This window comes from Rutidosis leptorrhynchoides, chromosome 2 (genome assembly GCF_046630445.1).
Source record: "Rutidosis leptorrhynchoides isolate AG116_Rl617_1_P2 chromosome 2, CSIRO_AGI_Rlap_v1, whole genome shotgun sequence".
NCBI lineage: Eukaryota > Viridiplantae > Streptophyta > Magnoliopsida > Asterales > Asteraceae > Rutidosis > Rutidosis leptorrhynchoides.
Window position 1 is genome coordinate 77,267,079 of NC_092334.1, and position 72,089 is coordinate 77,339,167.

General features: G+C 35.0%; 4 protein-coding genes and 1 pseudogene across 6 annotated transcripts; 1 reads left to right on the plus strand and 4 right to left on the minus strand.

Moving 5' to 3' along the window:
• The first annotated feature begins 6,864 nt into the window (after nucleotides 1–6,864).
• On the plus strand, nucleotides 6,865–11,191 carry LOC139891047 (elongation factor Ts, mitochondrial-like). 2 transcript variants are annotated; one of them, XM_071873974.1, is made up of 9 exons: nucleotides 6,865–7,000; nucleotides 7,511–7,796; nucleotides 7,908–8,080; nucleotides 8,210–8,296; nucleotides 9,065–9,239; nucleotides 9,332–9,516; nucleotides 9,987–10,112; nucleotides 10,828–10,916; nucleotides 11,009–11,191. In XM_071873974.1, exons 2-9 carry the CDS (start codon nucleotides 7,523–7,525, stop codon nucleotides 11,043–11,045), a joined length of 1,146 nt encoding a protein of 381 aa, XP_071730075.1. In that variant the 5' UTR covers nucleotides 6,865–7,000; nucleotides 7,511–7,522; the 3' UTR covers nucleotides 11,046–11,191. The 2 variants fall into 2 exon arrangements, with proteins under 2 accessions (XP_071730075.1, XP_071730076.1); XM_071873975.1 differs by lacking the exon at nucleotides 6,865–7,000 and adding an exon at nucleotides 7,056–7,127.
• Nucleotides 11,192–11,253: 62 nt separating this feature from the next.
• Nucleotides 11,254–13,070, minus strand: LOC139888001 (photosystem I chlorophyll a/b-binding protein 3-1, chloroplastic-like; annotated as a pseudogene).
• Nucleotides 13,071–13,232: 162 nt separating this feature from the next.
• LOC139891048 (DNA-directed RNA polymerases II, IV and V subunit 12) lies at nucleotides 13,233–15,005 on the minus strand. The gene is made up of 4 exons (XM_071873976.1): nucleotides 14,909–15,005; nucleotides 14,774–14,819; nucleotides 14,555–14,647; nucleotides 13,233–13,483 (listed from the first exon to the last, which is right to left on the minus strand). Exons 2-4 carry the CDS (start codon nucleotides 14,811–14,813, stop codon nucleotides 13,461–13,463), a joined length of 156 nt encoding a protein of 51 aa, XP_071730077.1. The 5' UTR covers nucleotides 14,814–14,819; nucleotides 14,909–15,005; the 3' UTR covers nucleotides 13,233–13,460.
• A 2,727-nt stretch (nucleotides 15,006–17,732) lies between these two features.
• On the minus strand, nucleotides 17,733–22,158 carry LOC139891049 (endoplasmic reticulum oxidoreductin-1-like). 2 transcript variants are annotated; one of them, XM_071873978.1, is made up of 10 exons: nucleotides 21,853–22,158; nucleotides 21,462–21,593; nucleotides 20,563–20,821; nucleotides 20,343–20,453; nucleotides 20,066–20,184; nucleotides 19,877–19,981; nucleotides 19,582–19,784; nucleotides 19,125–19,248; nucleotides 18,846–19,018; nucleotides 17,733–18,014 (listed from the first exon to the last, which is right to left on the minus strand). In XM_071873978.1, the coding sequence occupies exons 1-10, from the start codon at nucleotides 22,027–22,029 to the stop codon at nucleotides 17,981–17,983; spliced, it is 1,437 nt and encodes a 478-aa protein (XP_071730079.1). In that variant the 5' UTR covers nucleotides 22,030–22,158; the 3' UTR covers nucleotides 17,733–17,980. The 2 variants fall into 2 exon arrangements, with proteins under 2 accessions (XP_071730079.1, XP_071730078.1); XM_071873977.1 differs by having other exon boundaries at nucleotides 18,846–19,024.
• Nucleotides 22,159–24,020: 1,862 nt separating this feature from the next.
• Nucleotides 24,021–39,891, minus strand: LOC139891050 (probable glutathione S-transferase parC). Its single transcript, XM_071873979.1, has 2 exons — nucleotides 39,533–39,891; nucleotides 24,021–24,452 (listed from the first exon to the last, which is right to left on the minus strand). Exons 1-2 carry the CDS (start codon nucleotides 39,854–39,856, stop codon nucleotides 24,111–24,113), a joined length of 666 nt encoding a protein of 221 aa, XP_071730080.1. The 5' UTR covers nucleotides 39,857–39,891; the 3' UTR covers nucleotides 24,021–24,110.
• Between the last annotated feature and the right edge of the window lie 32,198 nt (nucleotides 39,892–72,089).

Sequence of the window (72,089 nt, forward strand, 5' to 3'; positions counted from 1 at the left end):
CAATACACTTATAAAAATACTTCTACTTAACAAAAATGCTTACAATTACATCCTCGTTCAGTTTCATCAACAATTCTACTCGTATGCACCCGTATTCGTACTCGTACAATACACAGCTTTTAGATGTATGTACTATTGGTATATACACTCCAATTATCAGCTCTTAGCAGCCCATGTGAGTCACCTAACACATGTGGGAACCATAATTTGGCAACTAGCATGAAATATCTCATAAAATTACAAAAATATGAGTAATCATTCATGACTTATTTACATGAAAACAAAATTACATATCCTTTATATCTAATCCATACACCAACGACCAAAAACACCTACAAACACTTTCATTCTTCAATTTTCTTCATCTAATTGATCTCTCTCAAGTTCTATCTTCAAGTTCTAAGTGTTCTTCATAAATTCCAAAAGTTCTAGTTTCATAAAATCAAGAATACTTTCAAGTTTGCTAGCTCACTTCCAATCTTGTAAGGTGATCATCCAACCTCAAGAAATCTTTGTTTCTTACAGTAGGATATCATTCTAATACAAGGTAATAATCATATTCAAACTTTGGTTCAATTTCTATAACTATAACAATCTTATTTCAAGTGATGATCTTACTTGAACTTGTTTTCGTGTCATGATTCTGCTTCAAGAACTTCGAGCCATCCAAGGATCCATTGAAGCTAGATCCATTTTTCTCTTTTCCAGTAGGTTTATCCAAGGAAATTAAGGTAGTAATGATGTTCATAACATCATTCGATTCATACATATAAAGCTATCTTATTCGAAGGTTTAAACTTGTAATCACTAGAACATAGTTTAGTTAATTCTAAACTTGTTCGCAAACAAAAGTTAATCCTTCTAACTTGACTTTTAAAATCAACTAAACACATGTTCTATATCTATATAATATGCTAACTTAATGATTTAAAACCTGGAAACATGAAAAACACCGTAAAACCGGATTTACGCCGTCGTAGTAACACCGCGGGCTGTTTTGGGTTAGTTAATTAAAAACTATGATAAACTTTGATTTAAAAGTTGTTATTATGAGAAAATGATTTTTATTATGAACATGAAACTATATCCAAAAATTATGGTTAAACTCAAAGTGGAAGTATGTTTTCTAAAATGGTCATCTAGACGTCGTTCTTTCGACTGAAATGACTACCTTTACAAAAACGACTTGTAACTTATTTTTCCGACAATAAACCTATACTTTTTCTGTTTAGATTCATAAAATAGAGTTCAATATGAAACCATAGCAATTTGATTCACTCAAAACGGATTTAAAATGAAGAAGTTATGGGTAAAACAAGATTGGATAATTTTTCTCATTTTAGCTACGTGAAAATTGGTAACAAATCTATTCCAACCATAACTTAATCAACTTGTATTGTATATTATGTAATCTTGAGATACCATAGACACGTATACAATGTTTCGACCTATCATGTCGACACATCTATATATATTTCGGAACAACCATAGACACTCTATATGTGAATGTTGGAGTTAGCTATACAGGGTTGAGGTTGATTCCAAAATATATATAGTTTGAGTTGTGATCAATACTGAGATACGTATACACTGGGTCGTGGATTGATTCAAGATAATATTTATCGATTTATTTCTGTACATCTAACTGTGGACAACTAGTTATAGGTTACTAACGAGGACAGCTGACTTAATAAACTTAAAACATCAAAATATATTAAAAGTGTTGTAAATATATTTTGAACATACTTTAATATATATGTATATATTGTTATAGGTTCGTGAATCAACAGTGGCCAAGTCTTACTTCCCGACGAAGTAAAAATCTGTGAAAGTGAGTTATAGTCCCACTTTTAAAATCTAATATTTTTGGGATGAGAATACATGCAGGTTTTATAAATGATTTACAAAATAGACACAAGTACGTGAAACTACATTCTATGGTTGAATTATCGAAATCGAATATGCCCCTTTTTATTAAGTCTGGTAATCTAAGAATTAGGGAACAGACACCCTAATTGACGCGAATCCTAAAGATAGATCTATTGGGCCTAACAAACCCCATCCAAAGTACCGGATGCTTTAGTACTTCGAAATTTATATCATATCCGAAGGGTGTCCCGGAATGATGGGGATATTCTTATATATGCATCTTGTTATTGTCGGTTACCAGGTGTTCACCATATGAATGATTTTTATCTCTATGTATGGGATGTGTATTGAAATATGAAATCTTGTGGTCTATTGTTATGATTTGATATATATAGGTTAAACCTATAACTCACCAACATTTTTGTTGACGTTTAAAGCATGTTTATTCTCAGGTGAATATTAAGAGCTTCCGCTGTTGCATACTAAAATAAGGACAAGATTTGGAGTCCATGTTTGTATGATATTGTGTAAAAACTGCATTCAAGAAACTGATTTCGATGTAACATATTTGTATTGTAAACCATTATGTAATGGTCGTGTGTAAACAGGATATTTTAGATTATCATTATTTGATAATCTACGTAAAGCTTTTTAAACCTTTATTTATGAAATAAAGGTTATGGTTTGTTTTAAAAATGAATGCAGTCTTTGAAAAACGTCTCATATAGAGGTCAAAACCTCGCAACGAAATCAATTAATATGGAACGTTTTTAATCAATAAGAACGGGACATTTCAGTGCTAGTATATGTGGATGACTTAATCATCACGGGAGATCACTATGAGGAGATCCAAAGGACAAGAGAGAATCTGTCTATCAGATTTCATATGAAGGAGCTTGGAGAACTCAAACATTTTCTTGGACTCGAAATAGAGCAGAAAAGAGAAGGATTATTTCTGGGACAACAGAAATATGCGCGAGATCTTTTACAAAAGTACGGAATGCTTAATTGCAAACCTATTTCAACCCCAATGGATCCGAATACAAAACTACGAGCAGATGAAGGAAAAAGTCTTCAAGATGTTACCATGTATCGAAAGATGGTTGGAAGTCTTATTTATCTCACACTAAGTCGTCCAGACATATCTTATGCAGCTGGAGTGGTTAGTCGATACATGAGCAATCCGAAGAAGCCTCACCTTGATGTTGTACGACGCATCTTAAGGTATGTTAAAGGTACTATTAACTTTGGCATTTTATATAAGAGAACAAAAGAATGTCGGGTGACTGGATATTGTGACGCCGATTACGCTGGAGACTATGATACACGACGGTCAACAACTGGATACATGTTTAGTCTTGGATCGGGAGTAATATCATGGTGCAGCAAGAGACAACCAACAGTATCCTTGTCAAGCACTGAAGCAGAATATCGATCGGCAGCATCAGCAACACAAGAAATTACTTGGTTGAAGCAGCTAATGGAAGATCTTCATCAATCAACAGATTATCAAGTAAAACTTTTCTGCGATAACTTATCAGCTATACGTCTAGCAGAAAATCCAGTCTTTCATGCGAGAACAAAACATATAGAAGTGCACTATCATTATGTTCGCGAGAAGGTCCTTGAAGGGAAAATCAAGATGATGCCAACAAAGACAGATGAACAGGTTGCATATATATTCACTAAGAGCCTAAGTAAACCGAAGTTTACAAAATTCAGAGAAGCACTTGGAATGGTCTGCAAGACATCATTGGAAGAAAATTTGCATTGAGGGGGAGTGTTAAAATACAATGCAAATTTGGTGTTATAAAATAATATGGAATTAGTAGATGTATATATGTAAAATATCTAGATATTAATATGTATAAGAAAATATCTAGATATTAGAATATGAGAGAAAAATCTAGAAATTAAAATGTAAAAGAAAAATCTAGATATTTGTAGGTTGTAGAAATATCTAGATATTTATATATCCATGGAAATATCTAGGTTCTAGAATGTTCCATAGAGTAGTATAAATATGGGAGGAGATTTCATTTAAGTTGTGCAGTGTGTGTGAGAGTTGTGAGGAAGTAAGAAAAGAGTGAGTTAGAGAAAGAACGCTTATAAGTAGCGAGTAGAAAGAAAGTGTGGTGAGTGAGTAATATTGTAATTACATTTTGTATTAATAAAAGTGTTCTTTGTTAAGTTTCCCGATTTAAGCCTCAGTTTGTGTTTAAGTTCTTAGTGCACTTGTGTTGTATCTATTATATGGTCGGCTCTGCCGCCTAAGTGATATATGGTCGGTTATACCGCCTGAATGATATATGGTCGACACTGTCGCCTAAACATTATTGTGCACTAAGGATTCATAAAATTAAAGGCTAACCAACGTCAAGTGTTGGTGTAGTGAGTGTAGTATAATCTAGGTCCTCTGTAGTGGGTGTGTTGGGCTCGTCGAAGCTTCCAACAGATCGTTGCTGCAAGTTTTTATGTACATATAGATCCTGCATCTATACGTGAGTTATCTCGATCGCCTTCTTGCATCCATATGCCACCTGTAAATCAAATCCCAAACCACAAACTTGGCTATAATAAAGCTCTTAAAATGTTACTTTTCTCATAGTTCAAAGTTATGCACATGCTATATGCATTATGCATGTTCCTTTTGACCTTTGTATCTTGTTTTGCAGAAGATAACCCTCAATATCCGTAGTGGTAGAAGCTTTCTGGAAGACTCCATGATAATATTTCTTCATCATGAAGCATTTTCAGTTGTTTGGTTTCTCATTATTATCATTTTTGTATGCAGTAGATATTCAGAATTTATCATGAGATACAACATCATTTTGATGCTATACAATACTCACTTTTATTACTAAGTTTGAAGTGTGATGTAAATATAATAATCCAAAGTCACCTATTAGGCAATGTACAAAGTAAAAAACCTTTGGCTAATAGCGTTCTAAGGTTATTATGAGTATCTTGTATGTACTCTTTCATTGTTTTATTTGTAGTTTTGGTGTTTAGATTCCTCGCTTGTGACTGCGATATGATTGGATTAGCAGGTGTGCAGTTACATAGTTTGCCTGATGCGCTAGACTACACATAGATGCCATGGCTTTACCGTCTATTGTGCCTAGTACGCGTTATAGCATTATTCCCATAAAGTTAATATTTTCATTGAGACTTCTATTTAACCGGATCCCATCGCATATAAATTGGGTGGAGATTTTTTGGCCCATTCATGACTCTATCAATGAGTTGATCACGTGGTTTGATCAGTGCTTCGGTTCTAAGGTTAATAATGATCGTTTATATTGCATCATTGCTTTAGTTCTTTGGTAGCTTTGAAGATATCGATATGGTTGATGTTCAAAATCAGGGCCATCTCAACAATGTGTTATAACTCACCAACATTTTTGTTGACGTTTAAAGCATGTTTATTCTCAAGTGATTATTAAGAGCTTCCGGTGTTGCATGCTAAAAAAAGGACAAGATTTGGTGTCAGCATGCTTGTATAATATTGTTTAAAACTGCATTCGAGATTTACTTTGTTGTAACATATTAATATTGTAAACCAATATGTATTGGTAGTGTGTAAGTGTGATATTTTTTAGATTATCATTTCTGGATAATCTAGGTGATGTCCTTTTAACCTTGTCGATAAAATAAAGGTTATGGTTTGTTTTTAAAAACGAATGCAGTCTTTGAAAATCGTCTCATATAGAGGTCAAAACCTCGCAACGAAATCAATTAATATGGAACGTTTATAAATCGATATGAACGGGACATTTCATGTGTTATTCCTCGGTCGAAAACAAAAATGGACCCTTAAACACGTAAAATTTTTTAATACTGATAATAAGATTATACAAAAACTTAACAATATGAAAGAAGTTTTCAAAACAACCCTATCAAATTGTTATAATATGAAATATTTATTCGACAATTTTTTATTTAATTTAATTAAGGTGTTGTTTGTTTTCCTGTCTGCAGACCTTATTATGTCTTATGTCTGTGCGCCAGCAGACGTTTTTACTGCAAACAGTTTGTTTTTCTGAAGACGTAAGATAAAATAATATCTTATTATGTCTGCAGCCTCGCAGATTTAGAAATGTGCTTCTAAGTGCTGCAAACATAATTAAGTTATGTTGCAGACCTAAAAGCAAACAGTCTTTATTATTCAGCATACAGACCTTCAGACCACATCTTCTTAACAGACATGGTCCGCAGATTTTCAGACAAAAACATCTTAAAAAACAAACAACACCCAACTATTCGACGATTATTTTATTATCAAATAAATATTCAAAATTTTGGGCCCTTCTAAATTTTTGGGCTCTAGGCGGTTGCCGATGTTGCCTATGCTCGAAAACGCCTTTGTTCAAAATGAATATTATCATGTTTAATCCTGCAAATTTAAGATTTGATTGGAAGGCCAAGCAGCCCGTGGATCTTGCTATAGTCGAACACGAAAGATTCTTTAAAAGTTATAATACTTTTTTATAAGCTAATGGGATACTCTAAGTATTTCGTTAGTCATGTATCAACGTAATATTGTACTAGCTTACTAGAAAAGAAAACACGATAATCATTTAAACACACAAAAATTTTGATTTTTGAGTTTTCAATATAAAATTCATGCTTCTCCCATATCTCTGACTCTTCCCCTTAATCAATGTGAACAAAACATGTATCGACAGAGACGGATCTTGAACGACTTTATTGGGAGTGCCAAAATCATTTCAAAAACTTATTTGAGAAAAATTTAAAAATCTTGGAGGGGCTATTATATAAAATATTTATATTTTAGATTCGAGAAAATAAAATTTACACTAAGAGAACAAATTTTTGGAGGGGCCACTGTCCACCCCTGCCACCCAAAAATCCGTCCTGTGTATCGACCCTATGACTCTTGCAACGTGTAGGGCCGAAGCCCATTTTGGTTTCTCCCTACTATTCATAATCCACATATGAGGCCCATCAAATGAATTGCCCAAATTTTTTTTTTTTTTTTTTACCCATATTATTTCCCGGCCACCGGAAACTCTTAAACCTCGCACTGTTATTTCTCAGATCGCAGCTCCGGGATATAAAAAAGGCATTTTTGTATTCATTCAAGATTTAATTAACTCGATTTTTAAAGGTTAGTAAAAAATTAGGCTAATTAGCTGGTGCCCTTTCTCCCCTCTATAACTCTTTATGCATGTTTACATCCCATTTTTACTGATTTTTGTGATTTGATATTAGCTCAAGATACAAATATTTACCAGGTTTTCAGATATTTATCAGTACGATTAATTTAGTATTAATGCAAAAAATTATTCTTTTTTGATATCCTAATTCTATAGCTGTATTTATAGTATGCTCGATTACTGTTTTAAGTACTAAATTTTGATTACTATATATTTAATTATCTATAAATGCATGAAAGACCTAATTTTGATCACTAAATGATGCAGTTAGAAATCATAGAATCGAATCTTTATGATAACTTGTTATATGTGATGATTGATGAATGGTCATGGACTCATGGCATGCTGAATTGCAAATCAGTGATGCTGCATAGCTCTGTGATTGTCATTTATTGTTTATTACTCAAAGTATGTGTAAAACTGTAAATGATGTTTTTAAATTTTTAAATTATGATTTGCAGTCTTCCGAAACGATGTTTTCTAGAGGTGCAAAACAGTCGATTGAGATTATCTATAGACGAGCTAGTACTCCTATACATTCGAGATATGGTTACTCTACACAATCATGTAGAGAAACCTTCATTTCTGAACGAAAAAGAGACGAAACACGTTGCACAATTGTTAGAAAATATTCGAGTGAGGTCTCACCTTCAGACCATATGAATCTCATAAAGAAGTTAAGGGAAAGAACCAGTGCCCCTATCAAAGAGGTCAAATCTGCTCTTATTGATTGCAACTGGGATTTGGGTAATAAAAAAATTCAACCTTCATCTTTTGATTTTTAATTCTTTCTTTTTTGGTGGTATAACCTGTTTTTGGTGGTTTTATGGTAAGTATAATATTAAAGTTATGGTGCAGAGGCTGCTCAAAAGGAACTGAGAAAAAGAGGAATAGTTCTTGCAACAAAAAAGTCGGCTCGCACTGCAGCCGAGGGTTTGCTTGCTCTGGCGCAGAATAACACCAAGACTGCTGTAATTGAACTTAACTGTGAAACTGATTTTGTTGCAAGAAACGAAATATTTCAACACCTGGTTGGTAGTTTGCTCATCAGTTTTGTCAGAATTGTGTTTTTGCTTTTATGCATTTGTCATCACAACAGAATTCGTGTTCATAGACATGTGTATTTCTAACCAATTTGTTGTTAACAATTATCCTTGCAGGCCTCATCGTTGGCCAAGTTGGCTTTATCAGCTGAAAGTTCAGAACAAGTATCTGGTACCTTCCCTGTTGGACTTCAGAGTTTTGAGGTAAGAGATCTGAGGTCATGTTAACGGATATTCTATACAAATTTTGAGATATTCATATTTTAAGATCAAGCATGGCTCAATATTATATCGTTTGTGAATGTTGTATTCGGTAATCATCTGTATGGGTACCGATCTACCTCACTCTATGGAAATATGTGACGGGATACGGAGTTTCGTACAACTATAGACATATAATTATGCTTCAATGTACCTTAATTGATGCTTAATAAATAAATCTTGTGGAAAATATTAGCATAAAACAATCTTATGACTCAATGGGATACCTATGTGTGTGTGTGCTTAAAATTTGAAATTTGCCTAAAAAGAATCTGTTATTATTATGGCAGAAGGTGTAGATCGGCAGGGACAGCCAAACCCGTGTTTCCTTTGGAAACTCACCAAACCCATTACCCACCACGTAAGAGTAGGATGCTGGTTAAATACCTCCGCCAAATACCCCATGTGGCAGGAGCGAGTATCATTCCACTTTGTCAAGGGTTGTAAATCCTTGCCAAGAGTCGGACTCGAACCTGCACCCAGTTTGGCAAAGGCTTCCACATGGTGGGCCCCAACTTCTAAGGCAACGGGCACCACTGAGCTATTAGTTCGGTGAATTCTTATTATTAGGAGACCTATAATAACAATTTCTGCAACTCTCATGGTATGGAAGGAGCGTATGATGTAAACAGCTGATATGACCACTTGTATACATATATAAACGGGCTTTCATACCCGAAAATGACAAACAATTAAGCTCAATTTTCGCAGGATATGATAATCAATTTCGATCACCCAAAATTAAGTGGAGAAACAACGGTTCAGAATGCAATTACCGAAGTGGCTGCTATGATGGGTGAGAATGTAAAACTTAGAAGGGGTTTTGCAATGTCAATGTGTAAGCACGGTGTAATGTCTACGTATCTTCACACATCTCCACAACCTGGTAACATTTATTTTGTGGAAATGTTGAATCAATGAATGATTTTTAATATCTGATTAAATAACTAATCCTGATTGGAGATCAAATAATTTTAGGTTTGGGACGAATTGCTGGAATCTTGTCACTTGAAGTTGAGGATGAAAATGCTTCGCTGGATGCTGTCCAGCGTGTTGGTGCTGAGTTGGCAATGCATGTTGTGGCGGCAAAGCCTTTAGTCTTAACAAAAGAACTCGTTTCTTCTGATTTAGTCCAGAACGAACGTGAAATTCTAAAATCTCAGGTGATTTTTTTGAGAATACATAACTATTTTTTCTATAAATGGCATGATGGGCGGGTTGGGTAATGGGGTTGAAAGGCAAAACGAATAATTTTGGTTTGGGTTAAAGCAGGTAGAGTCTAGCTAATTTGAAACAATTTGGCCTAATATAAATTATTAGGTAAATAATGTGTGTTTAGTATGTTTACTAAAAAACATGTTTATACAATACTAGTGTAAATTTTTGAATTAAGTGATTTATTAGGTTGTATGCAACAAAGCATTAAGTATACACTTTAAGAGACTTTTGACTGGTTTGACCTATTTTATTTTTTATTTTTCCACCAAAAAATTTAACTTTACAGTATACACATTTCACCCGCCACCCATTAAAGAAAACACAACATAAATCAACCCATTTATTCATTCATAAGTAAAAGAGCTATGAAATTGCACCCGCTAAGCAGTTGCTTATGTTTTTTTTTTTTTGGCAGGCTGAAAGTTCAGGTAGGCCTCAGGCAGCAATCGAGAAGATGGTTGAAGGTCGATTAAGGAAGTATTTTGAGGAAGTTGTTCTTATGGAGCAAAAATTTGTCGTGAATGACACACTCAACGTCAAGGTATGTGGATGTCTTGTGTTCTTTTCATTTTGTGTATTAGATTAGAGGTTGCAAAAGGTTGGGTTAAGCAGGTTGGGTAACAACTTAAAACTGGTATAAATTTCGTATGATATAATCTGGGTTGGTTGGATTGACTCGTAACACCTTTTGTCCAAAAAATCTCTACGTTTTACTGATGTTTGAAAATCTTGGATATGATTGCAAATACTAAACTTATACCATCCATGCATAGCCTGGGTGGCCACCAGGACTTCCAATGAAGCAAGAGGTCACGGGTTCGATTCCCTTCAAGGCAAATACCTTGGGGCGAGCTCCATTTAGTGACTGATTGACTAGAGGATGCTTTGCCTGGTAGCGGTGGAGGCCTGGCTTGCCGTTTACCCGGGGTTTACCAACTAGAGGGGAGCCATTATGTCTCGTCGCTAGGGGGGTTCCTCGTAAAAATAAAAAATAAAAAATAAACTTATAAACTTACAATATCAATCTAAAAGTCTGTATGAAGTGGTTTAGGAGGTTGTTTGCATATAAGATATGATAATAACTTGTAAAGTCCTTTCCTTATTAACTAGAGTTTTTGAGTTTAGCCCATATGACCCGTATGAAAAAATAACCCAAATTGGCACATTCACAAGTGCATGGGTCAAAATTGGCATATGTATATATTCTAATTCTGCAGTAAATATGAATGCATTTTTGCATATGAAATTGCCTACAGACTGTCTTAAGCGATCTATCCAAGGAAGTAGGCTCCCCTGTGAAAATCGGAAACTTTCTTAGAGTTGAAGTTGGAGAAGGACTTCAAAGGTTTTTTATTTTCTCATTTCAAGAATATATATAATGAATATATATTATATAATCATGATAGTTATTATATTTATTTTCAATTTGATTTGCAGGGTCGATGCACCTGAAGTTTTAGCTCAAGCTGCTTGATGTGGTGATTGCGGTTTTTATCTTTTTCTCGTTAGTTGATTATAATGAGCGTATCATTTAGCACGGATATTTGTTTGGGATTCACAAGAACATATATGAATAGTAACAAGGTTTTGATAAACCTTAACACATCATAAATTTCGTTTCAAATTAATTCTGCAATATTCCAATTAAACTCTGCACATGATATCACACATAGAAAAAGTGTCTAGTGGAACTTGAGACTGGTCAACACATTGTTGTTTACCGGGTCAGCCAAATGGTCCAAAAGATTCTGGAATGGTCCATCTCCTGTGACCAAACCCTGAATGAAGTAACCCAACACGGCTAACATAGCCAATCTTCCGTTCTTTATTTCCTTTAGCTTCAAATCTTTGATTGACTTTTCGTATTTCTCAAAACCAAGTGGGTTAAAGAACGGCCCACCCGGGTACGCTGGGTTACCTGAACCCGAAAACCCTTTTTCGAGCCCCAAAAAAGTATTGCTTTCCCATTGACCCGGGGTTGTACCAGTCTTGTAGTCTTCTGTGTTCTGCAAAACCCATAAATGCCATTTCTAAAACGAATAGAGTAAACGGGTCGGCCCAGTAGCCTGCTGGTGGGATGACACCGGTTTGGAACCATGGTAGTGAGGTTTCAGCTGGGATGAGCCCAAGCTTTCCTAGAATTTCTGGTGCAATGGCTCCTGCTGCGCCGAGAATTGCGAACCGTCCGTTGATAATTTCTCTGTAGGCTAGCCATTTTGGTTCGATGAACCCTCCAGTGCCTTCTGGGTCTGACAGACCAACTGGGTCGAACCCAAACCAAGTGGGTCGAACCCAAAGTCACCTGGGAGACTGCATTTTCAAAAATTTGGTGATACTGAACTGAATTATATTTGAATATGTTCTTGGTCATTTAAGTGTTGAGCTGTTAATGGTTGGCTGCTACTCATTGAAAAAATGGTACATGGCTCAATCATAAAGGGGAAGGCCAAACCACAAACCCAAGTTGTGGGCCTGAGAGGTTGCACTCAACTTGTGACTGCCTGAAATTAGGGATTAGGGTTGGGTTCATATGTGTACACTGTACACATGAACCAGTAAGGTTTTTACATGTGTCATGTATTGTTGAGATGAGAGAATTTTTGCTTTGCTGAATGTTAAGTGACTCTTGGATGGACTTAGATTGCCTCTCAAGATCTTGTTGAAACTTGTAGTCTATGTTTGATTGGTCAAATTTCTTGGATGATGATGAGTGGTACCCTACACTCAGTTATGCAAAATCCGTCGACTGTTACCATCTAAAAATTGTTAATTATCGATATCCCTAAAACTTATATGGTTGTTTTAGGCTGTCATTGTAATGGTTATGACTGATGATTGATACATTGATTAAAATCATTAAATTGTTGTCTTGTATATTTTTCTGTATGCTCGACGATGGGCCACTCCGGCACACTATACAACAAAAATATCACTTGGTACTCTTACGGTCTTACCTAAAGGTAAAGAGACTGTTTTCAAGAAGACGCACACCGCACACACAAACTCGGGCACATGACGTATGTGTTAAATTTCATCATTTCATAACAAATGAAATAGGTGCAACCCCGGGTCAATGGGAAATAGGTGCAGATCTGGAACACCTTTTCACAAGATAATATTGCACATTTACTTAGGTTAGAGTTTCGCCTTTTAAATTACTGATATGAATAATCTTGTATAATACATTTCAAGAATATATGCATTACCTTTTAAATAATTTGACCGTTTGAATCTTTAACTTTTTTGTTGACCTTTTAACGTGAAGAGTAAAACACACCGCACTGAGTAGAGGATTAAAAAGGTCTGAATTTGTGTGACTGCAACTGGTGGTGTATATGCAATAACAGCAGCTGTTTTCATCTATTGTACAACTGAAAAACTAGCTACAGAAGATAAAATTATGTTCATCTCGAAACGAAACCATCTCTTGAGGTAGAATTGACCTCGATTTTATGTACACATGCTCCCTAACGAATGCGAGTTCATGTGGACTGTTCATATTAATGTTCTTGGAGCGCTCATTTGGTTAGGAGCTTGACTAGTTATTCAAACTAAGGCAGGTGTTGGGGTTGGTCCACTCGTGCCGAACAGTGGGAACTAATCACTACATCACACTGTGCACAAAGTTATTATAGCAACAACGGATTATTTAAAGGTTCAAGTGATTTTGTGCAAGTGAAAAGATTTAATACCAGCATAATATGGGACAACATTGTTACTCAAAACATTCAACTGAAAAGAAAACACGATCACACTGCATTTGAGATAAGATTCTCTTAGATTCAATTCACACACATTGTAACAAGTTAGCTACCCCTTGTTATATATTGATTAAATTGTGCTAAAGATAATTATTTATGATGATGCAAGCTTCCCCATGGAGCGTTCTTCAACGAGCTTCGTACTGAACAACTGCAGTAAATAAATTCAAATCAAAATACGTTTGATATATGTAAAAAGAGTGCATCAATCTAAATTCATCATGCAGCTATAGAAAGACTAACCAAGCATTTACATTACTGTACATCACTGCAACATTAAAATTCATGCCTCTTAAAACATATCAATTACTTACATGGAGAGGCCATAACCATATTTGGTTATTCGAAACTTATAAGAATGACAATAACTATATATCTCTAACATAAGAAATCAGGCCTTCGAAAGTAAACATTTTGAGGCTTATCATAATACGATATTAAACAATACTTCATCTGCTAACAAGTCTCTCAACATATATGACAATTTTTAGCGTGATGAATGTGTCATAGTTTTATATATGCTAATATTCACATAAGCAAAAGCATACTATGTATCAAACAGGGGAGTAACTGTTAGAAATCGGGTATGAATTGACTGCCGGATTCGTTCTTGAATCGTGTAATCACTATCTCTATAAAGCATTTCGACCCTACGATTGCCACGGTTGCACGAAATCTTTACAGGGATCAAACAAGAACGCAATCAGTGTTTTGGGCAACGAAATCACTGATCAAATTGTTAGAGAATATGTGTGTGTTTCTGTTGGTTTTATGAATGCAGAATGAATGAACAAAAAACGTCCATAAACTGATATAGGATAACAGTTAAACCGAAAGAGTGTAACCCTTCAATTTTGGCGGGAAAATCGGTTATACCAAAAGGCATACCCGTTCTCTGACACTTATTCGAATGCAACTTTTCTAGTTAACGAATAGTGCAATTTCTGTTGAGGTTTCGGGGCGCTGCCCCCTCGACCCCTGCCCGCTCACCTGGGAGCGGGACCCCAGCCAGGGGCGCTGCCCCTTGGACCCCGCAAGGGGGCGCAGCCCCCTTGACCCCCGCATTTTGCGCGACAGTTAGCAGCCAACTCTTACGGGCGTGTACTCCACACTCTCCGGACCCGTTGGTAAGTATAGCTAGCTAACATCTGCATTCAAGTAAATCGCAACTAACTAAAATGTACATTGGATGACACTAAAATCACCAACAGTAACTTCTTACTTTTGCGAGTTCGCTTCTTGTAAAGAATGCGGTAACCGCACTCTCGGCACTGAATGACGTCACCAACCTTCAAGGTGTTCTCTTGGCCACAATCTATACATCGTAAACACGCACAATCAACTAAAACGATTTTGAAAATTTGCATAAACATGCTTTAAGGCAATAAATCTTTTCACAAATTACACTACATATAACACAATTACATATATAAAGAATAACCTCCACATATGTAAGTAACTGGCTCAGGTTGTGGATCCATTGATTACTGCAAATTTAAAAGCAAAACAACAAAATCTTATATAGAATAACATATATTAAGAATTAAAAAATAATCTAATTATCTTATAGACGTACCTGTGATCGTTGGAGCTACAGAGCGATACTGGCGGAAAACCCCTAGGGTTTCTGTGAACGGGGGCTGTGTTAATTAATTTGGGAGCTAATTTGGGACATTTTTATATGAAAAATACGGAGGCAATAATCAACTGTGAAAAGTTCTAAAACAAACCCTCAAGTTTCCTTTGGTTGCAAATTAAAGCCTGATTTGCTTTATTAATTTTTGTTATGGAAAAGATATATCACTATAGAAGGAAAAGATGATGCGCGTAGTTTCTTTCATACTGCACGTTAGCATTAAAAAAAATTTCGACCTAGTTGGTTATCGTAGTTTTTACTAATTACTCAATTGGTCTATGAAGATTTAATTAATTATGCGGTTGGTCTCTCTTACTAACGACCGTTATGAACATTTCGTTGATTAGTGACATGCAATGCATGACATGTGAGGGTACTTTATCTTCTTAACTATTCGTTCGTCATCTAACTCACTCTTCCCCTTCCGCCTTCCATTTTCCTTCACCTTCATCTTAAATAACATTTGCAGATCATAAACAGTAAACCACTTCTAAATTCATATCAAAATCCAAATCCATTTTGGAAGCTACTCATAAATTTAGATCACGGACATTGGTGACTGTAATGTGGAGTGTATAAGATGTGCTTTTTTTTTGTAATTAGTGTGACGTGTTAAAGTTGGGGGTTGTAGTGAGAAAAGTTGTTGTGGAGGATTGTGAGTGTTGTGACAAAATATAATTGAAGGTTAAATTAAAAAGTGATAAAAAGGTAGAAACGAATTAAATAATTAAAAATGCCGCTCATCTTTAACATTTCTCAAAAGTCAACGCCCAAATTTGTTTAACCACAAATGCCCCAATACATGCGTTTGTAGTGACAACTGACATTAGTTTTTGAAAGAAACACCCCAATATCCATTGTCTTATAGGCGATTTAAGATCAGCCAAATTTAATCAAAATCAATTAAGTTCAACATGATTTAAAACTTGAAATGGACCAAGTATATAGCCCTAGATCCAAGAAAAACGAAAATTATTAAATATTCAACACTTTCCGGTGGTGGTTCTAGTGCAAGGGCGAGTCTAATGCATTGGGGGCGGGGTCCTATGACCCCACTAGTGTGAAAGATTTTATACGATGTATTTTTCAAATTATATATGACACAACTAATTTAACTATAGGACCCAATATATCTTTAAAAATTAAGATTTTTTTTTTTGAAAATAAACAATCACTAAAGTGCCCTTCAATTATAGTTAGCTTTGAAAAAAAAAATTGAGACCCATTGAGATTTTATCATGGATTCGCCATTGTTCTAGTCTGATCCAATCTTGTATCTTCGCAGGATGTCACGGTAGGTAGTTAGCTTACACATCTATTTGATTTGATTATACGAAGAAATTAGGGTTTGTACCTGTTTTAGAGGTACTCAAAGGCTTCAAATAATGTACTTTCTACGGAAAGAAGTTGATACATCACAAGTAAAATATTAAAGAAGTGAGTTCAATAAAATAAGTCATGTACGGGTTTCAAGAACATTGAGATAGTTTCCAGGTTTTTGAGACGGTGATTAAATGAGAAATAGGATGAATAATTAAAAAGACGAAAATACTCTTGCGGTATAAGATACACGTCACTAGTTAACGAAATTTCTCTAACGGCCGCCTGTGAGAGGACCAACCGCGTAATTAGTGAAACTACAGTGACCAAACACGTCGAAAAAGTATCATGACCTAGGTGCATTATGACGCAATCCACGTGGACCAACAACATAACTTTTTCTTATAAAAATTAATAGGTCAATTCCTAACTATCCTAATAGTAGAACGTCAGTGTGTCGTTTCACTTTCTCTCCTTGCCGTTTTCATAAGGGGAAAGAGGGTCTTTTTTTCACATAATTTGGTCATGTCTGTTACACAATACTTGTTGTTATGCTTTTTTATACAGCTTTATCATGATTTGGCATATGCAAAGAGGTAGAGAATAGACGCAGAAAAATGTGTCGTGAATCAAGCCAAGAAGTAATCGATCGCTCTAGATAGAAGCCGAGTACGATCATCAGTCTGTCACCATCTTGACTTGTCAATTTTGAGCTGCCATTGCCTCATCTTCACCTTCGAAACATGTAACAAAGAGACGTATGCAAATTGTTTATAACATTGCTACTTCTCTTTATAAAGATAAGGGTTAAAAGCCACAAATTGGCTATATACTTTCTCAAATGTCCCGATGTCGCCCATATACCCATTTGTGTCCCACTGTCGTCTACAAACTTTCAAAAAACGTACCGATGTCGCCCACTATACTTTTTTTACCTGTAACGAAAACAACTGATGACGTGGCTTCTAGGTAGTCATGACACGTCGGTGATACATCGAAACGGAAACTGAAAGTATATGGGCGACATCGGGACATATAAAAAAAAAAAAAAGTTACTATAATTAACTTTACCGGTTCAGCAGATAACCCGTAACGAAATGTTAACATTGGTACATTTTTTGAAAGTTTGTAGACGACAGTGAAACGCAAATGGGTATATGGACGACATCGGGACATTTGAGAAAGTATATAGCCAATTTGAAGCTTTAACCCTAAAGATAACTCACTATCAAGTACCTGCCAACTACTTGAACACGTGTTCCAAACTTCAGACGGCAGTCTTACTTATACTGTTATGTCCTCGTTACGTTCTCAATTCTTATGATACGAATATACTAATAAGGTAACCACCTAAATACTTCTAATGTTATGCCCAAAACCGTGATGTTTATGAGGCGGCGACTAAAATTAACTGGTTTTAATCGTACTTGACTGCTAGCAAAAGAAGCGAGAAACACCACCACTTTTAAACAATCTAACATACAACAGTTAAATTTTACTCCCACTAGTAGGGCAAAAATGTTAATGAACACCTTACACAACAAAAGCATTTCAGTTAACATGAAAGTCCATTTGAGCATCACATTTGGTGGTTGTTTCCCTCTATATTCACATTGTATGTGTTTGTGTATCTTCATCTACTTCGTCTCATCTCTGATTTGGGTCGCTCTGAAAACTGAAAGCATTGCGAGTTCAAGATTGCGGAGAGATAGGCACATTCTTTCTCCTGAAAAAGTAGCAGCAGTGTCAACTATAAACATCTGACTGGCAAAAAATTAAGGTGGCAGATATGATATAAATGGGTCAAGCAAGATGTAGCAGTACAACAACAACAAAACCCAATACCACAATGGGTGGTGTATGGGGAGGTGAGATGTAGACAATCCTTCCCCTATCCGAGAATAAAGACAAGTCATTTCTCCACCCAGAGTGAAAACACTCTCAAACGTAGAGAAAGTCATCCCTCTCTCTATTCGATGAATAAAGAGATTGCTTCTAAATGGACCTCCGGCCAATAAGTATAAAGTTTTTTTTTTAAAAGTAGAATAAAATTAAAATAAAATTGAGACGCCATGAAAATGGTAGAATCAAATTTTCATGAGTTTTAAGACCTGCCTGGAATTCAATTTAGGCTCTGAACGGCAGTCAAGACGCCAATAAATCGACGCTTGCTGTAGACTATAAACCTCTGACAGAAAAAGTAAAAGTGGCAATTTCTATATAAATGGGTCGAGCATGCAAAAAAAGAACCGGGATAACAGGAAATATGACAAGTTGCCAAAATTGTATATTTATCGCATAAAACATCTTAAATAAATAATTTAAAATAATTTATATGTACTGATTAATTAAAATTAAAATAATTCAATATTTGAAATCATGTTTGACACACAAAGTAATTTAATTATTTTAAAACATTGGAGAAGAGGAGTTTTTGGGCAAATCTGGATCGACACAATATATCATCCCAAACATAAATAGTTCCCCAATCAGAATGGCCGGCTAGTTTTGCCACCTATATTGGATATTGTAGAATATAAGCAAGAAATATAATTACCAATGAGCCATCCATGAATCCTGTAACCTTTGAATTAAACTGAATGATTTGATAGGACTTTCTTGAACCAAACCATTCATAGCAGCGGATGAACCCATATCCGTGACAGATTTGAGTGATTCCGAGAGCCGATTTAGTAGATTTATTAACGCTATCACTTCATTCCTTTGCAACTGCAACTATGATACAGTATAATAATATATTTATAACGACCAATGAAAAATCACAATATTAAAGAAGGGATGTGAAACTCTTAAAGATACAGTATATGATACTTACAGGCTGGTTTGGGTGCTTTTGACCATCAACGGAAAATAGGATTTTTAGTGCAGTTCCGAGTCCAAGAACCTGAAGTTTTCCCCACAGACGGCACTTTTCACACCCTACACAATCCATAAGGGCACTGCAAAATGTACAAGTTTCAGTTATAACATAAAAGAAGATATTAGCATCATAACATATATGTAACCTGATGGGCATGTGGGTCGGGGCAAAACCAAATATATTTATAAAAAGATTTTGAAAGTGGTCAACTTGACCCAAAAGATCAAACACTTGCCTAAAGTCTTGCATTTTGTTATAACTAATGCATTAACTCTGATTACAAAAAAAAAAAAAAAAATAATAATAATAATAATATAATAATAATAATAATAAAAATAATAAAAAAAAAAAATCTTCTTTACACTGAATAAAAAAAAATCCCTTTTTTATTAGAGGGTGTAGCAAAAGTGACCTGATGTTTCTAAACTGTTTCTGGATTTGTTGCTTCAGTTCAGGTCCACTTTGACCTTGCCACAATTTTGCCTCATCAAATGGAAGAGGACATGCAGCTTGTAGTTTGGGATTGTGAACCAGTTGTCGAATTAACGAATGGGCTTTCAGATCCTCTAAATGGTTACCAGAGTCATACTCAGCCTGCTCTAAATAAGGGGCTGCCTGTAATGCATTAAAATACACACAAAAAACATCATTCGGGATAACACTTATATAAGAGAAATTGATAGAAACAAATTCTGGCAAAGGCTCACTTTTGTTACGGCTCTGAGAACAAAGAGGAAAGTAAAGTACAGGTTTTGCACACGCTCGGGATGTTTCAAGACACGATCATGCATCAGTTGAAGATTAGCACCCCACTGAATTGCACCCATTGTATAATTAGTTAAAAAGGTATTTAACCTATACGAAGGCTTACTAAAGCGCATATACAGGATACAAACCTGATTGGTAGTTTCATCAAGTAGATAATCAGTAGCTATGTGAACTGAAATTGAGGAATGGAGACCAGATATTAACTTGTATAACACCTTCTTCTCTTGGCAGCTTTCTCCAGATGAATCTACCCAAAAAGGCGATAAAGTTCATTAATTTATTAAAGTAATTGAACTTTTTAAGAAATAAACAAACATACACTTGATTATCAACTTATAATGACTTATTTTTCAGCCTGCTAAACTAGAACTGGTAGCATACGCCCAACGGGAACCATTGACATACATTTTGGACAATTCTCTGAATATACAGCATCCCATATTCTTCTAGCTGAAGGCCCAGTGTAACCTGTGTAACGTTCAGGATTCAACTGCAAATTTACATATGTCATTTCACCTGCAGATTACAAAATACCAATCAGCATCTAATAGATTTCTTAAAGAAACAAAAGGCATAACTGATGACTAATAACTCAACAGAATATAAAAGTAGTGTTGGCAATCACCATTATCAGTTTCATCATCATTAGTCCATGGGTTATCTACTACTGCCCAGCCTCTAAATGCCTTGGCATCTAGAGTACGATCAACAGCAGCCTCTGGCTTTCCCTCCTGGCATACAAGATCATCTTTAGCAAGAATGTTCTGCGATGGTCTTTTAAAAGGTTCCGGGAACTCATTTTCTGGACATTCGCATACGCTGCAATCACGAAGTCGGCACATGCCATCATCAGGCCAGAATGGGCAGTCACACCATAGCTTGACCTGTCATAGGTGAAACCAGTTCATGGTCATAAGTCATAACTACCCGTGTACAATGAGGTTAAAGTTGTAAAATAAACAAGACACTTAGATGCCGTTTGTTTTTTAAGATGTTTTTGATCTGAAGATCTGCGGACCATGTCTGTAAAAAAGATGTGGTCTAGAGGTCTGTATGTTGAATACTGAAGACTGTTTGTTTTTATGTCTACAAAATAACTTAATCCTGTCTGCGGCACTTAGAATCACATTTCTAAGTATGCGAGATTGCAGACAAAATAAGACATTATTTTATCTTATGTCAGCGGTATCGTGGTGGCCCTCCAACCAACAGGTTGAGGGTTCAAGTCCCACTTGGGACATATTCGTGGTTGTAAATATTCGTGTTAATGGTGTGTGTGAGTTTGTCTTTCAAAAAAAAAAATCTTATGTCTTCGGAAAAACAAACAGTCTGCAGTAAAAACGTCCGCGAGCGCGCAAATATAAGACATAATAAGGTCTGCAGACCGTAAAACAAACGACACCTTAATCACTGTTAGATGTCCTTTAATAACCTTCTTTCAAAAAATAAGCCTTTTTGAACTTTAAGCATAATCATGACAACAGAAAACTCTGGTAAATAAAATTCAAATAGTGAAAATGATACCTTGAAATATCTGAAGAAAGGAGTTGTTACAAGCTGTTGCAGTAACGGATATAAAACCGCTTCGTTAACACTATCAACCGTCTCATAATCACAACAACAATCCTCAACAATTCCTGTATATTTATGAGAATCCTGCTCAATTAACAACGAGTAAACATAAAATTAGTAACATGCTCATCTAAACTAACACGAAATCTAATTCCAAAAACCATCAACTCACCAAACCTCACCAATAATTAAACTACTTCAATAAACCAAATTTTTAATTAACCACATTGTCTAACTACTTCCAATTTCAGAAAATAAAATATAAAATTCGAGTTCTGTATCTCAAACTTCAACAAAAATCAAAGATATAGAAATCATACAAACAGATAACGAATTAAACAACCTCAGAACAACGGCAGTGAGAACGGATGAAATTGAACTTGCGAGAATGGCGCAATGGAGTTAAAGATGCAGCAAGTAAAACTACAATAACTGCACCAACAACTCTCCATTTCCATTTATTGTTCTTCAAATTACCTCCATCAGTAAGTTTCTTCTGTTTGATCTCTACTTCCACCATTAATTTTGCATGCACGTGAACAAATTCACTGAAACCCTAATTTGATCTAAAAATTGAATTGGAGACCGGATCAAAAGTCAATACAATGTTTTGGTATTCAATAGTGAAAATAAAATCCTATTTATTGAATTCAATTGAATTGAATTGAAACACCGACTAATTACTTGCTACCAGACTTTGACACACAGATTTTGAAAAAATTAGGAATCAGTTACGAAGTTGCCAAGATGGCGGTCTAAACTAAGATAGGCTGAATTTCTATATTATTAATTAATTAATAATACTCGCAATTAAGATTATTAAATTACACGCACAGTAAGACGGAGTACTAATTAATTTATACTTATGGTACGAGTGTTAGTTTAGAAATAGTCATGCAGCGCGTGTGATGTGAATTATTAGTTGAATTAAATTGGCGGTGCAAATGGAAAAGGTTTGGCATGAGACACGACATTGTAATGCGTGTGACGTAGCTCAACCAATAGGAACAAAGAGTACTCTGAACATGATGCCACATCGCCAACTGATTCTTAGCCGATACAGCAAAACCTTTTTTTTTTACTTTTTTTTCTTTTTCTTACGCTGTATTCTCCGATTTATTTTTTAAGGAGATGAGCGGAAAAGAAAGGGGATGAGAGTCTTTTACTATTCTTCTTAATTCGTTCAAATATGAGCGAAGAGTATTGTTAATAAAATATAATTGTACTAATATACTATCATTTCTAATCCTCTCATCTCTTCTCCTTTCCACTTAAAATAAAAACTCGAGAATCACTATTTTTTTTAATCTGTCGATTTCCTTTCCTTTCTGTTAAAAAAAAAAAAAAAAACTCGAGAATGCAGCGTTAAGAAGATTATTTGTACACGATATTTTTATATTAACACACAATTAATAACCAAATATGCTTTATGACATTACTATAGTTTAAAACACTGACGATTTCACGATTACAAGTTAATGGAGTTTTGAAATTTTTTTCAATACTAACTATATCTGAATGTTATTTTAGTTGTAGTTTACCTTTTAAAGATTACAAATTCAAAAAATTTATGGGATCCGAGTAGTTAAATTTAGTAGTGTCCTATACAATTTAAAAGAAAAAATATTTATTTAAAAAATATATTTGTCCTACAGTTAAATTTAGTGATGTCCTGTACAATTTAAAGAGTAATTTCTACTAAAAAATTTCAAACTAGTAGTGTCACGTGACCCCAGGGGTATATAGCTAGATTCGCCCTTGGTTTAAAACTTCTTAGTTATGTATTGATAAGAAATAGTTGTGTATATATCATCACTTTTATATATATATATATATATATATATATATATATATATATATATATATATATATATATATATATATATATATTCCGTATAATAAAAGCATTTAATCATATCATAATTTTATTAAGATTGATGTTAAAAAAATTTATCATCATCCATTTTTATTTTGATAATTGATGTTTTCGCCATTGAATTTAATACATTTTCACAATTAAACATTTAAGAATTGTAATGTCAGGTGCTCAATGTATAATTGTGGTAGTTCTATTAAACTCAATAATAAAAATATCATCATTTTCATTTTAAATTCAACTAAAATTGTACTCGTGTGGTATGAATGATAATTATGATTGATGTCTCTTGGGTATTTCCGAAAACAATCTCTTAATCTCGATAGAAATCAATCTATTTACCATCAATAATTCTATATCTCACATATTTCATTCTAAGCGGATTAAATAGTATGATAATGATGCGTACACAACCTTTTTTTCTTCATTATATAATTAATCTTTTGGACCATATTACCCTTTTCTATCTTGAATTTAATCGATCGGGTTCGGATGTCCGCCCGAACGTGCGTTATACGTGCAAATGATGAGGATCGTTGAAATAAATTATCTACTATGCCAAAAAATCGTTGTTAAAAAAATAGTTTAATTAAGCATTAACACATTAAAACATCATTATTAAAACAAGGGCTCTATAAATTAACACATGTATATATTATGACCACATAGTAATTAAATCCATTGATGATTCCAAGACACGGATCAGGCAACTTTATTCAACTTGTTTACTTTGCCAAATATCGATTGAGATACAAAATGAAGTCATAGATCTTGATTGGATCAGGAAGAGACTTTGCAACACTTTCCTTTAACGTACACCTTTTGGCCCATGCCACTATCTTGGGACACTCCTCTTCAATGCTAAATTTGCCAAAAGTTTCCCATGCATAAAATCTACTGTAAAATGGTACAAGTGTTATATCAACAAACCCAAATGTGTCTCCCCCAAAAAAGGACTTGTCTCCTAGCTCTCCTTCAACCAATTTCAAGATTCTTATTACTTCCTTCTTCCCACTTTCTTGTTCTTCACCAATGCATCTATAGATCTTTTTGCTTGCTTCATATAGCTAAAAAAAAAAAAAAAAAAAAAACTCAAACTATTAGATTCAGCATCAAATCATTCATATTCGTATATATTACTATTTAAGGGTTTTATTAATCACATTTTTCTCAAGATAGCTACCTAGTAGTTGGGATCATGATATCCTATCAATAAGTCTCGAGTTCAAATTAACTTCACTAGCTAGCTACATAATTTGAGGTGACGAGAGGAAATGTCAAAAACGATCACGAGATAAAACCAATTAGATTGCGTACTGATCAAACCAAAATCGTTAGGTGCGCTTAGATTTCGGGTTTGAGTGCTTAATTTGGGAAAAAGAGTGGGTTGATTGTTTTAACTCCAATAATTGTGCAAACCCCGATTTGGAATCTGAATTCCAAGGGCGTAAAACAACCAAGTGAATTAACCTTGTTCGCTTAGAATCGAATAAGTTAATATCTTAGTGTGGATTAACTCGGATGGTGATCGGAGCACCGATCGGAATTAAGTTAACGACTGGAGTAATGTTACCGCCATTGATTTGGGCGGAGTAACATTAATGCATCCAGTGTTGTGCGAATGAAAGATCTTGTTTATGTATTTATAGATGTTTATGAAAGAATGGTGACGTGGCACATGTCCCTTTCATGGTTGTAACAAACTTGGTCAATCCCGAGGGGTGACGTGGCACCTGTCCCTTTCGTGGGGAATAACAGATCCTAACGAACTTTCCAAGATTTGCGGGCTGACATGGCATGCAACTTGCTTGCATGCTCGTTCCGTTATCAGGTGATCATTCCGGGACAGAGCGTCTTTTCCGGGGTAGTGCACTTTCTCCGGGATAGTGCACTTTCTCCGGGACAGAGTGCTTGTCCCGGGAGAATATCTTCGTGTCGGGTTGGAATGCCGTGATGGTACTGACGGCAGGTTGATTCCGGTTAAGGCATCACGGTGCTCTCAGTCTAGCCGGGTGGGTGTAAGACCCTAATATTTATTATACTTAGAGTATTAATGATGTACGTTTAGTGGGTAAAGCGTGGAATAAAATTAAAGGCTCAGAATCTGCCCAAACGTGGGTGCGCGCCGCGCACCATAAGGTGAGCGCGTCGCGCACGTGGCCTGCGACAGATTCCTGTCTTTTTCTATTTTTAGTTTAATGAGGGGTTTTTTGGTCATATCACTTGAGCCCGGATCTGTGGACTTATCAGCTGGTTTGGATCCATTGTTGGATCATTTTCACATCCACAAACACACTCTCAACTATCTATAGAGAGAGGGAGATTGCTAGAGAGAGAATTGGGGCTTTGGAGAAGAAGAAGCTTGGTTTGATCAAAAGCTCAAGTGTTAAAGTTGTTCACCTCGTTCCTAGCTACGTTTTGGTTGTTGTGGTAAGTTCTAACTCCGAATTTCATTGTTTGATTTTGATATTCAAGTTAGGGTTTGAACTTAAATTGTAGATAAACTCATTTAAACTCTTGAAGTGAGATTAGTGATGCTAGTAATCGGGTTTATGGTTGTTGTTGGTGGGTTTTGGGTTGGTGAACAAATTGGCCATAATTAGGACTTGTAATTGGGTTTAATCACTAGGTTTAGTGATTATGAAAGTGTTGGAACCCATTATAGTGTATTTGAAAGACTAATTTTGAAATAAGTCAAAATTAGGGTTTATGGGTGATTTTGAGAATCATAAGTGTTTAACACTTACAATTGGGTTAAATTGGCATACAAGGACCATTCTCACTTGTGTTAGTGATTATTGGTTAGTTTGGCCGCGTTTTGTGTTTGTAAGTGCAATTGGTCGAATTTGCACTAAGTGTCGAATTGAGTTGGTTTGTAAATCCACTCTAAGTGTGTTGTTGTAATTGTGATAATGGAATAGGTACTTTCCATTGACGGGTTGCGGATTATTCGGTGGCATTCATCAAGGCGACAAGGTGAGTGTTAATATCCTATGTTCATATGTATGTGTAGGATGGGTGCGGGTCGGGTGAAGTGGTTCTCGGTTATAGAGCTCTCTTCACATATAGGTGGATTTGATGGACTTGTGTAATAGGTCCAATTGGCACGGTTGAGCGTTTTGGTTGACCACCTTTGGCAAGGTGCACACTTCGTGTGTACGATATCACATCCGCTTGTGATGTGGATTGTACAACCCCAATGGCGAAGGGTCGGTATTTGAGTTGTGATTGGTGAAGTGGATCACGTGTGGATACGGATTCACGATGACGCGTGTAGTTTTGGTCATCTTATTGAGAAAGTGATCTCGTGTGTTTGCGGATTTTATTAGGCTCGTGTAGTTCGGCCAACCTCGATGTTGTGTTGGTGAAGATAGTAGTCTCGTGTGTATGCGGATTTACTAAGGCTCGTGTAGTTCGGCCAATCTTCATTGTGGTAGTTGACTTTGGGTATTGGGTTAAGGGGTTAACCTTGGACGTTTATATATTGCTATATATATATATTGTCGTATTGTTGTTATGTAGCTAACCCTCCGGGCGTAGCTTATTGGCGTTGTTCACATTGTCATTGGTGAACTTATGTTTGTTGATGTATCCTTAACTTGTTGCTTAGTGATCGTACGGTATGCTTAGATTAACTTGCCTATATGCTTGGATGCTCCGGTATGCGTTATTTGATTATTTATGTGGCGTGTCCATTTTATACATATATATGTATGTAGTATATTCTCACTCACTAAGCGTTAGTTTACCCTCTCGTTGTTTACATTTTTATAGATTTGCTTGGAGACGGTGGCTCGGGTAAGCGTGGGGACTAGTGGACTCGCATAGTTGCTTTAGAAGATCTTGCTTTTGGATTGATTAGGATTGGGTAGCGTATCCCCAATCGCCATGCTCGGTCTTTATTTTGTGTTAAAAATCATGTGGTTGAAAAACTTGTACTTTGTACGAAAGTCGTAAAACGGCCGATGTGGGCCCGGTCTCATAAAACTCATTTTATTATTGGAACGTGTTAGTTTTAACCAATATAAAATGTTGTGAAAAGCGTTTGGTCTAAAGATGTCGGGAAGCAAGAGATCTTTTTACAATAATTGGAAAAAGTAGACAGCGGGCTGCCAGGCCCTGTGCGCGCCGCGCACAGGTGGGGTTGCGCGCCGCGCACCCCATCTGGTCAGCTCAGTTTTAAAAAAAAAATTATTTGCGTTTTTGGTTGGTTAACGGGTTGGGTTGTTACAAGTGGTATCAGAGCATGGTCTAAGGGATTTAGGTGACTTGAGATAGGTGCCTAGACTTAGACTTTTGTGTGTGCTTAATTTGTTGCGGGACTTGTAGGAGTACGGGTCGAAATAAGTTGTAGTTAGTGCCTTGTTTGTAGGTGGACTAACGTTTATATTAGTAATGCGGATATTATTAATATATTATTGTGTTGTGATAATAATTCTCGCGTGTGCTTATATCGAGTAGAATTTTGTTTGTGTTTGTTTATATCATCGAGCGAGGCGGTCGTTGTACTAACGAGTTGATACGGCGTGTGTGCGTAATAAGGACTTGCAAACCTTATTACGGGTGCACATCGTGTCTAGCAAGTGATGTACGACGAGTGTTTAGCAAGATGGGGGCGGTATTGTGTGTGCTTTATACGTTCGTGATCTAATCGCTTTTGCATTCCTTAGAATGGCGACGGGAAACGGGATCGAGACGAACGATCTAGAGTTTAACGCTAGAGTTGCGGCCGCCGTTGCGGAGCAAATGGGTGCGTTTCGAGAAGAAATGGATAGGAAGTATTCCGAATTTCAAAGTAGTGGTGAAATGGAGCGTTGTCTTAAGAGCTTCATGAGGACTAAACCCCCGATGTACGACGGAAAACCGGATCCTTTGATAAGCACAACTTGGATCTCGGATGTCGAAGGGTGTTTTCGTACTATTGAATGCCCTCCCGAGAAAAAGACAAGACTCGCTAATAGTTTGTTACGGGGTAGGGCGAAGGATTGGTTGGATGGTAAGATTGATCTTGTCGGCGGTGAACCGTTTATGGCGTTATCATGGGACGAGTTTAAGAAGGAATTCTTCGAGGAGTTCCGGACTTCAGCCGACTTGTCGGAGTTGCGTAATGAGTTGCGAAATTTGCAACAAGGTTCCATGGATTTGAATACTCTCAAGACGACCTTTATGGCGAAGGCTCGTTTTTGCCCAGAGTATATTGGGAATGATCGGATGTTGATGGAAGATTTCTATCGAACTTTGAATGATGAGTTGCAGGGTAAGATTAGCGTTGGTCATGTGAACTCGTTTGCGGAGTTATTCAACATGGCTAGGGGTTTCGAGTCGTATTCGCGATCAAATATGGGTGAACCTTCAAGTGAGAGAAGGGTTGTTTCGTATGGTGCTCCAAGTAAGAGGACTAAGGGTCCGAGTGTGAGCACGGGTGGTACGCGGACGAGTATATCGGATTCTAGCGCGCCTAGATGTTACAATTGTGGCGTAAGGGGTCACAAGTCTTGGGAATGTTCGGTGCCAAAGGGTGATGACATGGTGTGCTTCATTTTCCAAGAAGAAGGACATCGTAAGTCGGAATGTCCCAAGTTAGCGGAGACGGGTGCGGCAAGGAGACGTTAAGGTACGTTTCATTTTAATAAATATGTCCTTTGATTATTTATTATGTGACGTTGAGTTTGAGTTATTTGATGCATTGTGTTGTGCATGTTATTGATATGGGTGACGTTCCTAAGGGAAGTACCCTATGGTGACGTTTGATTGTCGGGCGAAGGGCGTAAGACTTGGCGCAACCAAGCATTCCTTAGTATTTGGGAAATGTTTTTACCAAGCCATGGAAATGGGTTTTGGTGTTCGGTTGTGAAGCGCATGTTCGCTTTTGTGTTGAAGTTGATGAACCATGAGGTTCGACGGGTGGGATGAAACCCGAGAAATCGAGTGTTGATCTCGATGCATGTTGGTAAAGGAGTCTACGTAACGCGACATTAGGTGCCTCTTTTATACCTACTAGCGTGGTGTTCGACTCTGATTGTGTTGCGGTTACATTGTACTTAGGGTACCGAATTGAAACCCTTAGGTACATGAGTGATCGGGTGAAATTTGACAAACTAAAGCAATTGGATGATTGCGAGAGTATAGTTTGTGTAAATTGTGGTACACTTTTCGTTCGAAGTGTTTAAGAATAGGTTAAGATCCTTAGTATGCTCAAAGTTGGAGCAAGATGTGGTGATGGGTGGTGTGAACCCAATTGTTAGTAAAGTCTACCTTTGGTAGCATTGTACAGTTGTACAAGATGCGGTTATGGAACGTAGTTCCAAGTGGGGGAGTTACACTCCCGCACGAGGAAGTCCTAGTGTGAGATTTCGGATGACGTTTTTAGTAGATCCGGAATTTGTGTCGGGACCTAGATTTGGTCGACTGTGGTAGAGTACAATTTCGGTTAAATTGTACTTATGGTTTTGGATGTAAATTATCACCGAGGTGATAATGTGGTAATCTCGTTGAGAGATAATGGACGTGTTTGACGAGCAAGGTGAAATCCCTTGGTTAAGGGATGTGCGTGGTGGATTCTCTTTTAGAGAATTATCGTTTTGTGCCTATGTTCGATATAGGCGGTTCGATTGTGTGAATGGTTAGTGGTATCTGTTAGGATTCACTATGGCGTAGCAAAGCGCGATGTTACGTTACTCGTTGTATGAGGTCAAAAGAGCGTCGATTGGTGAAGCATGACCGTTGACGGGGTCCGCTGACTTCATCATGGGAGTGGTGTTATATCGGTGAAGCATGACCGTTGACGGGGTCCGCTGACTTCATCCGGTGTTGAGATTGGGAAGTGGATCGCGTGTGTTTGCGGATTCACGATGACGCGTGTAGTTTCGATCATCTTATTGTGGAAGTGAGTCGCGTGTAGTTCAGATTCACAAATGACTCGTGTGGTTGCGGTCATTGTATTGAGGAGTGAGTCGCGTGTAGTTCGGATTCACAAATGACACGTGTGGTTGCGGTCATTCTATTGGGATAGTGACTCTCGTGTAGTTCGGATTCACTAAGGCGCGTGTAGTTCGGTCAATCCCGATTGTTGTGCGGTGGAGGCAGTGAGTCGCGTGTGGTTGCGGATTCACTAAGGCGCGTGTAGTTTTCGGCCAGCCTTCATGTTGTTGGATGTGCGAGCACCGATGGGAAATTCTAGTACCATCCCCGTGTGCGAATGGATATGCGTTATCCATGAGTTATTGTTATATGTCGTTGTACACTAACGGATGTGTGATCTATCGGTTGTTTTATATGCCGATGGTGGGGTCGTGAGGACCATGTTGTGTGACTAGTGATGCGATAGTCGTGTTTCGCTCACATGATGTTACGGGTGTGACGATAGTCGATTTTGTACACATTGGGATTAGCGTTGCCATAGTCGTTGGGCGCTATCGGTTTTAGCCGTTGGATTATGATGTTACAATAGTTGCGTATTGGCCGCGTTGCGCACTACAAAGGATGTTAAGTGGTGAGTGTTATCCGTAAGGATTCACTTCTTTTCGGTCTTCGTCGGTTTAGATGGTTGACTTTATTTTGATGAGCGGTTTTTACTAGCGATGTACTTGGTGTGGTATGCTAGGGGTTGATATCTCGGCTCGAGATTTGGTTGAGTTTTCCCGATGTGAGGGAATGAGTAAGGTTTTAGTGCTCGGTTTTTGGATTCGATAAATCGCGGGTGACGATTTAGTTGTTAGAGGCGATTCATTTGGGAAGAATTGCCTAGGAAAGTCGGTTTGGGACTTATGTTGAGGACCGTGGAGTGTAGGTCCGGTTGGTTAAGTGACGAGGATCACGAGGACGTGATCGATTCTAAGTGGGGGAGAGTTGTAAGACCCTAATATTTATTATACTTAGAGTATTAATGATGTACGTTTAGTGGGTAAAGCGTGGAATAAAATTAAAGGCTCAGAATCTGCCCAGACGTGGGTGCGCGCCGCGCACCATATGGTGAGCGCGCCGCGCACGTGGCCTGCGACAGATTCCTGTCTTTTTCTATTTTTAGTTTAATGAGGGGCTTTTTGGTCATTTCACTTGAGGCCGGATCTGTGGACTTATCAGCTGGTTTGGATCCATTGTTGGATCATTTTCACATCCACAAACACACTCTCAAGTATCTATAGAGAGAGGGAGATTTCTAGAGAGAGAATTGGGGTTTAGGAGAAGAAGAAGTTTGGTTTGATCAAAAGCTCAAGTGTTAAAGTTGTTCACCTCATTCCTAGCTACGTTTTGGTTGTTGTGGTAAGTTCTAACTCCGAATTTCATTGTTTGATTTTGATATTCAAGTTAGGGTTTGAACTTAAATTGTAGATAAACCCATTTAAACTCTTGAAGTGAGTTTAGTGATGCTAGTAATCGGGTTTATGGTTGTTGTTGGTGGGTTTTGGGTTGGTGAACAAATTGGCCATGACTAGGACTTGTAATTGGGTTTAATCACTAAGTTTAGTGATTATGGAAGTGTTGGAACCCATTATAGTGTATTTGAAAGACTAATTTTGAAATAAGTCAAAATTAGGGTTTATGGGTGATTTTGAGAATCATAAGTGTTTAACACTTACAATTGGGTTAAATTGGCATATAAGGACCATTCTCACTTGTGTTAGTGATTATTGGTTAGTTTGGGCGCGTTTTGTGTTTGTAAGTGCAATTGGTCGAATTTGCACTAAGTGTCGAATTGAGTTGGTTTGTAAATCCACTCTAAGTGTGTTGTTGTAATTGTGATAATGGAATAGGTACTTTCCATTGACGGGTTGCGGATTATTCGGTGGCATTCATCAAGGCGACAAGGTGAATGTTAATATCCTATGTGCATATGTATGTGTAGGATGAGTGCGGGTCGGGTGAAGTGGTTCTCGGTTATAGAGCTCACTTCACATATAGGTGGATTTGATGGACTTGTGTAATAGGTCCAATTGGCACGGTTGTGCGTTTTGGTTGACTACCTTTGGCAAGGTGCACACTTCGTGTGTACGATATCACATCCGCTTGTGATGTGGATTGTACAACCCCAATGGCGAAGGGTCGGTATTTGAGTTGTGATTGGTGAAGTGGATCACCAGGGGCGGCCCTGGTGGGTGGCAAAGGGTGCGACCGCACCGGGCATCAAAAATTTGGGGGCATCAAATTTTCGGTTCATGCGATGTTATTGATAAGGCTAAAAAGGAACATATATTTCATAGCAATATCCCTCCTAAATAATAGGTTTTCATATGTAATTGTATTATATTTTCATTGTAATTGTTTAAATAAATAAGTGCGAAGACAAAAGGCGAAAATGAAGATTTGAAGACACAAACGTCCAAAAAGCTCAAATGTACAAGATACAATTCAAAAGGTTCAATTTATTAATGAAAAACGTCTAAAAATGACAAGAGTACAAGTTACAAAACGCAAAGTACAAGATATTAAATTGTACGCAAGGACGTTCGAAAATTCGGAACCGGGACATGAGTCAACTATCAACGCCCGACGCAACGGACCAAAAATTACAAGTCAGCTATGCACAAGAATATAATATAATATATAAATAATTATATTAATTATTTATATTTTATATTTATATATTTATTATGTCGACAAGCTAGGAGCCAAAAGTTTGTGAGCTGGATTTTCAAACTCCACGACTCGCGGAGTTTGAAGGCCAAAAACTCCACGACTCGCGGAGCTGCCAAATTCCAAAATGCCTATAAAAGGTCACGAATTCTGCGAGTAAATATATAATAAATAATAATAATAATACTCTGTAGTATAATATAAATAAATATATATATAATATATATATATATAGTATAGATTAGTGTTATATTAGATTAGTTTGGGTTATGTAAAAGTTATTTTACGGGTTTTGAAGTCGAAATTCTGACCGTGTAACACTACGCGATAAATACTCAATGTAAGTTATGTTCTCCTTTTTACATTAATGTCTCGTAGCTAAGTTATTATTATGCTTATTTAATCCGAAGTAATCATGATGTTGGGGTAAAAATATCTAAAATTGGGTAATTGGGCTTTATACCATAATTGGGGTTTGGACAAAAGAACGACACTTGTGAAAATTAGACTATGGGCTATTAATGGGCTTTATATTTGTTTAGCTAAATGATAGTTTGTTAATTTTAATATAAAGATTTACAATTGGACGTACCTATAAATAACCATATACACTCGATCGGACACGATGGGCGGGGTATTTATATGTACGAATAATCGTCCATTTAACCGGACACGAGAATGGATTAATAGTCACTAGAATTATTAAAACAGGGGTGAAATTATGTACAAGGACACTTGGCATAATTGATAACAAAGTATTAAAACCTTGGATTACACGCAGTTGATATCCTGATGTAATTATTAAACAAAGTATTAAAATCTTGTTACAGTTTAAGTCCCCAATTAGTTGGAATATTTGACTTCGGGTATAAGGATAATTTGACGAGGATACTCGTACTTTATATTTATGACTGATGGACTGTTATGGACAAAAACCAGATGGACTTATCAAATAATCCAGGACAAAGGACAATTAACCCAGGGTAATAAATAATCAAAACGTCAAACATCATGGTTACGGAAGCTTAAATAAGCATAATATATTTTATTTCATTTTTCCTCGTACTTTTATTTATTGTCATTTTAATTATTGTTATTTATTTTATATTGTTAGTTAAATATCGTCATTTACTTTACGCTTCGTTTAAAATATAAAATCGACAAACCGGTCATTAAACGGTAAAACCCCCTTTTATATATTATTAATATAATATATTTTGTACGAATATAATTGTTTAAAATATAGTGTGCAATAAGCCCGTTCCCTGTGGGACGAACCGGACTTACTAAAAACTATACTACTCTACGATTAGGTACACTGCCTATAGTGTTGTAGCAAGGTTTAGGTATATCCATTTTGTAAATAAATAATTAAAACTTGTGTAAAAATGTATCGTATTTAATAGTTTTTCCTAGTAAAATATAAACTATTTCGTACCCCCACGCTACGACATCAGTTATATTAGACAATTTTCGAATGAATTATGTAATTATGATGACTATATTATGCCTTAAGTAAAGATTCAGCTATTATTCAAGTTGATTAAAAAAAATCAAGCTTTGTTAGGTTAGCTTTAATGGAGTTTCAACCAGCGAAGAAGAAAAGTACAAAGAAGGCTAGGGTGAGGTCCACATATCTAAGAAAACGTTCCTTGCTTTTGATTTATTTACTTCTTTTTTTTTTACTAAAACCCCCTAGAGTTAGTTAAAGTTTACATATACCCCCTTAAAGTTACTAACATTATAATTTTATTTCTACTTTCATATATGGAGCCCATATATATATTTAGGGAACCCTAATTTTTTTTATATAATCATCAACATCTACGGTAAAAGTTATAAAAAGATTAGAAATAAAGATTTGTGTAAACTAAATGTTTATTAATAACTAGAATATAATATCACAATCAAATTAATTTATTTTTTTTTACATTTATAGAAAACATAAGTATATAGCCATAAATATACTTTCTAATATTATGATATATACGTTTTGATTTTTCAACAAAATCTTACGAGTATATAGTGTAGAGAATATTATGAAAATAATAAATATAAGCGTAGTAAAGATAACGCAAATTAAAATCCTTTAGAAAAGAATAATGAATGTCCTCCAAATATTTATAATGTATAAGGTTAAATAGTTAGTTATTCCGTTTAAAAACTTTAGTAGGGGCATAAATTGATTATTTCGCCCTGGGCATCATTATACTCAGGACCGGCCCTGTGGATCACGTGTGGATGCGGATTCACGATGACGCGTGTAGTTTCGGTCATCTTATTGAGAAAGTGAGTCGCGTGTAGTTCGGATTCACGATGACGCGTGTAGTTCAGTCATCTTATTGAGGTAGTGATCTCGTGTGTTTGCGGATTTGCTAAGGCTCGTGTAGTTCGGCCAACCTCGATGTTGTGTTGTTGAAGATAGTAGTCTCGTGTGTATGCGGATTTACTAAGGCTCGTGTAGTTCGGCCAATCCTTCATTGTGGTAGTTGACTTTGGGTATTGGGTTAAGGGGTTAACCTTGGACGTTTATATATTGCTATATATATTGTCGTATTGTTGTTATGTAGCTAACTCTCCGGGTGTAGCTTATTGGCGTTGTTCACATTGTCATTGGTGAACTTATGTTTGTTGATGTATCCTTAACTTGTTGCTTAGTGATCGTACGGTATGCTTATATTAGCTTGCCTATATGCTTGGATGCTCCGGTATGCGTTATTTGATTATTTGTGTGGCGTGTCCATTTTATACATATATATGTATGTAGTATATTCTCACTCACTAAGCGTTAGCTTACCTTCTCGTTGTTTACATTTTTATAGATTTGCTTGGAGACGGTGGCTCGGGTAAGCGTGGGGACTAGTGGACTCGCATAGTTGCTTTAGAAGATCTTGCTTTTGGATTGATTAGGATTGGGTAGCGTATCCCCAATCGCCATGCTCAGTCTTTATTTTGTGTTAAAAATCATGTGGTTGAAAAACTTGTACTTTGTACGAAAGTCGTAAAACGGTCGATGTGGGCCCGGTCTCGTAAAACTCATTTTATTATTGGAACGTGTTAGTTTTAACCAATATAAAATGTTGTGAAAAGCGTTTGGTCTAAAGGTGTCGGGAAGCAAGAGATCTTTTTACAATAATTGGAAAAAGTGGACAGCGGGCTGCCAGGCCCTGTGCGCGCCGCGCAAAGGTGGGGTTGCGCGCCGCGCACCCCATCTGGTCAGCTCAGTTTTAATTTTTTTTATTTGCGTTTTTGGTTGGTTAACGGGTTGGGTTGTTACAGTGGGTCTTCGCCGAACACTTGTTCCAAGTGTTTCTTCACGGTTGTGATTATGATGACTGGTTTCGCGACGCTTGATTATGATTGTCATGACCGGCTGTATGGTGCCGGTTGTGTGTATGTCATCCGGGTTCTTGGTCTTGCCATTTCTCCGTCATGGTAGAATATCCAAGAAGATGTCAAACGGATGTCGAGAAAGGAGTCGGCAACCCGGGATGCGTAGTACCGGGTAAGATTTTTGCAGAGATGCTTGCATATTTTGAGACGGATCATTATGCGTATCATTAAGTCCCCCCAGTTTGATGAGGGTAGCCGGAACGGTTACCGTCGTCAAACTTCCGAGACAAGGCCACGCTTCCTGATTGGATGTGCATTTAATGTTTGTCAGCGTGAAAAGACAGTTTCTGCAAATGCGCCTCCTTTTTATGCTTTTTCCTTTTATCGATGGTTTGGAACATTTTCCAAGGGGCAATTTTTCCACTTTCGTCATTACTTCTTATTTCCTTGGTGGCTATAAATAGCCTTGCTTTTCTCTTGAATTTTTCACTTTTTTACTTCCAACTGTTATACATTTCTGTTCTTCAGCACCATCTTACTTTTATAAATTCTCAGGCTTTAAAAGTTGTCTTTTGATGTTATGAATAACCTCTTTGCTTGGTTAATTATTGATGTTGTTGTTGTTGTTGTTGTTGTTGTTGTTGTTGCTGCTGATACCCGAAGGACGGCGTTGCCGTTACTTGCTGAGCCATTTTACCCACGACATTGGTGAGCATTTGTGCTTCTCTTTTTCTGTCTTCTCTTCTTGTTCTATCTTTTTTATTGCTGTTTTGTTTTGTTTCAGGCTTCGATTTGGGTCTGAAGATTTGTTTCGAATCCTTGGATTTTTCCGAACGTATTCCGCCTTTAACTGCGGATAGATTGGAAGCAACCGGACGCCGGTGGTCGTTCGATGCGTCTTACGTCATCTGACTGGTCTCTGGGTTGTTCGATCTTCCGGGCTCGAGGAATACGATTCGTTTGCGCTCGGATAACGATGTGCTATGCACATCCCTTGCGAACGAAAGTTGTTTCTTGTGCTTCCGGTTGATTTTGAGACTCGAATGTCGACCTATGGGGCCGTCGGACGCTCGCCTGTCCTGCGATCTTCCCAATACCAGCTGGGCCATGTTGGTGATTGCTCGTTTGGGAGCTTTTGATTTCTTTCAACATCTGTGCCCACTTTTCTTCTTTTTCAGGGAGATCTTGGACAGGCCATATACGAGAGTTTCCTTTGTTCGAAGGTGGCTGAACGTCATCGTTCGTACCTTTTTTGCTTGCCGTTTCGCTACTTGGTTTCACTGTGTTGTTCGTACCTTTAGGTGGCGCCATTTGATCAAACCAAAATCGTTAGGTGCGCTTAGATTTCGGGTTTGAGTGCTTAATTTGGGAAAAAGAGTGGGTTGATTGTTTTAACTCCAATAATTGTGCAAACCCCGATTTGAAATCTGGATTCCAAGGGCGTAAAACAACCAAGTGAATTAACCTTATTCGATTAGAATCGAATAAGTTAATATCTTAGTGTGGATTAACTCGGATGGTGATCGGAGCACCGATCGGAATTAAGTTAACGACTGGAGTAATGTTACCGTCATTGATTTGGGCAGAGTAACATTAATGCATCCAGTGTTGTGCGAATGAAAGATCTTGTTTATGTATTTATAGATATTTAGGAGGGAATGGTGACGTGGCACATGTCCCTTTCATGGTTGTAACAAACTTGGTCAATCCCGAGGGGTGACGTGGCACCTGTCCCTTTCGTGGGGAATAACAGATCCTAACGAACTTCCCTAGATTTGCGGGCTGACGTGGCATGCAACTTGCTTGCATGCTCGTTCCGTTATCAGGTGATCATTCCGGGACAGAGCGTCTTTTCCGGGGTAGTGCACTTTCTCCGGGATAGTGCACTTTCTCCGGGACAGAGTGCTTGTCCCGGGAGAATATCTTCGTGTCGGGTTGGAATGCCGTGATGGTACTGACGGCAGGTTGATTCCGGTTAAGGCATCACGGTGCTCTCAGTCTAGCCGGGTGGGTCTTCGCCGAACACTTGTTCCAAGTGTTTCTTCACGGTTGTGATTATGATGACTGGTTTCACGACGCTTGATTATGATTGTCATGGCCGGCTGTATGGTGCCGGTTGTGTGTATGTCATCCGGTTCTTGGTCTTGCCATTTGTCCGTCATGGTAGAATATTCAGGAAGATGTCAAACGGATGTCGAGAAAGGAGTCGGAAACTCGGGATGCGTAGTACCGGGTAAGATTTTTGCCGAGATGCTTGCCTATTTTGAGACGGATCATTATGCGTATCATTACGTACAACTGAGTAGAAATGACCGGTCTCCCATGTTAACATGAAAAACCTTATTTGAAAAGTTCTAATAACTAATGTTTTTTAAAAAGTAACAAGTTTAGATTTTTTTTCTTCTGAAAGACAATTTGTCGGCATCACCCAGAGAGGATTTAGTCACCTTCGCGATCATTTGCCACGCACGCACGCACTTTCGAGAGGAAACCCTAATCGCATTGCAGGAACCCGATCCTTAAAACATCCCGAAGGGCAGGTAGACCGGGTTTGAATCCTAAATGAATCCAGGAGAAAACCCCTTCAAAGTCAATCTGGAGCTCCATATTTCAGGCAGATTAATTAAAAGGGTGAGTTGAGCGAGGCTAGAACTCTTGACCTCCTAGCCTCAAACGCATGAAATGAGGATACGTTCGGCTAGAAGCGACGTTTTAGTATTACTGGAAGAAGCAACATCAATACATTCATATTCATACATATTACATTTAACAGTTTTAATATTACGATAAGAAGCAACACTGAATGAATTTCATATAGATTGAAAATGAAAAGCATCGATTGACTTTTTTTTATGTATGTAATTAAGCATAATTTGTTAATAATTAAATTCATGTGACTTGATATATACTATAGTTAAGGTGTATAAATTTATTGAATCGATTGTATGTAATTAAGCATAATTTGTTAATAATTAAATTCATGTGACTTGATACACTATAGTTAAGGAGTATAAATTTATTGAATACAGCGGTTAATTTAGAACTTTTATGATTGTTATTCAAATCTACAACACACTAATGCATTTTAACATCTTAAATATTCGTTAGAAAAATCAATAAAAATATAATCTTAAACTCCCCTTATTCTAATAAAATTCTTCTAATTAAAATATCGATGAAAAATAAATACAAGAGTAATGATAAAAATTTGATGAGTACCATGTTGAAAACAAACGAGTACCTGTTTGTCGATGAAATCGGCCCAAAATCGAGCTTTTGCTCTTTGAAAAGGATCAGAAGGAAGGAAAGAAGGTGATCGTTCACGCCAAACCTCATCTATGTATTCGATTATATTCAGCGATTCACATATTGAGTTTTTGTTATGAACCAGTACTGGAACTTTTTTATGAACAGGATTTATTGTAGACAAATATGAGCTTTTGTTGAACAAATCTTCTTCTTTGTACTCATAAGAAATCCCCTTTTCTTCAAGTGCTATTTTAACTCTGCATCCAAACGGACTTGACCAGAAGCTCACCAAAATCACTTCCTCTTCCTTCTCCATTGAAGAATTCAAAGATGTTAACAAATTGCATAAAGTTGTTTAATTTATAAGATGGTAATGTTTCACTTTACACCCATGACATTATGCTTTATATTTCATTTTGTATAAAAACTTGTTGAAAAGTTTTGTTTAGAGGTATGACGGGAGGTTTGTTCTTTTTTTTTTTTAGAACGGCTTGGTTGGTCCCCCTCCCATTACCCTCCACTGGAAACCCACTCTCGAAACATCGCACTTAGGTGAACCCACTCGATTTTATTGTGTACTGCTTCCGCCATAGGACAAGGACATAGGACCCCACCAACCAATATGTGGCTAATGGGTTTATGCACAATATGTGGGAAAACCAGACCCCTTCGGACTCGAACCTGCACCACTATGTGGATATAAGCAAGCGCCTACCAGGAGATTTGTACCACTCAGCCAGAAGCTCGATGGTAACGGGAGGTTTTGTAACGACCCGTGAAAATCGCTATTGACGCGGCACGTTAATCATTGATTCCACAGTGAGGTTTTGACCTCTATATGATACGTTTTGATAAAATATTGCATTCATTAAAATAAGTGACTTTCTAAACATAGAAAGTTATAAACATGTGGGCGAGTGCTTAGGTATAAGCAAAACCCCAAAATACATAAGTCTTTAATTTACAGGTTGACATCACAGTCCAATTATTTATTACACAACGCAGTTTTATTTTGAATGCAATAAACTTTGTACAAAGCATGAGAGACTCCATGCAGGCAACAAGCACATCACAGCGGAAGCATTCTAAGGACCTGAGAATAAAACATGCTAAAAAGTCAACACGAATGTTGGTGAGTTATAGGTTTAATTGCTCGAGTCATAAACATATATAAAGATAGACCACAAGATTTCATCAAAAGTTTATCAACAGATTCTACGTAACAGAGCACCCTGGTAACTAAACTTAACGCTATAGTGATAATTACCCCATTCGTTTTAATACGCGCAAACCAACGTGTCTTAAACTCAAATAACATACGTCCGTTAAAAGGCTAGCGCTCTAGCTCGGACGGGGATGTCAAGCCCTATGGATCCATATACAATTATTCGCGCCCACCAGTCCATATCCTATGTACTGGCAGCTACTAGTTACCAAAGCTAAGGGATTTTCGGTTTAACTCAGTGTAGAATTTTGTATGTACTTGTGTCTTATTGCGTTTAAAATAAATTGCATGTATTCTCAGCCCAAAAATATTTAAAGCATTTAAAAAGGGAGACTATAACTCACAGTTCAATATTGCGATTCAATATTGTAGGCAAATTGCGTAGACGTAATGATGGTAGACGACTGTATGGTTGGCCTTGGATTCAAGAACAATACCCCGAATAATACCTAATATTTCCTTAGCTTAAAGCGGTTTGAAACCCGAATTAAAACACCCTCGTATATAACTTATTATTATTAAACTTAAATTTAAAATTATAATTATAATATAAATATAAATATTGAGAGTTTAATTTGAAAAAAATTCGTCGAACGAACTGCGTATTTATATTACTTTTCGATTTACTGTAGCTCATGCGATCGCATGAGTTTTCAGTGTTTTTGCCATGCGATCGCATGGCCGCCTTTTCCGTTTTTGTTTGCTAGTTCGTCGACATCAAATAGTGTTTACTGTAGCAAATAGTGTACTGTAGCAAATAGTGTTTTACTGTAGCAAATAGTGTTTTACTGTAGCAAATAGTGTTTTACTGTAGCAAATCACTGTAGCAAACTCGTTTTCACTGTAGCACTTAGTGTTTTACTGTAGCAAATTCATTTTTACTGTAGCAATTAATGTTTTACTGTAGGAAAGTCGTTTTTACTTGTACATCTTATAGTATATATATATACATACATATATGTATATTTACATAATATTAAATCATAAAGAGAATTGGTTTAAATTAGTAGAAATTTTTCGGGTCATCACAGGTTTGTTCTGATTGAATAAATCTTTTAGAACAACAACACACACTCAACACGAATTTATTCATGAATATGTTTATGACGGGACTTGAACCCCCTAATCTCTTTGGTTGAAATGCTCATATTTGATAACGTTTGACGTATATATATATATATATATATATATATATATATATATATATATATATATATATATATATATATATATATATATATATATATATATATATATAAAACAAGAATTTTAGAATATTTGCGTTGACAAAAGATGTGCATATATCAAATTAGTCAAAGCGTTAATTAAAAGCTCTTTTGATATGAATGAATGAACAAACTTGAGTTAAAAAAATAGAATGATAAGGTCGAATGCTCATAATATGAATGATTCAAAGTTTCTGACTAAACCTATAACAATAACATATTCGATAAAGGACGGACTTACCATTTACTAAGAAGTAATTCTGTAATTTTATTTTAACAGGGTATTTTAATTTTATTTTTCTTTTGAATGTTTTGTCTATTGTTCATATTATAACTACTAATCTTTTTAATTTAGGACAATGAATTTAGGGCATCATTAAAAAAATTAATTTAACACATTCTAAAATAATATTGAACAATATGATTGTGACGAAAAGAATATAATTGTATATGTATAAATTTTAAATTAATTGAGATATTCAAAAAAGAATATTGAACAATGAAATTAGGGCAAAAGGAGTATGAGTGTATATGTATGAGTTATATTTTCAAACAAATACATGCAAATGTATAATCAAAGTTTGTCAGTGCAACATATAAAATAATAATAAAATTGATAAACTTAACACCTACGTTATACTAAACATAACAACGACTATCAAATGTTTTGTAACAAAATGTTTGGTCGTGTTCTGTACAAAAAAAAAATCGATCTTATATGTAAAAACTACGTTACATCATTTTGGATAAATGTATATTTAAATTAAAATATAACGTATATAACTAAAAAATGTGTATTCATAAACCGCTCCAAATTAATACTGTAATAACATCACCTTCACTCCTATTACTCAACATGTAAAATTCATACATAAAAGCAAACTTAAATTTATATAGAAATTGGAGTATTGGACTTTAGAAGTGTGAAAGACCGAGAGAAAAGAAAATGAAGTCGAAGTACAAGGGCCAAAATGAACATTTAATAACAATTGGGAACCAGTTCGTATTATGTCATAACATGAAGGATCAGATAAATAAACCCACTTTCATAATTTTTTTTGTATGACGTAATTGCTTACAAATTGAAAATAAAAATAAAATAAAATAAAAAATAAAGTCTTTATTGGTAAACTAGCACCCTGCGTCAAAATTCTAATAGTCTAGACAAATAAATATACACTGTTTAAATAAATATTACTGACTTTTTTTACCTATATTTTATGTTTAAATGCATAAAGAAAAGTTTAAAAGAATTTTATCATATTTTTACTTTTTTACAAAAATAAATTATTAATTTAGAACAACCTAAAAAAATGATGGACTATTATATTGAAACGAAATAATATTCATTTTATACGACATTATTAAACATATTAAACAAAAATAGTACACTATGCTATACTATGAGTATATACTATATACTACTAGGTATACCATATCACATAATATGACATGTTTAATATATATTAATTTTAGTGTAAGGATTACTTTCTTTGAAGAAAAAAAATTTCTTTTTCAAAACGATAATTTTATTAAAAAAAACTCTAGCAAGAAGCTAGAGAATTAACAAGAACATAGTCCGAGGCTTTGTGCATTCTTCTACATACCATTTTTTTTAGGGATGTTAATTAAAACGAGTTATTAGAATTTAAAGCTCACGCGTTACTAGAAAATGATTTTAATTTATACCTTAAAAGCTTCTAATTACAATACACTCATTGACGATTGAAACGAACCTTATATAAAATACGAAGTAAAAAAAATTAAAAGACGTCCTACGTATTATTTTCTTTTAAGAAAGTACAAAATAAAATGCTAGTTGAAAAAAATAAATTAAAATGTATGTTAAAATTAATGACTTCCAAAACACACAAAAAAGAAGTATTTATATAAATAAATAACTAAAATATATTATAGTTACGTTTCACAATTTTTAAATTTAGTATAGTTAGAAATATCTTATTTTCAAACGAATTATAATAATCCGATCAAATTTTATTTAGTTGTAAAATTGCCTCCACATATCGCTTTTATGTGATTTGTGAAGCGTATGGAATTTCTCGGTAGTGAACAAGAAATCCATACATTTCACAAATATTAAAAAAGAAATTGCGATTTTCCACTTGGCCTTGTGATTTGCGAATATGATTTGTGGTTAATTTATTGAAAAGTTTAAAATGTCATAATTTTTTAATCTTAGCACCGATTTGGTTGCAGTTTTTTATGTTAAATTTGACCTTTAAACGAACTTTAACCGCTCATAACTTTCTATGTAATATTCAAAATTGTAATTTGTTAAATTTACAACCAATATTAACTAAAAGTACATGAAATTCAGGTTCGAGTGGTATGGGGGTGGGATCTAACTCAAAGCAAAGAGTTTCGAACCCTTGATGGCACTGCCAACATCAATGCGATTTGGAAAGGTCTCTGTGTGGTTTTCTCAACCTTCGATGGTACTGCCAACATCGTCGCGAATTGGGTTTTCTTCCTAACGCGTGTGTGTGTGAAAAATGAGAGCATTCGACATGGATATCTTCGTTCAAGAATATAAATTAAAAGTGCATGAAACCCTTTAACTAGTTTTACCAGATAACACGAATCACAAATCGCACCTTTATACACTAAATGAAAATCGCAACATGATGTCGAATTTCTAATAAGTTTTGAAACTTGTATAGTTTTCTAACAGCTAGATCTCCAAAAAATACACAAATTCATAAAAACAATGACTAAATTGGAGATAAAAGTAAAATGATATGATCTTTCAAAGTTTATAGGTCGCGGTATGAAAAATGGGTCACTCGCCATTCATAAATTACAGAAGACTCTTGAAAATCGCGAGGACATTTTTACAAAAGAAATTTTGAGGCAAAATGTTATAGTTCGTTTAGAAAAAGAACATTTTGATTAATGTCCATGATATTGATCAAATCATATACAATCTAGTTGCAATATCGGTCCTATTTGATCATGGTTTCGTATGTTAATGAAGACTTTTAGCTCGTGATATTGAAGATTTTGTTTCGGAAAGGTTACTTGGAGTTTTGGTGTTGATTTTTAGTCGTAATTGAGATCCAACGAAGATATATGCATTAAGAAGATAGATCTGGTACTTTTAATCAAGTAAAGGCGTCATGATATGATTGTTTTGAATATTGATATTTCATTTGTCGAGAATGATATAATCTTTGGTGATGTTATTTTGGTATAAGTTCTTAATTTAAGTGCTGTTGTCCATTTTTTAGCTGCCAAACAGGGATGTGGCGCATCTTCTGATGATGTTCCGTGATGCCCTTGTGTCCAGCTCTACTTTTATGTTGATGATATGGGGTGCAACGTATCCCTGATGGATGCGGCGCATCGGTGGCTATTTTCTGCTGATTTGTTGACTACACTATGGCATTTGAAGGGACACTTATCATTTTATCATCATTTTTTTCAGCACTCCCCGTAGGCGATTTTTAGGGTTTATAGCTTTATTTCATTATCTTTTAATCTTTGTTAAACATCATATTATGGGATTGATTCTACTCAACGATTGGTACTCTCGAATCTCTTCTTTTGTCATTGAAATTATGATTCCCGTTTTATTGATTATTCTATTCATCTTTCTTATAATAGGTTAGGCTAAATATTTTGTCTATTTACTTGATTGTGCACCCTTTTATTGTGGATTGTTAATATATGTGATTTATAAAGTTGATTCGAATTTTGAGCGTTGTGTTCAATCAAAGAACCATCGTTGTTTGGATTTGATATTTTACTCTAGTCACATACATTGTTGAGCGATTAATGTAACACCCCAGGTAAAATGTTCCCCGTAACATGATATTGTCCGCTTTGCCCGTAGGCGCACGGATTTTTCTTAGCGACCAAACACGACGAGCACTTTCCCAGGAGGTCACCCATCCCGGTAGTGCTCTCGCCTGAGCACGCTTAACTGCAGAGTTCTCATGGGATCTGCTGCGCTTGTGGTCCCAAAACGCGTCATGCTAGGAAAGGTCTCCACACCCTTATAAGGCATGCTTCGTTCCCCTCTTCAACCGATGTGGGACGGATGTAACACGGATGTTACAATCCTCCCCCCTAATGGGACACAGCGTCCTCGCTGTGCACGTTTGGTCCGGGGCCTGGCTCTGATACCATCTGAAGTACAGTTGGGGACAACCACCGTCCCACCCAGTGCCTTCCCAGCTAACCGCCTGGTGACCACTGAGTGTACCTCAGATACTGATTTTAGGGCCTGCCTCTCGGCTACTGCCAACCCTCGTAAGGGATCGCAAGGAGTAAGAGCCAATGCTTGGTCACAGGTAACACTGTGAGAACCTCCTTTACGACTAACCCGCCACACATAGACGGCGTTATACCAGCTCTGATGCCAACTGTAACACCCCAGGTAAAACGTTCCCCGTAGCATGATATTGTCCGCTTTGCCCGTAGGCGCACGGATTTTTCTTAGCGACCAAACACGACGAGCACTTTCCCAGGAGGTCACCCATCCCGGTAGTGCTCTCGCCTGAGCACGCTTAACTGCAGAGTTCTCATGGGATCTGCTGCGCTTGTGGTCCCAAAACGCGTCATGCTAGGAAAGGTCTCCACACCCTTATAAGGCATGCTTCGTTCCCCTCTTCAACCGATGTGGGACGGATGTAACACGGATGTTACAATTAACTAGAGTTAATTTTGCAACACATGATTTGTGCTTCAACACCTTTGATGATCTAGACAATTACACAATTATTTATGAGATATCGGTGTGCAAGTGTTGCTGATGATTGGTTGGTATTAAAGTCTTCACAATTGTGTAATCGAAATTGGGAGATTGTTGTGATTTGGGTTTTACGAGAGTAAAACTGGGTTGAGTCTCACGATCATCAGTCATGTATAGTTGATTGGCAAGAAAAGATTAACAAGAGCTGATTGATTCTTACTAGTCGAGATTTCGTGATTATTAAGGCAGTAGTCATAAGACTATATACCTTTTTAACAATATAATCAGTTTAATTGTCATGCAATCCACGTTAAAGAGGATCATTCGAGTGAGCAGTGCCTTTTACCATTCTTCGTTTTTTATTTTATTACACATTTAATTATATCATATCATCTTTGAACACCCCCTACCCCCTAAATAGTTTAATTAATCGTAATTTAATTCATAAATACATTACTCTCTGATGATTGAATCAGACTTACTTTTGACTAGCTATATATGATTGGGACTCATTGTCATTTGTGTGTTAGCAAATTGATAGTTTTTGTCCTATTTTTGTGAGTATAGTCAACACGCATTAATATATATTTTATATAATGTGAAATATTATTTATTAATTTAAACGGGTTTCTGATAACTTTATGAAATGAATATTAAAGTCTATTGTAGTTATTTTATTGACGTGACAATGTGAAGTGAATTTTTTAAGGTGATGGCGATGACGTGTCAAATATAATGGAAAAAGGATGAATAGTGGGATGTGGTGATAGAAAAGTGACGGGTGATGTGTTAAATTAAAATTGATAGTTGAGAGCAAAAAGTGTTGATGAAAAGTTAGAAAATGTTATTAATAAAATTAAAAAGCTAATGTTCGGTGTTATGAAAAGTGTGATAGGTTCACAATTTTAGACGTGATGGGATACCATCACGTTCCACTAGAGGCGTATAGGACGTGATGAATAAAAAACCCTTCATAACACTATAACACTGTGTTAATTTCAGGAAGTCACGGAAAAGAAACTATAGCTATTGTAGCTCTATTATTAGATTCGACGGTCTTGCGAATATAGTTTTTTTTAACATCAAAAATCTTTTCTAACTAGACATCCTCTAGCAATTTGCTAAAGGGGCAAACAACCAACTAATTACACGAGTTTTATAAGTCAATCGTTCCAAAAAATATTACATTTACCTCTACTAGAAAACCATGAAAAAGAATAATTATAAATAGAATCAAATAAAAGATGTTTCTTCATATCTTCACCAGAGAATACCAATGTAACGACCCGACTTTTTCGACTTATATTTTTGTGCTATATACTTTCACGAATCTGCGTATATGTGCGTACTTAGCAAGTTTATGCTCTGGGATCTTTATTCATGATTAATTACTTTCGTTAATATCTTACAACGTGTTATTAAGTGCGTAATCACTTAACTTGATTCTCGAATGCTTTTACGATCGCTAGTGTCACTTGTCGTTTAAAACGAGCTATGTACTTTTTACACGTTAAACTTTTGTCATAATTGGAATATTATGACTACGTAATACTAATTGTTATTTATTAATAACAATTACTTGGCTTATTGGTTGCTTAATTACGCTTAGTGTTTTACTAATGCACACTAGTTAGTCTTAATGGACTCTTTACCTTAATGGACTTAAGCCCACCCTACTCTAGCTAATGGACTTTTAAGTTAGCCCAATTTTAATGGAATTATGACCCATTAAAATGTAAGACAAAAACCCATTTAGGTGAGCCAACATACTAGCATTTTTGTTAGCCATTACTACATATGTTGCATTAGATCCCAACAACAAGCACCACCTTTAGACCACCACCATGCAAAGCAAAAGTTGTCCCCCTTGGCCTACGGTTTTGGAGACACAAAGCACCACCTCCACCACTATAAATATCAAGCCTCATTCTTCATTTCACACTTCATGTCATTCTCATTTTTACACACACTTGCTCTCTAATTTTCTCTCTAGTCTTTCTCAAACTAAAATTGTAAGTTCTTGAATTTTCTTCTTGTTCACTTTTTCTTCTTAATCACGATATCATCATCATCATAAGATCAAGCTTTTTAGCTTTTTGATCTTGTTATATCTTGTAGATTCAAACTTTGATTTGAATCCTTCAAGAACATAAAAGATTCAAGCTTTCTAGCTTTGAATCTTCATTACTTTGTTGGATCTAAGCTTTATAGCTTAAGATCACTTTATTTTTGTTAAAAGATCAAAACTTGTGTTTATGATCTTCATGAAACTTGAAGATCTAGCTGTTTGCTTTAAAGATCTTCAAGAACATAAAAGATTCAAGCTTTCTAGCTTTGGATCTTCATTACTTTGTTGGATCTAAGTTTTGTAGCTTAAGATCACTTTATTTTTGTTAAAAGATCAAAACTTGTGTTTATGAATTTCATGAAACTTGAAGATCTAGCTTTTTTGCTTTAAAGATCTTCAAGGACATAAAAGATTCAAGCTTTCTAGCTTTGAAATCTCATAATTATTTTTAAGGGATCCAAGCTTTCTAGCTTATGGTTTCATTACTTTGTTTAATCAAATTTATGTAACTTAAGGTCTTGCTTGTTTAATTGAATCAAAGTTTGTAACTTTAAATTTTAGAACTTGTATTTGTGTTGAGACTAAGAACATGATGTAACATTGGTTCATCATCCATCTAAAACTCTTAAGTGAGTTGTATTTCTTCTTAGTCTTGACATGGTGTGTTGATGGTTGAAACTTGGTCAAAGTGATGCTAAAACATCAAGAGTTGTACACTTGAAGCTTACACGCATCAAGGATGAGAACCGTGATGAGCATCAAACACCAAGAAACCCACCAGATTTTCTGTTTTTCAGGGTCTGATCAGACTCCTGGGACTTCTGGAAAGTTGATTTTCAGATAGTTCAGTTTGAGTAGATGACTTTTCATTTAAGACTCACCTAAATCCTATATATGGTTTAGGATTTATAGCCTTCCGAAAATTACTACGCCTTCGTAATGACGTGCTGAAATTTCTGACCTACTCGTGCTTGAACCATCGCCACGGTCAAAAAACATCGATTTAAGATACTAAAATTGGACAGCGGTAAGAGGACTCACAAACGGAGCCTTGGCCACTGGCCGTGCATCATTTCAGTTTGTATAGAGGTCGTAGCAGCTGTCCGAAGTCAGCCCTTTGTTTCGATCTCTATTCTTATTGAAAACTTACTTTATCTTTTACGTATGATGATGACGATGATGATACTTAAGACTTAACTTATTTACTTTTAAACTTTTGGGGACGATTTACTGACTTAGTAACCATTGACTTAGGTTGAGAACCTTTTGGATCGACCAACTTACTTGTTTGGACTGACTTACTACATGCTTACATTTTCGTATCGATTTTACCGCACATTCACTGTGAGTTATAGCTCCCTTTCTACTTTACTATTTTTGGCACTGAGAATACATGCGCTTTTTATGCTTTACATACTAGACACGAGTACTTAACTTTATATATGCGTGGGTGATATAACGGCACAAAGATTCCCCTTAGCACGGTAACGTTTAGTCATTGGTTTTTGAACCGGTGAACGCGAATCTTAGATATGGATCCATAGGGTTTGAAATCCCCACTCGGGCTAGTCGCGCTAGCATTTAACGGGTGTTTAATACTTCGAGAACATACGCACTTTCCAAGTATACTTTTAGGGGGTGATATTTATTTTACGTTAAGTTAGTTACCGGGTGCCCACGGACAAGCATATACTTTTCATACTGTTTTGAATACGAAATCTCGTGGTCTACATTATATCGTTGTTTACAAAAACTATAGCTCACCAACATTCGTGTTGACATTTTAAAGCATGTTATTTCTCATATGCTTAGACGTTGTTGCTTCCGCTGTTAGACTTGCTGTTATAGACTCGCTGTGTTAGACGTCCGCTGCATTGTTTAGAGATGTCTCAATCATGGAACTTTTATTTTGCATTCACAACTTATGTTACATTTGAACAATGGCTTTGTAATGACCTTTGTGTCACGCACCTATGTTAATGCTTTCTATTCGTAGAAGCACGTTATCTTTTGTAAGACATTTGACGTTGGTAAAGACGTTATCTTTTCATGAATGCAAAACTTGTTTTAGAACAGCATGTAGTGTTGTAACCGTGTAATGATTCTGTTGTTAATGATCCGTACACGTTGATTTTGTACGGGGCGTCTCAACCACGCTGTTTCTGAACTGCCAAATAATCCAAAGAAGGGATGCCACTATCAAATACAACTTGTTATTCGAAATAACACTTGCACACCATCAAACCATTTGACGAACTCGAACCAATTAGAAAACATCGGCATAGAAATGTTGACCCAAATCCTACATTTCCGCCAAAGCTCCGTTGCAATATCACAACCAAATAAGATATGATTAGCCGATTCATTACCTGATGAACATAAAATACAGCCCACATCCAAGAATTCTAACCCTCTTGTAGATAAATAAACTGGTTTGGGTAATCTATCTAAAGCCACACGCCAAAGGAAAACATTAATTTTTCTGGGAATACATTTCACCCATCTAGTAGCAATGAGATTAGTAGGTAAAATTCGATCATCTAAAAATAAACGAGTATGGCAAACATAAAAATTTGTACCATCGTGTAACATTCAATTCCACGTGTTTGTGGTACTCGACGTCTCGACGTCACCACATGAAAGGACCCGTCCTAATCCATCTGGACGAATACATTACATTTGGTTACATCGCGAGGTACTTGACCTCTATATGATACATTTTACAAACATTGCATTCGTTTTTAAAAGACAAACTTTCATTACATCGAAAGCTGACCAGCATGCATACCATTTCATATTATATCAAACTATCAATGACTTAATAATGATCTTGATGAACTCAATGACTCGAATGCAACGTCTTTTGAAATATGCCATGAATGACTCCAAGTAATATCTCTAAAATGATCAAATGCACAGCGGAAGATTTCTTTCATACCCGAGAATAAACATGCTTTAAAGTGTCAACCAAAAGGTTGGTGAGTTCATTAGTTTATAATAATCAATCATTTCCATAATTTTAATAGACCACAAGATTTCATTTATTCAATAATCATACACTCGCAAGTGTTTAAAATTTATTCTTATGGATTAAACACCTGGTAACCGACATTAACAAAATGCATATAGAATATCCCCAAAACAGAAATCCATCTGTATTAATAACTCGAAGTACTAAAGTATACCATTTTCCAGTATGGGGGGAGTTAGTGCCCGTAGATCTACCTTTAGGATTCGCGTCAATTAGGGTGTCTGTTCCCTAATTCTTAGGCTACCAAGCTAAAAGGGTGATATTCGGTATTCATAATCCAACCATAGAATGTAGTTTCGATTACTTGTGTCTATTTCGTAAAGCATTTATAAAAGCAGCACATATATTCTCAGTCCCAAAAATATATAATTCAAAAGCATTTAAAAAGGGAACAAATGAAACTCACAATACTGTATTTCGTAGTAAAAATACATATGACGTCATTGAACAAGTACAAGGTTGGCCTCGGATTCACGAACCTATATCATTTGTATATCTATTAAAACATATAATGTAAATCACATAATTTTATTTATTAACTATATATTATATATATATATTTGTAGTTATATAGAATTTATACTAATTTTCTATTTAAAAATATATACATTATTTATATATATTATATTTTAAATTATGTTATGTATATATTTATATTTAAAATAATTAATATCTATACATTTAGTTATTTTAATATATATATATATATATATATATATATATATATATATATATATATATATATATATATATATATATATATATATATATGATTAGTATTATTTTTAAAATCAGTAGTTAGTTATAAAAAAGATAATATGTTTGTTATATATAGTTATATGAAACATTAATATAATTATAGTATATATATTAAGTATATTTTTATATATAAAATATTTATTTGCTAATAATGATAGTTTTGATAATAAAATGATAATAATAATAATAAATTATATAAAAATTTTAATAATGATTGTGATAATAATAAAATAAAAAAGTTGTATTATTTTTACAATAAAAATACTAATTTTGATAAAAATTTCTTAATACCAATAATACTTAATAATAATAATCCTAATCATAATAATAAAACTAATACATATATTAGTAATAATTATAATAATAATAATAATAATAATCGTAATAATAATAATAATAATAATAATAATAATAATAATAATAATAATAATAATAATAACTACCTCAAGAAAAATCTTCCGAAAAAAAAAATAAAGTGCCTCCGCCCTGGCTCGAACCCGAGACCTCTCGCTTAATCAAAATTTCCCTTAACCGTTCCTCCATTTCTACTTTTCTACCTTGTTATCCGTTTTAATTTTATTTAATGTTGTCTAGTGAAATAATAGCCCAGCACTAAGCCCAATTGTATAAACTCCACAAGCCTAACACTAACGACCCACTAATTAAATTTACTTTGCCCATGATTGATGTCGTAGGGGGTGTATACAAAATAGTATTATTTTTAGTGCGAAATACTATTAAATACGATACAATTTTACACAAGATATTTATTTATTTATAGAATGGATATACTTAAACCTTGCTACAACACTTATAGGCAGTGTTCCTAATCGTACAGTAGTGTAGTTTTTAGTAAGTCCGGTTCGTTCCACAGGGAAAATCTTTAAACAAAGCTTAACGCTATATTAGTTTACTTTTATAAAAATACAAATATATATATAAGTAATATTATTATTATAAAGGGGGGTTTTTACCGTTTAATGACCGGTTTGTCGATTTTAAAACTTTAGTCGCAGTTAAAACCAAATGTAAAATATTAAAAATAAATACAAGACTTAAATTAAGCATAAAGTAAATAACGATAATGAAATTGCGAATAATAAAAGTGCGATAAAATAAACTTGCGATAATTAAAAAGTACGATAATTAAAAGTGCAATTAAATACAATAATAATAAAAATGCGATATTTAGAAGTGCAATTAAATATAAAATAAAGGAAATTAAATATGAAATAAAAGAATTATGCTTATTTAAACTTCCGTAATCATGATGTTTGACGTGTTGATTTTAGTTTTATGCCCATGGGTTAATTGTCCTTTGTCCTGGATTATTTAATATGTCCGTCTGGTTTTTGTCCATAACAGTCCATCAGTCATAAATATAAAGTGCGAGTGTCCTCGTCAAATTATCCTTATACCCGAAGTTAAATATTCCAACTAATTGGGGATTCGAATTGTAACAAGGTTTTAATACTTTGTTTAATGAATACACCAGGTTATCAACTGCGTGTAAACCAAGGTTTTACTACTTTGTTAGCAATTACACCAATTACCCTTGAATGTAATTTCACCCCTGTTTTAATTATTCTAGTGGCTATTAATCCATTCCCGTGTCCGGTTAAATGAACGATTATTCGTACATATAAATACCCCGCCCATCGTGTCCGATCGAGTGTATATGGTAATTTATAAGGACGCCCAATTGTAAATCTTTATATTAACATTAACAAACTATCATTTAGTTAAACAAATATAAAGTCCATTAATAGCTCATAGTCTAATTTCCACAAGTGTCGTTCTTTTGTTCAAACCCCAATTATGGTACAAAGCCCAATTACCCAATTTTAGTAATTAGCCCAACATCATGATTACTTCGGATTAAATAAGCATAATAATAACTTAGCTACGAGACATTAATATAAAAAGGTTGAACATAACTTACAATGATTAAAAATAGCGTAGCGTTACACGGACAGAATTTCGACTTACACCCTTACAATATTCGCTAACATACCCTTATTATTAGAATTATAATTAAAATTAAAATTAAAATATAAATTATATATATATATTTTACGTATATATGAGAGAAGAGAGAAAGATGGATATTTTGGTTCACCAAACTGCGAATTTATAGGAGATGTGGCCTGACTTTTCATGCCATGCGATCGCATGGACTTTCTTCTTCCTGGCCATGCGATCGCATGGCCAGCTGGGAGAGCTCACATGTTGCTTGTTTCCTTGTGCTGACGTTTTATAAATAATATAATATATTAAATAATTATAAGAATTATTTAAATATTATATTATATTTATGTGCATAGTTGACTTGTAATTTTTAGTCCGTTGCGTCGAGCATTGAGAGTTGACTCCGGTCCCGGTTCCAGATTTTCGAACGTCCTTGCGTACAATTTTATATTTTGTACTTTGCGTTTTGAATCCTGTACTCTTGTAATTTCGAGACGTTTCTTATCAATAATTGGAACCTCTTTGATTGTCTTTTGTACTTTTGAGCTTTTTGGTCGTTTGCATCTTCAATTCGTCGAATCTGTCTTTTGTCTTCACCTTTTATTATTTAAACGAATATCACTTGTAAATAGAATAATTGCAACTAAAATCTTGTCTTTCTTGAGGAATAATGCTATGAAATATATGTTCGTTTTTAGCATTATCAAATATTCCCACACTTGAGCGTTGCTTGTCCTCAAGCAATATCGTCTTGAAATACTAAAATCACTTCTTTATTCTTCACACTTTGTACATCAGTGATTTCTATACGGCGGTATAAACAATGATAGTAACGATAGAACCATGGTTAAAGGTGGGTGTGTCATCCATAGTTGCCTCGGGTTTAGGTCAACGACACTTGCAATCAAATAGCCGATTTACTTTCGGTTTCCAAAGCAAAGTGCACATTTGAAAGGCGGTTTACAGTCCCACATGACTATGAAAATGTAGATCCTTTTATGAAAATATTTGATCTTTTGACAATTCAATCTAGCTTTTACCCTAGATAAGTTTTCCGGAATAACCCTTCACCGGTGTTTGCAAAATATTTTTGTGGTTTTGGTGGGTTTCAGATTTGAAAATTTTTAGCTCAAAACTTGCGGTTTTGTGTCACCCACTTGCTAACCTTGTATTTGGAAAGCAACACGTCCAGTTTACTTGTCCCGTATATTACCTTTCGATAAACTACCGTCTGGTTGTAAAGGAAAGCGTTGAACAAGCAACTGTTAAGGCAATGTTCCCTGACATGCTTTTAATTATGGTCTATAATGTGTCGGATGCAATTACTATCCTTGGTAGGAGCAATAGTAAAGCTCACCCTTATGATTTTTCGGTCTGGCACAAGGTCCTGTCTTTGACCACTATGCAACCACCGTTCTTACGGTTGACACCCGATTTGGTTCAGGTGACCTAATGAATTCCAGGTGAATTCCTAGGATTTTACGTTCAATGGTAATGAACGCATCGAAAATGGGTTTTCAGAAAACAAATCGGTTTTAATTTGATCAAAATATTTTCTCGTTCAAGCTCGAGTTTAGATATCATCGAATTCCATGAGTTTGTAATTCTCAATCTTTAAGGTCAATCTCTAAGATTGAGTAATATCAGTCTTAAAAGCTGATTTTTAATTTTTAAGGAGATTATCCTTTCTGGGGATCTGATTCATTAGTCTTGTCCAGCTAATTTGCATGGTGCCCCCCCATTGTACGAGATAAATCCTTCTCATGGTTAGGATAAATCTGACCACTTGGCGACCCTGTTTAATGCTGAGGTCCGTGGATTTCCTGCTGATTTTAGTGATGAATTTTCTAGATTTTTCGTCAACCTACAGCTGGTCTGGACGACAACTTCTTGACCTAAATCAAGAAGCGCGTGTCTTTTTCGGAAGACTTTACTTCCTTTTAATGATGGAATTGATTCATCGTGTAGATCCATCTCTTCTTTTCTTTCATCGGGTAAAATGGTTTAGTTTAGTCCAAAGCAAAAGTATTTTCAGTTATTTGTTACAGATATATGTGACATATGTTTAAGATAACTTGGTAAATTTTCCCACACTTGGCTTTTATTTTCCTTTTTTATCGTCCTCTATTCCATTTTAAATGAATTTCAACATTTTGGTTTGTTTCTCAATTTATGTCCTTTCCGAGGTAACAATAATTTCGGTGTTAACACCTAGTTTTATCGTTCATAAATATGTATAAACATGATTTTGAGTTCATTTAATTGAAAATTTTGAAAAATTTTAATAGAATTGGGTAGTCAGTATATAAGACTAGGGCTGTTCTTTATTATCAGAGAGCACTAGATTCTAATACAACTACTACGTTACTAGTATTTTTAATGGTAACCAAGTGTATAAAGTAAAAATTTTTAAGAAATCAGTAACAATTTAAATTATTGAGGGTGATTTGTGTGAAAATGATTAAATTTTATCAAAGTTTCCAAATATATCGGCGTTTGTTTGCTGAATGATAAATGGTGCACATCATTTGTTCATTCCGTCTGTTGTGACATCACATTTATTTGTCATCTTGTCGTCAAAATTAGTAGCTTTTGCTGAACTTAATGCCAGTCTTTGAAAATGCGCTGTTTTACCCTGTTTTGAACAATCGACAATATACATACATACAAGTATAATCATGCATGGCAATTTGAAATGGGACTTAATATCCCACTTTTAAATTCTAAATATGAAATATTAGTACACAATAATAATAAAATAATAAAAATTACACAAATTTATCCAATAACATAAGTTTAAACATGAAAAAGTCAAAAGATAAAAACATAAAAATCATAAAAATAACCAATTGGAACTAAATCAGTCTGGATAGGGGTTCCAGTTCATCTCATCGGGTGAGTTCCATTGTTGGTTATAGGTGTTCTGATAGGCTTGTTCATAGTCATACCGGTTAAAGGGTGGTCGGATATCGGGGCTATGTGGCAGAAAATGAGCAGGTCGAGTAGGTACATAGTTATTTGGTACCTGATATGATAGCTGGCTCATGATTTGGTGCTGATGAACTAACCAGCTATCGTGTTGGCGTCGCCTATAATCCTCGTATACTCGCTCGGAGTTCCACTGCTCATACATACTATGTCTTGCCGCGTTCGTCATTGCTTCCTCATCTATACGAACGTGGACGTCAAGAATAGCATCTCGAAAGACATCCCTAATGTCTTCCGCCTCCTCAATTTCCTCGTCTGAGCCTCTCTCTACCTGAGGATGAGATCCCTCATAGGGTACTGCCTGGTTACGTCTACTTTTCAATACCTTAGCACCCACATAAACTTTCAATCCTAAGGGCTCAACCTGTTCTCTACAAATCTGTAATGGACCCCCTTGGTTCCTATCAACACCTAAATACTCTCCAATGAGAGTAACAAAAATACCTCCTCCTATTATACTCCCGTCCTGCATTCCCTCTACCATTTTAGATAAATAAAAAGCAACACAGTAAGGGATATTGACAAAGCTTCTAGGATCCCGAATACACTTTAGGTAGAATAAATCATATAAGGTAATTTTTTCTTTATTATGACCTCTTTGTGTAATCGAGTTGGCCAAAAATCTATGAATAATACGAAGCTCGGCTCTGTCAATATGTGTATAGGAGTGTCCTCCTGCTCGTGTAAAAACATCAAAATGTGACATACGCCTCCAAATGGCGTCAGCGTCAAAGTTACTATCTACCCGTTCACCATAATGAATCAAGTTTGTACAATCGGGTAATAGCAACTCACCAGGAGTATATATCTGTAAGGCCCTGGCCATGTCCAGCATGGACATTCTGTACATCCTACCGCCAAGGATAAACCTAAGAAATCTTCTATCATTTATTCTAACTATATTTGTATCAAGTGATACAGTACTCATCAACTCAACACACCATTCCTTATATACAGGTCTACGAATGGTGAAAAGACGTTCCCAATCTGTAAAAGAAGAACTGCCATACCTTTGAACTAAAAGCTGTCTAACACGGTCAACTAGATGGACCGTTTCCAAAGGGGCCCAATCAATTACCCTTGGCACCTCTACATTTTTTGTTACCAATTTGAATTTGTTCCTTTGATATGTCTCGTAATCTCTCCATCTTCTATCAAATCTCAGATTAGGATGTAGAGTGTGCTCAGGAATCGTTGGGAATTCTACTGGCGGCCTCATTGGGAATACTATGAATTCATCAACAAACTGTACCGGATCATAATAAGGTATGTGCTGATCAGGCTGTTGTTGTTCCTGTTGTGGTTCTTGTTCGTGTTGCATTTCTGGCTGTGGTTCTTGTGCTGGTCGTCTAGATGATGATGCTCCTGAACCTCCAGTATCGGCTCTCTGTAAAACACATTAAACACAAAAATTGTGCATCCAAATATGCATTAGTGTTAGCAAAATAACAACTTAAAACAATCACTATAACATGTTAAATCAAAATTAAACTTATACACATTTTCACAATTTTTCACAATTCTACACTTTTCAAATAAGCACATATGAAAATGTATACAAAATTCATAAGCATTTAACTCAAATAACATGTCAAAATATTCATTATTAATAATTAAACAAGTCTCAAATGGCAAATATATCAAATTAATCAAGTTCATGAATTTTGGACTTAAAAAGTCCACTTTAATCTCCAAAAATCATGTTTAGGATCATTGTTTGGATCATTTAACTATCTAAACATGTTACACTACTCAATTTAGCAATAATTCATGACAAAAATCGGCCATAACCTATTTATATCAAAAAGCCCCAAATTGCTCAAGAACACAAACCCTAGATTTCTAAAAATTTTGAAGTTTTTGGCTTCAAATCATGTTAAATAGCATCAATCTAGGTTATACATGCATAAAATACTAACAATTTATCACTAATTACACTAGAAATTAACAAAATTGCATTAGGTAAAAAATTGGTAATTATCACAAAAACTAGGAATTTATAGAGTTTAGGGGTGTAATTTTTACCAATTTGCTGAGGAATGAGAATCTAGGCATGATTAGAGCAAGAAAAATGACGAATTACGGTGGAAAAATGGCGAAAATTGGTGAATTTTTGGGTGAGTTTCGTGAATGTGTGTGTGTTGTGGTGAGGAAGGCAGAACAGGCTGCTGTATGTATCAGGTCTGGACTTCAGCTCCATGCGATCGCATGGGGTTGAAGTGTAAAACCCATGCGATCGCATGGGGGTCCGGGTACAGTGTTTTCAGGTTTTTTTTTTTTTTTTTTTTTTTTTTTTTTAACTTTTGGCATACTTTAATTCAATAAGATTAAAAATAATGATAATAAAAGTTCTCGTCCCTCCCTCGGGTAAAGCAATTTCGGTTTAAAGACCTAGTCTTCAACTTACGACGAATTTTAAAAATCATATTTTTAACTTAATGAGATAAAGTAAATTTTTGTTTTTAAATTCACACAACTTAAATATAAAATTCAAAATTAATATTAAAAATTCACACCAAACTTAAAATTTGAAATGCATAAAATTAAAAATTCATATTTTAAAAATTAAAAATTCACACCAAACTTAATTTAAAAATTCAAATATTTACAATTTTAAAAATATTATTTTTACAAAGTTTACAATATTAATTTAAGATTTAAATATTAATTTTAAAAACATGGTAAAAATAAAATTAAAAATCTTTTTGGCTTTTTATCCTACTTTAATCAATCAAATATTATCAAAAATATGCACCCCTCTTTTCGGTAAAGTAATTTCGGTTCCAAGACCTAATTTAACTCATGACGAATTTTTGAAATATTTTGGGTTGATTGATTAAAGATATTTATACCTTAAGAATAAACGTTAAATTTCGCAGTGATGTAATAAATTTTTGAATGATATCAATAATTTCGGTCGCCAAACCTAATTTTATTCAATACCAATTTAATACTTTTTAGCGAACAAATTAGCGTTTATTATCAAAAGGTTAAAAATAAAAATAAAAATAAAAACTGTACATACATACCTGTGAAATAGATTTCTTAGTTATATGATCTATCCCATTCATAAGATAGTCGGTTTAATTGGTTTTCCATGGCTACATAGGCGTAACCTCGAGCATTCAGTGTCTTTTCTTCTAAACATATGAACGGTCCGTCTCTGCATAAAGTAACAAATTCGGTATTTGAATAGGTTTGATTATTTGAACATTTACCTCCATGTGACCATTTTCCGCATTTGTGACATCTTTCTAGGTGTCGTGCTCTTCTTTTCGCTGCGGATTTTGATTTTCCTTTACCAAATTGTAACTTATTATCTTCGCATCTGGATTCTTTTCTAACTCCGTCCATTCTTTCTCTGATTACTGATACTAATTCACTCGGGAGTATGTCATTATTACGTTTAGTGATCAAAGCGTGTAGCATTAGACCATGGTTTAGTTCACAGGCAGTCTTCATTTTGTAAAAACCTAAAAAAAAATAAAAATTCAGAATGGGGGGAGAAGACTAGTTCTTTAGGGTCTGCTAGGGAAAGACCATTCGGGTTCCATTTTCGAGAACTACACGAAAACAGACAATCTAACTCTAACATAAATACATATTATCCTTTAAAGACTTGATTCTCCCCACACTTAGTTAGCTGTGGTGTCGAAATTGTGATTAACTTCGTTGTCGACTTCCATCGGACCATGTATGTAATGTTTAACTCTGTGACCATTAACTTTAAATTCAATCCCATGTGAATTTATTAATTCTATCGTTCCGTATGGGAAAAACTCTTTTGACTATGAATGGTCCAGACCATCTTGATTTCAATTTTCCAGGAAATAGCTTGAATCGTGAATTGAAAAGAAGAACTCTGTCTCCTTCTTTAAATTCTTTTGAACTTCTGATTCTTTTATCATGCCATTTCTTCGTTCTTTCCTTATAGATTAACGAATTTTCGTATGCTTCATGTCTTAATTCTTCTAATTCGTTTAGTTGACTTAATCGTAGACGTCCGGCTTCATGTAAATCAAGATTACATGTTTTCAAAGCCCAAAATGCTTTGTGTTCAATTTCTACTGGAAGATGACATGCTTTTCCATAAACAAGTCTAAAAGGTGTGGTTCTAATTGGAGTTTTGTAGGCTGTTCTAAAAGCCCAGAGTGCATCCTCCAATTTAATGGACCATTCCTTCGGATTTGATCCTACGGTTTTCTCTAGAATACGTTTTAAAGCTCGGTTGGTATTTTCAACTTGTCCACTTGTTTGTGGATGATATGCGGTGGAGATTTTATGAGTTACTCCATATCTTTTAAGAACTTTCTCAAGTTGATTATTACAGAAATGAGTACCCCGATCACTTATTAAAGCTTTCGGTGTTCCAAACCTTGCAAAAAGACGTTTTAAAAAGTTGACTACAACTCGTGCATCGTTAGTTGGGAGAGCTTGTGCTTCCGCCCATTTAGATACATAATCAATGGCTACGAGTATATATAGATTATTATGAGATTTTGGAAATGGACCCATAAAGTCAATACCCCAAATGTCAAATACTTCACATACTTGGATGACATTTTGTGGCATTTCATCACGTTGACTTATTTTTCCGGCCCTTTGACAAGCATCACAGGATTTGCAAAGAAGGTGTGCGTCTTTGTAAATTGTAGGCCAATAGAATCCAGCATCATAAACTTTTCTTGCTGTTAGTTGAGGCCCATAATGCCCTCCTGTTGGTCCTGTGTGACAATGGTTTAAAATTTTATTAGCTTCATCTCCAAATACACATCGGCGTATTATTCCATCGGGACAACTTTTAAACAGATGTGGATCTTCCCAAAAATAGTGTTTTATATCACTGAAGAATTTCTTTCGTCTTTGGTACGATAATCCTTTTTCAAGGAATCCACAAACTAAGTAGTTTGCATAATATGCAAACCATGGGATTTCTTTATAATCTATCTTCAATAGATATTCATCAGGAAAGTTGTCTTGTATGGCCGATTCATTCAGAACTTCTAATTCGGGATTTTCAAGACGAGAAAGATGATCAGCGGCGAGATTTTCTGCTCCTCTTTTATCTCGGATTTCAATATCAAACTCTTGTAAGAGTAAGATCCAACGGATTAATCTTGGTTTAGCATCTTGTTTCGAAAATAGGTATCTAAGAGCAGAATGGTCGGTATAGACCACCGTTTTTGCTAGAACGAGATATGATCGAAATTTGTCAAAAGCAAAGACAATAGCAAGGAGTTCTTTTTCAGTAGTTGTATAGTTCGTTTGTGCTCCTTGTAACGTCTTACTAGCATAATATATAGGTTGAAATCGTTTTTCAATCCTTTGTCCTAAAACGGCTCCCATTGCAAAATCACTTGCATCGCACATTAGTTCAAATGGTAGATTCCAAATTGGTGTTATCATGATCGGTGCATTAGTGAGTTTCTCTTTAAGAATATTAAAAGATTTGATACACTCATCTGAAAAGATGAATGGAGCATCCTTTTCTAGGAGTTTATTCATAGGAGTGGCAATTTTAGAAAAATCTTTTATGAAACGTCGGTAAAAACCGGTATGCCCTAGAAAACTCCTAACTCCTCTAACATTGGTGGGATGTGGAAGTTTAGCAATTACATCTACTTTAGCTCTATCCACTTCAATTTCTTCTTTTGAAATTTTATGTCCAAGAACGATGCCTTCTTTAACCATGAAATGGCATTTCTCCCAATTAAGTACTAGATTTGATTGTTCGCATCTAAGAAGCATTCGTTCCAGATTAACTAGACATGATTCAAATGTATCACCGAAGACTGAAAAGTCATCCATGAAAACTTCCATGCATTCTTCTATCATGTCATGAAAAATTGCCATCATACACCTTTGAAAGGTTGCAGGGGCGTTACAAAGTCCAAATGGCATGCGTTTGTAAGCAAAAGTACCATAAGGGCACGTGAATGTGGTTTTATCTTGGTCCTCGGGTGCTATTGGAATTTGAAAATATCCGGAAAATCCATCTAGAAAACAATAGTAACTATTTCCGGCTAATCTTTCCAACATTTGATCTATGAAAGGTAAGGGAAAGTGATCTTTTCTGATGGCGTCATTTAATTTTCTATAATCAATACACACACGCCATCCTGTTACAGTCCTAGTAGGAATAAGCTCATTTTTCTCATTTGTAATGACAGTCATGCCACCCTTCTTAGGCACGCATTGAACTGGGCTTACCCATGGACTATCAGAGATTGGATAAATTAAACCTGCATCTAGCAGTTTAATAATCTCTTTCTTAACTACATCTTGCATATTAGGATTTAGTCTTCGTTGGCGTTGCACATACGTTTTATGACCTTCTTCCATAAGGATTTTATGTGTGCAATACGAAGGACTTATTCCTTTAATATCATGAATCTTCCATGCAATGGCTGGTTTATGAGCTTTCAACACAGAAATGAGTTGTGATTTCTCATTTCAGTAAGAGAAGATGATATTATTACAGGTAATTCAGATTCACCATGTAAATAAGCGTATTCCAAATGGTTTGGAAGTGGCTTTAACTCTAATTTCGGAGGTTCTTCTATCGATGATTTGTATCGATATCTGTCTTCTTCTTTTAGCATTTGAATTTCTTCTGTTGTTGGTTCATATCCATTAGCTATAAGTGTAGCTAACATTTCAGTTTCATCAATTGGTTCATTACCTTCTCCTAAAGAACATTCTCCTGTTCCTTGTAATTCTGGAAATTCTTCTAATAATTCTGCATGTGCATCTATAGTTTGAATATAATAACATGTATCATCTGCAGATTGTGGTTGTTGCATTGCTCTATCAACTGAAAAGGTAACACTCTCATCCTCTATACTTAGGGTCAGTTTCTTACCGAACACGTCTATCATTGCTTTAGACGTGTTTAAGAATGGTCTTCCTAATATGAGAGAAACTTGAGAATCTTCTTCCATGTCCAGAACAACAAAATCTACTGGAAATACTAAAGTACCAACTTTAACTAGCATGTTCTCCATTATCCCTCTAGGATATTTTATTGATCTATCGGCTAGTTGTATGCTTATTCTGGTTGGTTTCAATTCTCCAAGGTCTAGTTTAGTGTATAGTGAATACGGCATTAGATTTTTACTAGCACCTAAGTCTGCCAATGCTTCTATTGAACTAAGACTACCCAGAAAACATGGAATTGTGAAACTTCCTGGATCAGATAGTTTTTCTGGTATCTTATTCAACAGCACTGCTGAACAATTAGCATTCATAGTAACAGCCGAGAGTTCTTCCATTTTCTTTCTATTTGAGATTAGATCTTTCAAGAATTTAGCATATCTAGGCATTCCTGAAATCACATCAATGAAAGGAAGATTTACATTTATCTGTTTAAACATATCCAAGAATTTGGATTGCTCGGCTTCAAGTTTTTCTTTCTTCATTTTACTTGGGTAAGGAAGTGGTGGTTGGTATGGTTTAACATAAGGTTTATCCTTAACTGTGTTATCTTCATTAACCTTCTCAACTACCGGTTCTTTTTCCTTATCTTGATCAGGTTGTGGTTCTTGTGGAGTAGGAATAGCTTTATCAGAAGTTACAGGTATTTCAGGTGGTTTAAGTGTTGTACCACTTCTTGTGGTAATGGCTTTAGCTGTTTCATTCCGGGGGTTAGCATTTGTATCACTAGGTAGACTTCCCGGTTTTCTTTCACCTATTAACCTTGCTAGGTTACTTACTTCTTGTTCCAGATTTTGAATAGAAGCTTGTTGATTTCTAAATGCTTGAGCATTTTGTTCATTGGTTTGTTTCTGAGATGTGAAAAATTGCGTTTGAGTTTCAACTAGCTTTGTCATCATATCTTCTAAATTCGGCTTTTTATCATCGGTTTGTTGTGGTGGTTTGTTTTGAAAATTAGGTCTTTGCTGATTGTAATTGTTATTAGATACTTGTTGATTGGTAGGACCTTGCTGGTTGTTGTATGGAATATTTCGGTTATAATTCTGGTTTTGATTGTAAATCGGTCTTGACGGTTGATAATTATTCTGATAATTATTTCCAGGCCTTTGGTTTATGTATGAAATATTCTCTCTTTGTTCCATTGTTAATTCAATACTAAGACAATCTTTTGTCAAATGTGGTCCTCCACACTGCTCACAACTAATTCGTATTGAGTGAATATCTTTAGTCATCTTTTCCATTCGTCTCTCCACAGCATCTATCTTTGCGGAAATGGAATCTAAGTCATGGCTAGAATCGGCTCTAGCTGCTTTAGATGATCTAACGATGTCTTTTTCTTGGTGCCACTCATGTGAGTGGGAAGCAGTGTTATCAATAATTTTGTAAGCATCAGTTTCGATTTTCTTCATAATAGAACCACCAGCTGCTATATCTATGTCTTTCCTTGTAGTGATGTCGCATCCTTGGTAGAATATTTGTACTATTTGACAGGTGTCTAAACCATGTTGCGGACATCCTCTTAACAACTTTCCATATCTTGTCCACGCCTCATATAGAGTTTCATTTGGTTTCTGTGTAAACGTAACAATTTCTGCTTGAAGTCTTACGGCTTTAGATGCAGGAAAGAATTGTTTAAGAAATTTGTCAACTAAAACATCCCATGTATCGATCGCCCCTTCAGGTAACGATTCCAACCAATCTTTGGCTTCTCCCTTTAAAGTCCAGGGAAATAACATGAGATATATCTGTTCATCCTCTACTTCTCGGATTTTAAATAGTGTGCAGATCCTATTAAAGGTACGTAGATGTTCATTTGGATCTTCCTTCGGCGCACCACTAAATTGGCATTGATTAGTCACCATGTGTAGAATTTGTCCTTTGATTTCATAATCTGGCGCATTAATGTCTGGATGAGTAATTGCGTGACCTTGGCCAGTGCGTTTAGCTCTCATTCGGTCTTCCATACTTAAAGGTTCCAGATTCTCCATAATTGAATTTGTTGAATCGGAATCACTAGAGGATTCTGATTTAATGGTTCGTTCCTCAACAATCTCTGTTTGAATAATTGGTGGCTCCGGAGGAAAGTTTAATGGTTCAGGATCTATGAACCGTTCCTGAATATTCTCCGGATTCTCAATTGTGAGGTTGGGTTCAAAAAATGGATTATCGGAAATTTGAACTGAAGTACTTGGTCTACTGGATGACGATTCTAAAGAAAAATCAACGGCGGTTATATTTGCTAAATGTCTTGATCTAGTTACAGGTGGTGAACGTACAAAGGTGGTGAACGTCTTGCTCGGTGCATTCACTGAATATCCTATTAGTTTTAAAAAGGAAAGAAAAATTATAATAAGTTATCCAATTAATAGACTTTTCTGATTTTGCCCACGTTTCGAATAGCCAAAAGATGCAGCAGAGGGGCAGAATTCGTTTGGTCTCAATATAATTGAGGACTGTTTGGCTCCAATAACCCGGTCCACGTACAAATCCAACTATTACTACGAACCAGAAAATTTTGATGTCTATCAATTTAACCACTTAAAATAAATTTTCGTAATTTTAAGAAATTTAGATAAGAAGTAGAATAAAAATCTATGTCCTAAAACTAGAATAGCGAGAAATAAGAAAGAAAAAGAGTTCGTCGAAAAAAAAGGTTGAAAAATAAAAAGTGACGGAAAAATAAAAGAAACTTATAAAAACTTAAAAGTACTTTGACTAACCTAACCTTATTACTACAACTAACTTAAAATTATAATCGCAAATTGAAATTACTAATTGGAATGATAATTGATACATAGTAAAAGGTGTCTAAAAATATTAAAGCTTACAGGAAAACCTGAATCCCAAATGGAAATAACTTAAAAAGAAACTAAAACTTAAAAAGGCGTCACAAAATTCTAGAGTACCTAAATCTTAGTCTAAAGAAAAAGCACTTAAGGGATTTTACGGCAAAGCCTAAAAATCTAGAAGTAAAAATAATTATGGCAAAAACTATGAATTAAAACTAAATATGAGCTAAAAATACAAAAGTTACGCTAAAACGATTAAAAATGGACAAAATATAAAAATATATAAAAAGTTGTAAAAAGTACAATTTTTATAAAAATATTATTTTTATATTATTTATTTGATAAAACTATTAATTTTATAATTTAATGAAAACTAAAATAAAACTAAATATAACAAATTAATAATAATAAAAACTAAACTAATAATAAAAAAAAATAATACCCTAATTAGGGTTTTAATTATATAATAATAATAATAATTTCGTAATTATTGCAGCAGGAAGTCAAATCTGGCGTGTCAGATGGGCTTATGCGATCGCATGAGTCCTCAGTTACCCAGCCATGCGATCGCATGGGCTAGGGTTTCGGGCCATAGAGTGGGCTGCTACAGTACAGGCCGAATTAATTATTATTTTTTTTTGTTTTTGCTGTAAAATATAAAATATATTTATTAATTAATTAAAACTTATATTTTTACAAACTAAAAAAATGGAAATAAAGAAACTTTATAAAATTTAAATATTTATCAAACTCCTAAAAATATTTATATTTTTGTTTTTCTTTTTATATTTTTGAATATTTAAAACGTATTTTTATAAAAACGAATTTTAATAAAAGTAAACTAAAAATCTTTTTTTTTTATATAGCGTTGCGCTTCCGGTTTTTAAGACGATCCCCGGCAGCGGCGCCAAAAATACTTGATGTCGTAGGGGGTGTATACAAAATAGTATTATTTTTAGTGCGAAATACTATTAAATACGATACAATTTTACACAAGATATTTATTTATTTATAGAATGGATATACTTAAACCTTGCTACAACACTTATAGGCAGTGTTCCTAATCGTACAGTAGTGTAGTTTTTAGTAAGTCCGATTCGTTCCACAGGGAAAATCTTTAAACAAAGCTTAACGCTATATTAGTTTACTTTTATAAAAATACAAATATATATATAAGTAATATTATTATTATAAAGGGGGGTTTTTACCGTTTAATGACCGGTTTGTCGATTTTAAAACTTTAGTCGCAGTTAAAACCAAATGTAAAATATTAAAAATAAATACAAGACTTAAATTAAGCATAAAGTAAATAACGATAATGAAATTGCGAATAATAAAAGTGCGATAAAATAAACTTGCGATAATTAAAAAGTACGATAATTAAAAGTGCAATTAAATACAATAATAATAAAAATGTGATATTTAGAAGTGCAATTAAATATAAAATAAAGGAAATTAAATATGAAATAAAAGAATTATGCTTATTTAAACTTCCGTAATCATGATGTTTGACGTGTTGATTTTAGTTTTATGCCCATGGGTTAATTGTCCTTTATCCTGGATTATTTAATATGTCCGTCTAGTTTTTGTCCATAACAGTCCATCAGTCATAAATATAAAGTGCGAGTGTCCTCGTCAAATTATCCTTATACCCGAAGTTAAATATTCCAACTAATTGGGGATTCGAATTGTAACAAGGTTTTAATACTTTGTTTAATGAATACACCAGGTTATCAACTGCGTGTAAACCAAGGTTTTACTACTTTGTTAGCAATTACACCAATTACCCTTGAATGTAATTTCACCCCTGTTTTAATTATTCTAGTGGCTATTAATCCATTCCCGTGTCCGGTTAAATGAACGATTATTCGTACATATAAATACCCCGCCCATCGTGTCCGATCGAGTGTATATGGTAATTTATAAGGACGCCCAATTGTAAATCTTTATATTAACATTAACAAACTATCATTTAGTTAAACAAATATAAAGTCCATTAATAGCTCATAGTCTAATTTCCACAAGTGTCGTTCTTTTGTTCAAACCCCAATTATGGTACAAAGCCCAATTACCCAATTTTAGTAATTAGCCCAACATCATGATTACTTCGGATTAAATAAGCATAATAATAACTTAGCTACGAGACATTAATATAAAAAGGTTGAACATAACTTACAATGATTAAAAATAGCGTAGCGTTACACGGACAGAATTTCGACTTACACCCTTACAATATTCGCTAACATACCCTTATTATTAGAATTATAATTAAAATTAAAATTAAAATATAAATTATATATATATATTTTACGTATATATGAGAGAAGAGAGAAAGATGGATATTTTGGTTCACCAAACTGCGAATTTATAGGAGATGTGGCCTGACTTTTCATGCCATGCGATCGCATGGACTTTCTTCTTCCTGGCCATGCGATCGCATGGCCAGCTGGGAGAGCTCACATGTTGCTTGTTTCCTTGTGCCGACGTTTTATAAATAATATAATATATTAAATAATTATAAGAATTATTTAAATATTATATTATATTTATGTGCATAGTTGACTTGTAATTTTTAGTCCGTTGCGTCGAGCATTGAGAGTTAACTCCGGTCCCGGTTCCGGATTTTCGAACGTCCTTGCGTACAATTTTATATTTTGTACTTTGCGTTTTGAATCTTGTACTCTTGTAATTTCGAGACGTTTCTTATCAATAATTGGAACCTCTTTGATTGTCTTTTGTACTTTTGAGCTTTTTGGTCGTTTGCGTCTTCAATTCGTCGAATCAGTCTTTTGTCTTCACCTTTTATTATTTAAACGAATATCACTTGTAAATAGAATAATTGCAACTAAAAGCTTGTCTTTCTTGAGGAATAATGCTATGAAATATATGTTCGTTTTTAGCATTATCAATGATCTTAAAAACAAACTGAAGCCCAAGTATATAAAAATATATTACGGTGTTCTTTGCTTCCTATCTTTGTTTCGATCTAACCCTACCACCATCATCATCTCATTCTTAACATCATCGTACGTACATCATCTAACAACCTAGTAACCATCATTATTATGATATCGTTTAAAAAAAAATTCATCATCATCATCAATATCAATCATCATATTCATCGTTTTATCACATTCTCATCATCGTTAACATTACTTCGTCGTTCATCCATACAATAAGAAATCCAACAGTTGCAACGAAGCTACAAAACAAATAACTTGAGGTGGTTTCTGAGTTTCAGAATGGAAGATTATAATTCTAAGAGATAAATGTTATATGTATACATATAACTGTTGATGTAGACATGCTGCGAGATTTCAAAATATTGATTGCTAATTCCCGGTAATTGGTATAACAATTCTCGTTACAAGGTGCGGATGAGTATATGATAGGGTTTTAACGAACAATTATAATGGTTCTTTGGAGAGACTTAAGCCAATGAGTAATGAAGTTACTGGTAAGTTTACTGATAATGTGGTAGAATATAAACGGTTCTCCAGTAATGATGATGAAGGGGCAAACGTATATACCCAAGTTATATTAAGACTTATTCGAATGAAAGATCGATGTTGATTTGCTGGAGCTGTGACAAAATTGGCTAATTTGGAAAGGAATTGTAAAGTTATTTTCGGTAATAACAATGCTAAAGGAGCTAGCATAGATACATGTTTAAATGATTCAGGTTCCGAGTGTTTTCAGGTGCATAATTATATGCATCAATCTTTCTTCCGTAGATGAAGTGCGGTTGGTTTATCCTCTCGATTGAGGTGTTTTCAAGAATCATGAAAGGTTTGAACGCAGATTGTAATCGTCAAGATACAAATGAGGTTTAAGATGAAATCAAGTGGCAAACTTGAAGAAAAGTTTAGTTTCATATGTTATAATCAATATTTTAATTCATTTTAATTATTCAATGTTGGTAGTCCACAGTTGGTAGTCCACAGTTAGTAATTCAATAATTCATATATAGTTTAATATATAATATACGAATTAATTAATACATATTCATGACCCATTGTATACATGTCTCAGACTCGATCACAACTCAAATTATATATATTATTATAGAATCAACCTCAACCCTGTATAGCTAACTCAAGCATTACTGCATATAGAGTGTCTATGGTTATTCCAAATAATATATATAGATGCGTCGATATGATATGTCAAAACCTTGTATACGTGTCCCGATATTTAAAGTGCGTAAAATAAATAACAGAAATTAAATGACGATAAATAAAATTGCGAGAATATAAATTGCGATAAATAACTTGCGATAAATAAAATGTAATCAGTTAGCTAGGAATAGTTAGCGTGGATTCTTAACAAAATTTTTCTCATAGTTAATTTGTTTGTATCTAACAAATTTTATTTTGTCTAATGTTTTCTTCATTGTGCCACTTGTTGGATTCTGATAAGTCAAAATCCAAATATGAAATTGAACGAAAATGGTTATTCTGTGGTGAACGGATACGTATATCTGTGGATGTAAGTAGGATAGTAAATGATTGTTGAATCAGATTCGAAGAATGTACAATGTAACTTATTAATGTGAAATCTAAATATTCCTCGGGTATTACCTACCCGTTAAAATATTTTCACCATTAACAGTTTGTACGAAAGAAATTTTAATTACAATCTTTATGAAAATATATACATATATATTTTCTTCAGATGTAATCATGGATTTAATGAGTCAATATGATGTTAGACTCATTTGATTTACTGTTAGAACAAGGATATATAATCTCTAAAACATTAGAGATTACATAATTGCCATGTCGAATGAAGATAATTGATGTAGAACGATACGTAGTATGATGATTATAATCGAGGTACAGAATGAGA

Bases quoted from the DNA above. Each gene is read 5' to 3' on its own strand.
- LOC139891047 (XM_071873974.1), top strand. From the start codon at position 7,523: ATGTTTTCTAGAGGTGCAAAACAGTCGATTGAGATTATCTATAGACGA. The intron at 9,517-9,986 runs GTGATTTTTTTG...TTTTTTTGGCAG, and splicing joins GTGAAATTCTAAAATCTCAG to GCTGAAAGTTCAGGTAGGCC. The intron at 10,113-10,827 runs GTATGTGGATGT...AATTGCCTACAG, and splicing joins ATGACACACTCAACGTCAAG to ACTGTCTTAAGCGATCTATC.
- LOC139891049 (XM_071873977.1), bottom strand. From the start codon at position 22,029: ATGGTGGAAGTAGAGATCAAACAGAAGAAACTTACTGATGGAGGTAAT. The intron at 20,822-21,461 runs GTATCATTTTCA...CACCTATGACAG, and splicing joins CTTTCTTCAGATATTTCAAG to GTCAAGCTATGGTGTGACTG. The intron at 19,785-19,876 runs GTGAGCCTTTGC...AATGCATTACAG, and splicing joins TTCTCAGAGCCGTAACAAAA to GCAGCCCCTTATTTAGAGCA.
- LOC139891050 (XM_071873979.1), bottom strand. From the start codon at position 39,856: ATGGAGAAGGAAGAGGAAGTGATTTTGGTGAGCTTCTGGTCAAGTCCG. The intron at 24,453-39,532 runs GTACTCGTTTGT...TTTTTTTTTTAG, and splicing joins CCGATTTCATCGACAAACAG to CTATATGAAGCAAGCAAAAA.
- LOC139891048 (XM_071873976.1), bottom strand. From the start codon at position 14,813: ATGGATCCACAACCTGAGCCAGTTACTTACATATGTGGAG. The intron at 14,648-14,773 runs GTTATTCTTTAT...TACGATGTATAG, and splicing joins AGTTACTTACATATGTGGAG to ATTGTGGCCAAGAGAACACC. The intron at 13,484-14,554 runs GTAAGAAGTTAC...TATTTACTGCAG, and splicing joins CAAGAAGCGAACTCGCAAAA to TTGTTCAGTACGAAGCTCGT.